This window comes from Mercenaria mercenaria, chromosome 16, assembly GCF_021730395.1.
Source record: "Mercenaria mercenaria strain notata chromosome 16, MADL_Memer_1, whole genome shotgun sequence".
Lineage (NCBI taxonomy): Eukaryota > Metazoa > Mollusca > Bivalvia > Venerida > Veneridae > Mercenaria > Mercenaria mercenaria.
The window spans coordinates 48,047,367-48,109,611 of record NC_069376.1 but is presented as its reverse complement, the minus strand read 5'-3'; the positions used below and the strand labels follow the sequence as shown (position 1 = coordinate 48,109,611).

Here is a 62,245-nt window from a genome sequence, read left to right as displayed (position 1 = left end):
GACCTCTGTAGAGGCCATATTTTTCATTGGATCTGCATGAAAATTGAGTAGACTGTTCATCTTGATAATATCTAGGTCAAGTTTGAAACCGGGTCAACTGCGGTCAAAAACTAGGTCAGTAGGTCAAATAATAGAAAATCCTTGTGACCTCTCCAGAGGTCATATTTTTTAATGGGATCTGTATGAAAATTGGTCAGAATGTTCATCTTGGTGATATCTAGATCAAGTTTGAAACTGGGTCACGTGCAATCCAAAACTAGGTCAGTGAGTCAAATAATATAAAAACCTTGTGACCTCTCTAGAGGTAATATTTTTCATGGGATCTGCATAAAAATTGGTCAGAATGTTCAACTTGATGATATCTAGATCAAGTTTGAAACTGGGTCAACTGAGGTCCAAAACTAGGTCAGTGGGTCTAAAAATAGAAAATTCTTGTGACCTCCCTAGAGGCCATATTTTTCAATGGATCTTCATGAAAATTGGTCAGAATGTTCACCTTGATGATATCTAAATCAAGTTTGAAACTGGGTCACGTGTGGTCAAAAACTAGGTCATTAGGTCAAATAATAGAAAAACCTTATAACCTCCGTAGAGGTCATATTTGTCATGGGATCTGCATGAAGATTGGTCAGAATGTTCATCTTGATGATATCTAGGTCTAGTTCGAAACTGGGTTAAGTGCGGTCAAAAACTAGGTCAGTAGGTCAGATAATAGAAAAACCTTGTGACCTCTGTAAAGGCCATATTTTTCATGGGATCTGCATGAAAGTTGGTCTGAATGTTCATCTTGATGATATCAAGGTCAGGTTTGAAACTGGGTCAACTGCGGTCAAAAACTAGGTCACTAGGTCTAAACATAGAAAAACCTTGTGACCTCTCTAGAGGCCATATTTTTCAATGGATCTTCATGAAAATTGGTGAGAATGTTCACCTTCATGATATCTAGGTCAAGTTCAGAACTAGGTCACATAAGCTCTAAAACTAGGTCACTATGTCAAATAATAGAGAAAACGGCGTCATACTCAGTTCATGTGGGAACAGGTGAGCGATTCAGGTCCATCATGGTCCTCTTGTTTTTTCAGTTACTACATACATACTTCTGTGGCTTCAGTTATCATAAAAACATTCATGATACGTTTTCACTGCCTTCAGTTATTTAAGAAGGCTATAGGCAAAACAAACAGTAGAAACCTTTAATACAGTGATTTACTTTTAAATGATATTTTAAGTAAAGTTTAATACATGTAAATGGGAGAGTTTTCCTTTGAGTGCCCTTACAGAAGAAAAAGGCCTGCTGTGTACTCTTGCTGTGTACTCTTGCGTATTTGACGCATACATGATGTGTACTGAAACCAAGGGCTTTAATAGTACGCAGGATATACACCGCACATACACCGATAGTACGTTTGTAGTACACTTTTGACATGCAAATGAGCTCCGCCGCATACTACTTGCTGCGTACATGCTGTGGACTACATAGTACACAGGATGTACGATGCAGGAATCTAGTACGCGGGAAGTACACCGGAGAAATAGTACGTAGCATGTACGCGGCACATACACTTTTCACATGCAAATGAGCTTGTGGTGTACTACCCCTGTGGTGTACATGCTGTGTACTCCTGCTGCATACATGCTGTATACTCCTGTGGCATACATGCTATGTACTCTTGTGGCAAAACTGCTGTGAACAGGTTTTACTGTGCATGTGCAGCCTTCCTAAATCAAACAAAATTCATAATGCTCAAAAATACCATATTTAGTTTAAAATTAACAGTTTTAAATAATGACCTAAAATGCACCATAATTCGACTTTGGACATTAAGAGTAACAAGTGCACTTAAAGCATATGGCAAATCTGTGATAAATGCTGAGGAGCATGGGTAAGACACAGCTCACTGCTCAATTTTTCATTATAATTGCTTATACAGGTGTCACTTTACATTGCATGCAAGGTGCAGCTCAGAAATCACTTAGATGTAAGCTTCACAAATGAACATTGCAAATAGTTTGGCAAATTTAATTGTTCAGAATAATCTGAACTATTCTATGCTATTAAGATAAAAGTTACTCAGAAATCAAGTTCTTGCTTCAAAAAAAAAAAAAATATGTACAAATCCTTCCTGCATGAAGTGTACTTCAGACTTTTACCTAAAAAGATTCTAAGTATAAACACCAAAAGAAAACGAACAAGTCTCTCCCGCGTATATGAAGTGTACTTCAGACTTTAACTTATAAAAAAGAAATAAGTATAAATGCCAAAAGAAACTGTACAAGTCCTTCCTGTGTATATGAAGTGTACTGCACAAATTTCAAAGTATCTGCGGTGTACATGCAGTGTACTATTTTCTTGTACAAGTCTCTCCTGCGTACATGCAGTGTACTCCTTAAATTTTCTGAAAGTCTGTGCTGCGTACTTGAAGTGTACTAATGACCTCCTGGGTACATGCTGTGTACTCTTTGAAATAGTATACTGCATGTACGCGGCATGCGGTATATGTAAAATGTACTCCTCTGGCGTACTACTGTGTTCGCGGCATATACACAGCAAATACGCAGCATGTACGCCACAGAGGCTTGCTTCTGTAAGGGTGATAATGGTCCTGACAACATGATATTTATTATAGTCTGAGGGCTAAATTATCTTTTTCTAGGGCCAGTATCACTTAAAGCCGCCACTCTCCCATTATTAGTGCCATTTTTATTGGTACAAGCATCGACTGGCATAATAACTTCCAGCTTTTCAGTTTCTGTTTCATTTCTAAATTATATACACTGTATATATATAAAATCAAATGCCTTTATAGTTGTACTATGTGGCTTATACCATAATTTGGAATTGAAAATAAGTTATTTTACAAAGAATACACAATGTTACGCTCGATATAATGCGAACCACTGCACCCAAGACCTTCAAACTTCACATGCTGATAGTACTTATTGAGTACACCATCCCTACTGACTTTGGGGTCACCAGGTCAAAGGTCAAGGTCACAGGGGCCAATGTTAACTTTTTGCATGAAGGCACTTTACTCGCGAAACCACTGCACCCAGGACCTTCAAAATTCACGTGGTGATAGTACTTATTGAGTACACCACCCCTACTGACTTTGGGGTCACCAGGTCAAAGGTCAAGGTCACAGGGGCCAACGTTAACTTTTTGCATGAAGGCACTTTACTCGCAAACCACTGCACCCAGGACCTTCAAACTTCACATGCTGATAGTACTTATTGAGTACACCACACCTACTGACTTTGGGGGTCACCAGGTCAAAGTTCAAGGTCACAGGGGCCAACATTAACTTTTTGCATGAAGGCACTTTACTTGCTATCCACTTCACCAAGGACCTTCAAACTTTACCTGCTGATAGTTCTTTATGAGTACACCAACCCTACTGACTTTGGGGTCACCAGGTCAAAGGTCAAGGTCACAGGGGCCAACGTTAACTTTTTACATGAAGGCACTTTACATGTGAACCACTTCATCCAAGACCTTCAAACTTCACATGCTGATAGTACTTATTGAGTACACCACCCTTACTGACTTTGGGGTCACCAGGTCAAAGGTCACAGGGGCCAACATTAACTTTTTGCGTGAAGGTACTTTACTCACGAACCACTTCACCCAGGACCTTCAAACTTTACATGCAGATAGTACTTTATGAGTACACCAACCCTACTGACTTTGGGGTCACCAGGTCAAAGGTCAAGGTCACAGGGGCCAACATTAACTTTTGCATGAAGGCACTTTACATGCGAACCACTGCACTCAGGACCTTCAAACTTCACATGCTGATAGTACTTATTGAGTACACCACTCCTACTGACTTTGGGGTCACCAGGTCAAAGGTCAAGGTCACAGGGTCCAACATTAACTTTTTGCATGAAGGCACTTTACTTGCGAACCACTTCACCCAGGACCTTCAAACTTTACCTGCTGATAGTAATTTATGAGTACACCACCCCTACTGACTTTGGGGTCACCAGGTCAAAGGTCAAGGTGCTGGGGGGTGGGGGGCATTTGTCACCATTAGTGACAGCTGTTGTTGATTGCAGATTTACCTACTCTTGGACTTTGGCCATACATTTACTGATAAAGCATCATTATGGCATATGAATATACTTCAGTGATCATTCTAATTTCAGTCTTCGTCAGATGAGCTTGACCAGCACACTGTAGTGTCATTGCCAGACTTTCAGGACTGGTCACCTCCTGCGTCTGGTATACAGTGCAAGTCACACAGATCAGAGACACTCCAGGCGTTACGACAGGTAATAGTGTTAACTCGTGTTTAATTGTATCACAGTTGTCCCAAAATTCGGTTTAGAAATGGTCCAGTTGTAGATTTTTCCAGTAGTAACATTTTCTATAACCATAACGGATGCTTGAGGGGACTTTGGATCCTGCTAAGAATTTGAGGGATAGATGCTAAGTGCTCGAGCATTGCAACTGAAGAATGAGGTGTATACATAAAAGTATGGCATTAGGACCTATATTTTGAAGTTTCACCGAATTCATTATCAAAAGCTTTCTGCAAGCACGCCAGTGGAAGTAGGACAAAGATTAATATATGGAAATAGATTTTATTTTAAAATTTCAACCAATGTTTATTTATTTTTATTAGGAATAGAGTTTATAGACATACCAGCTCCTCGTCAGAGAAGACAGTTTAGTTTGGTAAGCTATAAACAGATATAATCGTACAACAAAGAATCAAGCCCACTGTGACCCTATAATTCATTTGAAGAAGTTTGGAGCAGTTGGCAGTGTCCTTATTTATTAAAAATATGGTTCAATGGTTTGAAAAATATATGACAATGTCTGCTTGTCTGCTTATCGCTATAATATAATTTTTATTTTGGCTATTTATATGGTGGCTCACCTGAGCACAACAGGATCATTGTGAGCTATTGTGATTGCATTTCATCCGTGGTCTATCACGTGTGTGTCTATCAACTTTTTCCTCAACAAAATGTCAAAATAATTCACTCAAACAGCAGGGCCAATTCTTTTGAAAATTTACAGCAATGATCGTTCAGATCTGCCGCAAATTGTCTCAGTAGCTAAAAATAGACAGATCTGTTCTTGTCGTGAATCAATAGCTGAATGCCTCTATATTTGTTCATATGCATAGCTATAGTGGGCAGAGCTTATTTCCCCTGCTAGAAGGGGAAAGGATATAGTATTCCGTTGTCCGTCCTTCCCCTGTCTGTCCAAGCTAACAGTTAGGTATACATGTGGCTAGAAGAACAATAGAGAACAATAGATGCAATTCATTCCGTTTCTCTCACGTGGCTAACAGAACAAACGTGAGAACAAGAGAGTGTTCACATTAGTATCCTTTCCTAAGAATGTCCATCTGGTGGTCCATCTTTCCGTTTGTCAGGTGCCATATCTAAGTAACTGATTTCAATTATTCTTGCTACAAATATATCATCATGGTGTGAAGAGGGCCATCAAGTTTGAATATGATCATACAAGTCACCCCAGAGTTATGGCCGCTGTAGGATGACCTTTCCATTGTCATGAACCTTGACAACATTCAAGGTCATTTGCATTTAGTCAGATTTCAAAAATAATTGAAGGCCAATTTCACATGTGCAGCAAAATTTTGCTCACTTTTGAAAAGACATTAAATATATGAAGATCCCATGTTTTGTAGTTTTTACAAAATTATCTCCATTTTTTTTTTTTTTTTAGTAATCTACTATTAATATCTCTTAAGTAGATGGGCAGAACTTCATGAAACTTTAAAACAAACAATCATTGAAGGGTGCCATTCTGTTGACTTTGGTTCCAATCTTCCTTAGCTTGACTACCGTATAATGTGGTGTAAGTTTCATAGATTTGTCTAAATTTTATAATTTTGCATACTTAATTTCCACGGATTTCAAGTATCAAATACTGCAATTATTTTTATTCCAGCAAAACACTGAAACTGTATACCATGTACTGTCTACATTAGCTTATTATTGAGGTATAAGAGTGTCAGTGTTGTTCTGTCTAGTCTTGTTGGGTATCAGGGGATGTTACTCTTAATACAGCACTACAGTAAGAATCAAATCAGTAAATAAATTTTAAATTTCTAATTGTTGATTTAACTATCACCTGAATACGCAGCTGCATCTTACATCTTTAAACCTGGGTCTACCTTGACAAATAATTCAGTAGAAGTCAAACCACTTGGTTCTGATATTGGGGGTCTGATGCGGCTTGCCAATAGTCATGATTTATTTTAATTGACGTCTCACTTGAGTACAATTAAAATGAAATATATTTACCTTCCAGCCTAGAGTGTCTCCTTCAGCCACAGTAATATACAGTGAAACAGCTGATATGTCGGGAAGTATTAACAACCACTCTATAGGACCTGATGCCGACATGGTAGAAGATCAGTCTTCCAACCAGACAAATGATGCTATGTCAGCGGAAGAGTATTTCGGACAAGATGACATCCAGTTGGCCATTGAAGAAAGTTTAAGTATTTGTAATAGGTAAGAAACAATTTGGTGCAAACTAAATGAAGTTAGAAGTAATTAGTCACATTTTATTGTAATACATAACTTTTTACCAGCTGATAAGGGAATAACAACTCTGCTCAGGTCAGAAAGCGTGACTGTCATCCTTAGGTTGCCATATTCTTAGCTGATCTTATCACATTGTGCTAAAGATGAGCAATATGTTGATTGCCATGTGTCTGTTGTGTGCCTGTCAACGCATGAACGATTTCTTCAAACCATATCAGTCTGATCCTTTGGTGGTCGCCTCCAAAGATTGTACCAATTGCTCTGGTGCGTTCACATTTAGGTCATGGGAACTAGTGTTGCACTCTGCCTGTTGGATCTCTTGTTATTTGAAATCAGTTGTGACATTATTTTCTGAATGATGTCATTCATTTACAGCAATAAGGAAGAGAAAGACAGCTCACTGTTGAAGAAATGGGTTGACAAAGCACTACAGCCCTCAGAGCCACAAATAATAGTTGTTCAACGGGAGAGGCTGTTACAAACGACGTTAAGAGTTGTTGGTAAATCTACTTTCAACTGGTCACAGCCGCTGCGAATAGTATTCTCTGGTGAAGATGGAGATGACCAAGGAGGTCCAAAGAGAGAATATCTCTGGTGCATTTCAATTTATTTGTTCAAATTGCTTATTTGGTGACTGCACAGCTGCTTCATAACCCTTCAGAGCTTTCTTACTTCAAATAATAACAAATTGATAACAGAAACTTTTTTGAGTTTATTCGTTTTACTCAGTATATTCCTTTGAAACATTCATATTTACCATATTTGAATGTCAGACATAGCTCAGGTAACTCTCAGTGCAGTTTTACAATGTACTTAAAAAAGTATGCTTGATATTATTTTAAAATTGAATTCTTTCAATGTAATTCTTTTTATGGCTTTTATACGGCTGTTGATAGATGTATATTGTTCATGTGTTATCTGTCCATTAATTATGTATATCTTACTTTGTGTTGCCGCAACTCCACTTACAGTTTTCAAAGGATTCCTTTCTAACATTGTGTGCACACTAAACTAGGTCTGAACCTGTGCACCTGGGATTGGAATATAGATTCAGCATTTTGTACAGCAGTTATGTTACATAGTAGATAACATAACATTACATAATTTTGTTAGCATTAAATGTCATAATACATTTATAGCCTGGTATATTACAAAATTTCAATAAACCTGTAGTGAAGACATGAATTTTCATAGAAGAACAAGTATTGACATGGTAAAAAACATTGTGTTACATAATACAGGTGCAACACTTTATTGCATGTTGCTGCACCTTCTGCTCCTTCAAACTTCATCAGTTTCATCAAAAATGTTCGGAAATGAGGTAACCATAACTTTTCCTGGCCTTTTTTAGCAAATTATCTCCCTTTGCACTTGCTTATTATTTTCATATTACAGTACTAACACTTTAAAACATTGACAGAATATCTTGAAACTTCAGACATACACTCAGTGTAGGCTGACACTCAGTGTAGGCTGTCCTTTACAATGATTTGGTTTGTGGCCTTGACTTTGACCTCATGCAAGATCCTTAGGTCCTTTGCATTTAATCAGTGTCAAAACTTGTAACTTCCAGTATTGATTGAATGCCCATTTCTCACTTGCATTAATTTTTTTTGGCTCTCTTTTGAAAAAAGAAATGACAGTACATAGAAGTCTTAGAATTCTGTTTCGCTCATTTCTGCCTAAGCACCTTTGCTTGTTGATGAACCTGCTTGTGATGAGCTCTAAATAGTTGTCACAACAGCAGTTCCTTGTACATGTATGTGCTCCCGTCTGTCTGTCTGCCCCGAAAAAATCTGTACTTAGGTGGCTTTGAGAACAATAAGAAACAGTAAATTATCTTTGATGTCATTCAATATGTTTTTGGTTTATGTGGCTTTTTGGATTTAGGTGGCTAAAACGAACAATAGGGAGAACAAAAGAGTAGCCTCATTAGTACCAGTTAAAAAGAATGTCCGTGTGTACGTCCGATGTGGTCCAGACTGTAACTCCTTTGTGCATAGAAAGATTTCAAAATAACCTAACACAATTGTTCACCAGGATGAGACATGTTGCATTCAAGACACAGATCAATAGCTAATATGTCAAGGTCACGCTTAGAGATTTAAGGTCTAAAATTGGTACAATGGACTTTGTCTGGACTCTAACTTCCTTATAGATTAGAATATTTTGTCATGTGCAAAGTGCTTCATGCATTTCCATATGGTGTCATCATGGAAATAATTGTACATAGGACAGTGAGATAAATGAGTTTCTTTGTACTTGTATCGCTTTAGGTTGCTGAGCAAAGCTGTTGCTGAGGCTTCCTTGTGTGGCCCTGAGGGAAACATGATCTTCGCCCATGATGGTGAAAAGCTTGAGCGCATGACATTTGAAATGTATGGTAAATTGACAGCATACAATGTCCTTAATGGTGGACCAGGCCTACCGATGATCAACACCATGCTGTACTCCTTCATGACTGACCAGGGCATAAAACCCCATGTAGACATTCTTACGCTTTCCCAGACCGAGGAAATTTCTCGCATTAAGGAGGTTTGTAATTTGTCAGACTTTAAAGTTTAGTGCCTATGTATAGCTCAGAGGATTTGTCAAAAAGTTGTGAGAAGACCAATTATGTTCACCCAAAATCACAGTGATTTTAGCGTGACAACCCCATGATAGTGGCTGAAATTGTTATTAACATATACAGGCATTTCGTGGCTGCTAGGAACAAATAAGTCGAGCTTACATACATGTACAAGTCTGAACTAACTTTTCAAGTGACATTGTATGTAAAAAGGAAATGTATTCCTTTATTATATGAGTAATGCAACGTCACCATGACATTTTGTGGCCAATTCTTCAAGACATATCTAACATGTTCAACATTGCTTGCTGAAATGCTGTACTGTCAATTCTTTTGAGACAAAATCTATGTTCAACATTGATTGGCTAGACCCTGTACCATAATATTATGACTGTTCAATACAACAGGGATATAAACTAGCTATTTTTAGCTCGACTATTCAAAGAATAGTCTAGCTATTCTACTCACACTGGCGTCGCCGTCGCCGTCACACATTGGTAAAGTTTTTGCATGCAAGTACATACAGCTATCATTTTAAGGCATATAGCTTTGAAACTTATTTTTTCTTTTTCTAGGTCAATTACCAACCTCACTGGGCCAAGTTCCGTAACTCTGACATGTATTTTAAGCAAATTATGCCCCCTTTTGGACTTAGAAAATTCTGGTTAAAGTTTTACATACAAGTTAGTATCTCCAAAACTAATGCAGATATTGAATTGAAACTTCACATGTATCTTCGGGGTTATAAAACTAGTTGATAGCACCAAGTCCCATAACTCTGAACTTCATTTTGGCCAAATTATGCCCCCTTTTGTACTTAGAAAATTCTGGTTAAAATTTTGCGTGCATGTACATACAGCTATTACTAAAATGCATATAGACTTGAAACTTATTTTTTCTTTTTCTAGATAAATTACCAACCTCACTGGGTCAAGTTCCATAACTCTGACATGTATTTTTGGCAAATTATGCCCCCTTTTGGACTTAGAAAATCCTGGTTAAAGTTTTACTTGCAAGTTACTATCTCCAAAACTAATGCAGATATTGAATTGAAACTTTACATGTGTCTTCCGGGTTATAAAACTAGTTGATAGCATCAAGTCCCGTAACTCTGGTATGCATTTTGGTCAAATTATGTCCCTTTTTGAACTTAAAACTCTTTATATATTCAGGGTTTCAGAAATCTGCAAATTTATTGGTAGCCCATTTTAATCTGGTAGCCCGAGCATTTAAGTTTATTTGGCAATGGTCATTTCAGTTAATTTACTATGTGCTTCTATACTACAGTGGATGGAATGATTAAATTTCATAATTTTAGCCATACACACATTGTTACAAATTTTGTTCCCTTAAATAGCAATTATCATTACTCCTTTTTATCATTTTAAAAGATAAAACTAGATGTATTTAAACTGAGAAATATTACAAGAAGTACTCCTGATAGTTAAATTATTGCAACATGACAATGTACAAGGAATGCAAATCAATTTTTATAAACTTGCAATTTTTTTAGAGCTGTATGAATTGTGATTTATCCCAAAATTATTTAAAGTTGACATAATAATTCTGTCTGATCCTAAACATCTGCCTGGTTTAATAAACGGACTAGAACCGCGTATATAACGTTTCTCAGTTTCTTGGCACTGTATTCACTTATCCGAAATTATGTTTGTCCAAAATTCTGTCTATACATTCTGATATTTTGCTAAATCATGGTCTATTTGTTTTGCATGTTAGGCAAGTTTTTAAATTGAAAAGCATAAACAGTCCGTGTAGGCACTAAACTGCCTCAAAATCAAACATCTATTCTTTCTGATCGCTCGATAAATATTGAGGTCAGCGAAACCGAAAGTACACTTTGGCAGGTGGCGCTAAAATGACGTAATTTTAAGACTGGTTTGCATATTGTTTTAAACAATACCCGATCAGCGACTTTGATGTTATTGGATCAGTCTAAAATCACTCGTGCACATGTGTTTTTGTAAACATTTGCCTGCGGGTACGATTAAACGGTTAATTGTTTGCCGATTGTGACAGTAGGTGGTAAGATAATTAAAGCCTCGGGCGTGTATCTCTTGATAAACAAGGGGATTATAGACAACTATCAAAATTATATTTGAAGACTAAATTATTAATTTCCGGGCTACCCGATACGGAGTTTCAAGGTAGTCCGGCGGGCACGCTCTGAAAAAATTTAGTAGCCCGACAGAATTTTCTGGTAGCCCCCCGGCTCCGGACATGGGATTTCTGAAACCCTGTATATTTAACATTTTGGGTAATATTTTCCTGCTTCTGGAAATTTCGAATAGTCGAGCTTGGCTGTCTTATGGACAGCTCTTGTTATTTAGGGGCCCAGACTGTCAAAAATAAATGTTTACCATTAGGTATATGGGCATTTTCTCAACAATTTAGGATTCCTGCCCAAAATCTAGGGGCCATAGGCTACTGGGCCCCTGCTAATTTATATCCCTGTACAAGAATGGATAGATTTTCACTCCTTGACAGTGACTTTGTGGTTCTATTTCTATCATAACAAAGTAAACAATAGTACAGTTTCCACATTTTATCCAGATCCTGGACAGCCCAGACGACGAGGGATTTAAGTCGGTTATCGACAAACATGCTGACTGGATTATTGATCAAGGCTTACTTCCTACAAAAACAAAATTGGAGAAGAAAGATAAAGTAGCTACATACCTGCTGAAAAACATACTTTACTACAGGTATATATTGATGTATTTTACTGGTGTACAAATGTCAAAATGAACACTACCCACCAAAAGAAAGTATATACTGCAAAAGGGTTTTAAAATAATTTGAATTTAGGTCTTGTATGCCTATATTAATTCTGTAAAAAAATAAGCTTGTATTTCACATTTAAATATGAATGGCAGAAAACATTCCGTATTGTACCTTTTAAATTCCGTATTGGACCTTCTGTATTGTATGCTGCCAGACTAGTTTCATTAATATGCATGACCTGACACAGTTCTATAAATAGCAAACATAAAAACTTCACTTAGTTCAATTTTAGTATTGATAAAAATTGAAGATTTCTTTCAATAACAAAACTGCAAGCAAAAAGGTATAGGTATATAATAAAAGGGTCATTGTAACAGTAGCTAGGTCTGGGATTTTTGTATTTGGCTCTCGTAGATTTTGCAAGGTCAGATCACACTTGGCGCGCCTCGTGAGATCCGATCTGGCAAAAATCCACTCGAGCCCAATACAGCATCCCAGATCGAGCTACTGTTATAATAACCCTATTATATATCAAGATAATTATTATATTGTCTAAAACATAATCTTATTCAGTTGTTATGTAGTGGAAATCATATTTCAAGATTTGTGCAAAACTGTATATGTTTGCTAACATTACAAACAACTGACCACCTTTTCGAACGCTTGATTGTTGGGATAAATGCACAGCTGAATTTCTTATTAGGCCGATACATGCATATCCATGACCATATAACCTCATATATGTATGCTATCTTTGGATGTTCAGGCTTAAGACCAAACAGGTTTAACAGTTAGTACAGGGATATTCGAAATGTACCTAAGTGGTTCATGTCGCAATTTGAGGTCAAAGATCTCATATAATGTACTTTCTGCTTAATATACTGAATAATAAGTAATATGTGTGTATTTTACAACATCATCATCAGTATAAATACTTGCATTTTTTTTCAATTTTGATTTATTTCTAATGGTCAGATTTTGCTCGAATTTGTTGAATAGCGACAGATATAGCACAATTCAATGCCTTTTGAAATTAAACAACAACTGCTTGTATTGTGCAATGATAATATGTTTGCTGAACTGAATGAACCTTCACTGGTAATTCTTGTTAAACATAGGAAGTGGATAGTTGCTTGATAGACCAATTTTATTATACCTTCAAGTGTGACGATTTTGGTGCTCTTAGTTACAGCCATGAGTCATTGAGTAAATTTGAAATATTATACTCTGTGTCCTTTTCATTTTGTCATTTGTTAGAATTCTTCAGAGAGCGGGTATTTTTACTACTGTTTGCAGATCAAATTGCCCTTTCGCCTTTTTAGCTCACCTGTCACATAGTGACAAGGTGAGCTTTTGTGATCACGCAGCGTCCTGCGTCCGTCAGTCCGTCCGTGCGTAAACTTTTTCTTGTGACATCTCTAGAGGTCACATTTTTTGTGGGATCTTTATGAAATTTGGTCAGAATGTTCATCTTGATGATATCTAGGTCAAGTTCGAAACTGGGTCACGTGCCATCAAAAACTAGGTCAGTAGGTCTAAAAATAGAAAAACCTTGTGACCTCTCTAGAGGCCATATATTTCATAAGATCTTCATGAAAATTGGTCAGAATGTTCACCTTGATGATGTCTAGGTCAGGTTCGAAACTGGGTCACGTGGGTTCAAAAACTAGGTCAGTAGGTCTAAAAATAGAAAAACCTTGTGACCTCTCTAGAGGCCATACTTTTCATGAGATCTTCATGAATATTGGTCAGAATGTTCACCTTGATGATATCTAGGTCAAGTTCGAAACTGGGTCACGTGCGGTCAAAAACTAGGTCATTAGGTCTAAAAATAGAAAAACCTTGTGACCTCTCTAGAGGCCATATTTCTCAATGGATCTTCATGAAAACTGGTCAGAATGTTCACCTTGATGATATCTAGATCAAGTTCGAAACTGGGTCACGTGGGGTTAAAAACTAGGTCAGTAGATCTAAAAATAGAAAAACCTTGTGACCTCTCTAGAGGCCATATTTCTCAATGGATCTTCATGAAAATTGGTCAGAATGTTCACCTTGATGATATTTAGGTCAAGATCGAAACTGGGTCACGTGGGGTCAAAAACTAGGTCAGTAGGTCTAAAAATAGAAAAACCTTGTGACCTCTCTAGAGGCCATATTTTTCAATGGATCTTCATGAAAATTGGTCAGAATGTTCACCTTGATGATATCTAGTTCAAGTTCGAAACTGAGTCACGTGGGGTTAAAAACTAGGTCAGCAGATCTAAATATAGAAAAACCTTATGACCTCTCTAGAGGCCATATTTTTCATGAGATCTTCCTGAATATTGGTCAGAATGTTCATCTTGATGATATCTAGGTCAAGTTCGAAACTGGATCACGTGGGATCAAAAACTAGATCAGTAGGTCTAAAAATAGAAAAACCTTGTGACCTCTCTAGAGGCCATATTTCTCAATGGATCTTCATGAAAAATGGTGAGAATGTTAAGCTTGATGATATCTAGGTCAGGTTCCTAACTGGGTCATGTGCGGTCAAAAACTAGGTCAGTAGGTCTAAAAATAGAAAAACCTTGTGACCTCTCTAGAGGCCATATTTTTCACGAGATCTTCATGAAAATTGGTGAGAATGTTCACCTTGATGATATCTAGGTCAAGTTTAAAAGTAGGTCATGTGCCTTCAAAAACTAGGTCATTAGGTCAGATAATAGAAAAACCTTGTGACCTCTCTAGAGGCCATATTTTTCAATGGATCTTCATGAAAATTGGTCAAAATCTTTTATCTTGATGATATCTAGGTCACATGTGCTCAAAAACTAGGTCACTATGTCAAATAATAGAAATAAAGACGTCATACTCAGTTCAACACTGGTTCATGTGGGGATAGGTGAGCGATTCAGGACCATCATGGTCCTCTTGTCTTAAATCGAGAGACTTGTACCTTTACGTCACACAAGCAGCGATGCTGAAGCTATTTTTGGATCTCGTCTATACAGGTAACTCCGCCTTTCCGATACGAGTAAAAAATACTGAATGAACTTGTTTACTTAGGCTGTATCACCAAGAAATGATGACTTAAATCCTCATAAATACTGTTGGAACGGATGTTTAACCGGATTGTAACAAATGCACCAGATCTAATCATCATTTAGAATTTAAATTAAACCTGCCACAATGCACACTACATTTAGGTAGCGTGGATGTGAAAAAAGAACACCCTCCTCTTAAACATTACAGGCCTTTTTCAACCTAAATTTCAGTACCTTTTGCTGCAGAATTTTCTTTTTAATAATATATCTCGTGAGAAGTTTTCACTATAATTACAAAACGTGCCAGACTCGAGTTGTTGGATTCGCTCATCATTGATTGAAGGGCATGAGTTCGAATATCGGAACCGACCATGCTTCTTTAGTTTAAAAAAGTCGCGTCTTAGTCTAACTAATTTGACGCGATCCTAGGAAACAGTTACAAGTTATTTTCTCCACTCGAAAGATATTGTCATCGCTAGATTTGTGCTGACTTTGTTGTGAGTATGCGATAAATTAACGTTACACATAAGGGCAAGCAATAAAACCAATAACTTTACATGCCGGTGTGCTGTTATTTATCCTCAATTATTTTGGTCCTTTTGGAGTGGCTGTTACAAATATAAAGCAAACTAAACATCGAATTATTTTGACTTATTCATATATGAGTCTATAACTGGTTCTTTCCATGAATGAAGACAAGGCTTATCAACTGCCAGTATTTTAATAACTGAAATAGTGTTTTAACGACTTCAAATAAATAGATCTAGATCTAATAGATAAATTCACATGTAAGCCTACAGTATACACGTAAACCCCACCAAAAAAAATAATTAAAAACTAGATCTATAATGGAGTTAGATTTGCGATAGTTAAGCTACGGAAGACTCTGCAAAAGTTTGAATATCAAATAAATCAGTTTTTATGGATATGACAATTATATCTACAAATGTTACGTAGCTTCAAGGTTCAATGATACCTTTTCTATAAAACCTTGTATACCTTGTGTGGTTGGAAATTTCGTCGATAATATTGGTCTTAACAAACAAAAAACGCTGTTTTCATTTGAACATAGTTGAAATATTCTTTCTTCTAATTTTAAAACATATCCATTATCACCTTATTGCACTTTACAATGTATGCAAGTACGGTGTTACTTCAAAGATAGAGTCAGAGCACGTGCTTTGTGTGACGTCAAGATAAAGAAAAAGGTTTCACGACAAGGTGAATGAATAATTTACTGTGGATGAGGCGGGGTTAACCTGTCAGGGTTACTCCAAAAATAGCTTCAGCTTCACAGTTTTTGTGACGTAAACATGCAACTCTATTGATTTGAAAAAAGTTGAAGGGGCAATTTGATCTGCAAACAGTAGTATATATAGGCATAATAAATGAGTCCTGTTCTATAACCAGCCAAACTGCGCCAGGATCATGACCCCTTATTTCTTGAAAATTGCTTGAAATGGCAGTAGCCCCTTAATAAATCATGGTTGCACATTTGAGAGGAGGGGGAGCATACATGTTTTACAAACAATCCTTGTTTACAATGCCTAGTCCATATATTGATTTTGGGACAACAGTGTGGTTTAGCGCCAGTAAATTGGTTAAACCCCCCTAGTGTTAAGGTTCAACACTGACAGTGCCTGAATTGTAATCACTTTTGTACTGTCAACTGTATTTTTCCATTTGGTTTTAATTGTTGATGTTGCTATCATGTCATTTCTGGTTTCCTTGTATTTGATATCATTTTTCATAGATTGACCAAACATTTCAGATTCCATGCTGAAATTACCCAATTTGTTAACGGACTGGATAAAGTGGGTTCATTGCACAAAGAGATCCTTCATGCACCTGAAGCATTTTCTAGTCTGTTTGTTCACCAAGCTGTTCATCTAAAGTTTGACACATTCAGATTATTGTATGAAGTGAACTTCAGTCCAGAGGGTTCCAATAACCGAAGGTTTGAGAAGGATACAGTATACTGCTTGGAGGTATTCTTGATTGAATGTGATGGTAATATAAACTGCATATGAATATAATAATACCTATTATAGATGGCTGTGAAACATTTTATGGGCACACTTCGGTTGAAACTTAGTATTGCCCTAACCTGCACGTTCGTTTGTCTGAGTATTGACAGGACAATTTCTTGAATCATTTGCTTGGCTGTTTATATGAAGAGGAAATGTGTATTATTGTCTGGTCCTGATGTAGCAAACAGTAATATTACCAGACTAAAGGGTGTGTAGTAAGTTTGTTCCAGTTTTCAACACAGGATTATTTTTCAAACCACTATATCTACAGTGCTAAAAAGTGTGATTTAAATAGTGTCCTTTTTAGAAAGTTAAATCAATAGATTCGTATGTTCAGATATTTTCTAGATAATTGCATTAAAGTAATGGATAGGAAAAATAAACTGTCTTGTTTGGTCTTTACTAGTTTTAGACATGTTAAATCTTACATTGCCTCAATATTCTTGCATTGCTAACTATTGTTTTCATGTATATCTAGTATGTAGACATATCTATTTCAATTAACAAGGCAAATTTGAAATAACTTGAATAGTCATATGAACTTGTAATATATTGGAATCAGTTTTGATTTCTTATTCACACTAACTGTATTATTATGCTATGGATTTAAGAAACTACTGGAACAAACTTATTTTTTTAACTTGGTTTCACTTGTAACAGAAACAGAAACTTGGCTTGGTACTGGGAATATTATCATGAACTATCTGGTCTAGTAGGTAAACTTACGTCTATAGTCCAGGGCTGGCCCTAAATAGGAGTGTTGTATTTTGACTTTATATCTCAGTCTTTGAATTTTCACCACAATTTGTGCACTTTGCCGTTATGCAACAAACAAACAATGCACTATTAGCTCGATATTTCGAAGAAAAGACTAGCTATTGTACTCGCCCGAGGGTCACCGTCGCCGTTGGTTAAAGTTTTGATAAAGTCAAATATCTCTGTTACTTTCCAATCTATTGACTTCAAACTTAAAATATAGTTATTCACTATCAAAGTTTACATGCGGGGGAAAAAATCCCCAGAACTCTGATTAAATTTTGTCAGAGTTATGTCCCTATTTAACATATAATTTTTAGCTCACCTGTCACATAGTGACAAGGTGAGCTTTTGTGATCACCCTTCGTCCGTCGTCCGTCGTGTGTCCGTGCGTGCGTGCGTGCATCCGTCAACAATTTCTTGTCTGCACGATAGTGGTTTCATTTATGATTTTATTTTAACCAAACTTGCACACAACTTGTATCACCATAAGATCTTGGTTCCTTTCTTGAACTGGCCAGATTCCAATATGGGTTCCAGAGTTATGGCCCCTGAAAGGGCCAGAATTAGCTATTTTGACCTTGTCTGCACAATAGCAGCTTCATTTATGATTTGATTTTAACCAAACTTGCACACAACTTGTATCACTATAAGATCTTGGTTCCTTTCTTGAACTGGCTAGATTCCGTTATGGGTTCCAGAGTTATGCCCCTGAAAGGGCCAGAATTAGCTATTTTGACCTTGTCTGCACAATAGCAGCTTCATTTATGATTTGAATTTAATCAAACTTGCACAAAACTTGTGTTGCCATAAGATCTCAATTCCTTTATTGAACCGGCCAGATCCCATAACGGGTTCCAGAGTTATGGCCCCTGAAAGAACCTGAATAAGCTATTTTGACCTTGTCTGCACAATAGCAACTTCATTTATGATTTGATTTTAACCAAACTTGCACACAACTTGTATCACCATAAGATCTTGGTTCCTTTCTCTGAACTGTCCAGATTCCATCATGGGTTCCAGAGTTATTGCCCCTGAAAGGTCAAAAATTGGCTATTTTGGCTTTTGCAGCCATATAGAGACTTCATTTATGTTGTTTTTTCATACAAACTTCCAAAATATCTTCAACAACAATAAATCTTGGATTCCATGACAAATCAGATCCAATCGTAGGTTCCAGAGTTATTTTGTATCTGATTACCTCCCCTGATTGTAGTCAAAATGGATTTATATCAGTAAGTACTTATAGGACTTATTTGAAATTTCATTATTGTCATTAGTTGGACTGAGCCAGTGAGGGTAGATAACTATGGACTGATTTTATGTCAAATTACCTCCCTTTATTTCAAATTAAAATGGGTATATCTCCATAACTAATGAAGATACTGATCTGAAATTTCATTTATGTCAACAGATTTATTTGGCAGATCCTTCTTTTGTTCACTTACAACAATAATCTTTTTAATTACTTCCCTTTTACGTTACTATAAATAGCTTATTTTTAGTTACTTTTTTATTATTGGCCGTAGGGAAAAACCGAGACCACTTTTCTGTGGTACAACATGGATGGTACCTCCAATTTTTAGGTGTATTTTGACATATCTGTACCTTGTAAGAATTTTTTTTTTCTTTTTGGTTAAATTTCTTTCCTTTGTTGTTCCTAGCCTTTGGACTTAGATATTTTTTCTGAGGACCTTCTTGTCCTCAAGTGCAATGATAACAGGTGAGTGATATAAGGCCATCATGGCCCTCTTGTTAAGTTTTTGTTTTGGATAAAGTCCAATTTCTGTTACTATCAAAGCTTTTGACTTGAAACTTAAAATAGTTATTCACTATCAGAGTCTACACAAGGAGAAACAATCCCCATAACTCTGATTTTAATTTTGACAGTTATGCCCCTTTTAACTTAGAAAATGTTTTGTTAAAGTGCAATATCTCTGTAACTTTCAAAGCTATTGACTTGAAACTTTGAATAGTTGTTTATTATTAAAGTCTACACCAGGAGAAACAATTCTTTTACTCTGTTTCAACTTTGACATATTTATGCCCCCTTTATATTACTAGGAATGTTCAGGTTACTGTTTTATATAAAGTCCAGTAATCTCTGTTACTTTCATAGTAATTGACTTGAAACTTAAAATACTTATTTACTAACATACACAATTATACAGTAAAAAACTATACCGGTGACAAGTTCTGTACTTTCTGTTAGTTAGCTTTTTAAGACTCAAGCACTTAGAATGGTCCAGTACTGTGAAACATCAGGTGAAACAATCTGTATAATTCTGTTTCTTTATTTGATACAGTTAAGCGCCTTTTTCTGGCAAATCTCTAACTCAAAGTTAAGCACTGGAAAAAGTTGGATGCCCTGTCTTATGGACAGCTCTTGTTTTCTTCATCTCCTTGAAAATAATTCATCCAACTTGCTATAGTTGATATACTTGCTAAACTTGATAACTGTAGTATTTTATGGAGACTGACAAGTTATTGTTGAGTATTGTTGAAATTCAGGTTGAGCAATATTGTCAGTCAGTATTAGAATAGATTTTCATAAACAGATTTATGTTCATTCTTGTGCTTGGAGTATATACCACTTTAAATGGGGATATTTTAAACAAAGTAATTTTACAGTGGAATAAATTCTAGAATAATTTCTTTGGATAGAAGGTCTTCGATAGCGTGCATATCAGTAGCATTAGTATGATTTAAAAGTGCTGTATATTCTCACTTACAAAAACTCTATGATATTTCATTTTTAGGCAAAGAAAGTGACATAGCCTTGGCAGATGTACTGATGTTTTGGACAGGAGCAAGTTCTGTGCCCCCCATGGGGTTTGACAAAAAACTTGAAGTGGACTTTGTTACGGCTGATAGAAAACTGCCTGTAGCCCATACCTGTGGCATGGTTTTAGAACTTGTGCGTGGGTTAGCTGATCCTGATTTATTCAAGGAGGATATGGTGAAAGCTATTAAGTGGAGTGGAGGATTCCACTTATGTTAAATGCATCAGTGTACAATCAGTTCTGAAGCTATCTATTAGTTTACAATCAAACGGTTGCAATACTTGAACTCAAGATTCTACCAACTGCTCTTGTTTCAGGCCAGTATGCAACATTTAAAGGTTTAGGTCATTGGATCACCACAATACTTAAGTAAAGGAATGGCACATAGCACATCATAAAGCATGTTATAATTCTCATTATAGTTATGAATGAACATTCTTCTGTCTTTTCATGCCATATGCTGTAAATCTTACTATTTTGTTTGCTTTTGTTTTAGATAGGCTCACACACACACTAAGTTAAATACCTTTTATGTTCTCCAGTGCATGCAGTTGAAAACTTTACACTATCCCATACTGTAGGTAGAATTGTATACTTCATGGAAATTTTAGTTATTGTGTGGCATGAAAATTGAGTTTGTTGTTACATATCACTAACACTTGGGAACCTTTTTCAAAGTCAAGGTTAAAGCTTTTGAGGCAGGATAGCATATGTCATTATACCCAAACAAAGTTTGACCCCAAACAAAGTTTGAGATAGGGTACATGTATATAGGAGTTGCCTCAATTGTTGATCAGTCAGTCTGTTGGTCAGCAAGAATTATGTTGAGTGAACTATTCTGGACATTTCTTAAGATATTTACTTAAAACTTTGTGTACATCATAATTGAGTGGAGATGTGCATGATAGAATTTGGTGTGGTTCAGCTTGTACCTGGTATAGTTACCCTTAGATTTAATTAAAATAACTATAGAGCAATTATATCAATCTTGTGAACTTAGCTGAAATCAGTATATTAGCATAAGCCATATTGTGGGACAAACCACTTTTACTTTTTTTCAGAATTTTGACTTTAAACTCTGTATATTTGATCACCATCAAGTGTATATGTTCCTGCACATGTTTGGTGCGGCTTTGTTTTTAGTATAATGTGGTGTTGCAGGGGTATTAATAGCATTCACTGATATTTGAATATTTGAGCAAAACCTCTTAAATAAAATCTCTTTTTCTGGATTATTGTTCCAGTCACAGACAATAATACCCTTTACATTTGGTTTGGCTGTGAAACATTCAATATAGCACCAGAAGCAAAATATCAGATACATAGGGTCATGTCTGAAGCTTACGTAAGGGAGGATATTCATTCTGTTTGACCAATTGAACTACTAGTAACTTTATGGGATGTTGTGAGAATAGAATTTGCACAGGTTTTATCATGTCTCTCCTCTCATGGTGGAGAAATATTGTTGGTTTCTTAGATATATTTGTTTTTTTCCATCTGTCAGTCCCCAGGAGTCATTAATACCAAGCCTAGTTGTGCACATTGTTGGCATGTTCTTCTAGGGTTATTTTTTAGGAGTTGAGGCCCTTTTATTTAGTTGAGTATTGAATGCTTGCCCATGCTATTTCTCAACAACATGTGGACCCGCTGTTTTACTGGAATGATTTTCTGCAGTATTTCTTCAAAACATAAAAAATTTAGAGGGGTGGTGGGGGATGGAGGAGACATATGTTTCTGTGACAACAACTTCTACTTTCATATGATTAAGAGTGAAACATATCGTGTATGCAGATGTGTGTTTTTAAATGTACATGTGACTTATCATATGATAAAATGATTGTCAAGTTTCAGTTAATGTTGTTCCTTGATTAAAGTATGTTGATGTTATTACATTTTTTAACAATGTCTTTTTTCGTAAATGATTATCTACAGAGTGTTTTATAATATCTGTAATTTTGATTTTACACTGTCTGTTGCTTGCCAATCAGTCAGTCAGTGGGTCCACACGTTTACTAAGTTAACTGAGTTGGTCTACATGAAAGTTTACAACAGTGGTCTGTGGGAGAGCTGCAGCATGTATGTCGTTTCTATTTGTTATTACAGCATTAGAGCACCAGAGCTAACAATAGAACAATCTACTAGTCATGAAATATTATGATCAGTTTTAAATTGTTGCCATATTATTCTCAGGTGGTCGGTCGTGGACCATTGTGGCCCTATTTGTTAGTTGCAACTGAATGTTGTAAAAAACGTATGTTTAATTTTTACTGTAATACTTCCAGTTGTTTGAATATCAGTTAAGTAGTTATTGTTTTCATATAGCTGACAGTTGTCTAGACTGAGACATTTTATGACATTATGTGTTTACCAGTCCCTGTTTGTTTTCAGATAATTGAAATAGTGTGTTGTATGGAACAAAAATGATACACTATCTTAGACTTAATTGGCATTTAGTATAGTTACATATGTTTCATGTTTACAGTCTGTGATTCATTGATTTATTGATCTCAAAATAAAAATCATTTGTAGTATCGTTTTTGTTTATCATTGATTACCATTGAAAAGAAATGAAAGTTAAAAAAAGATTAGATAAAAGCATTTTTAAAACTTTTAAATAAAAGTGTTAACATAAATAGACTTATCAAGTTGCAAACTTGAAACTTGTTATACATGATCAACACAATGTGCAAATGTACACGAGACTTTTGGTGCAGCTCAGAGTCATTGCCCGGGCCTTGGACTTAAAGGGGATTGCTGATAATCCTATGTGCCATCTTTAGAACAGGCTTATTGAACCATACATTAAGGTGAAAAAAGTGTGAAAATTGGATATCAAATAAGAAAGTTATGATGATTTTTAGCTTGACTATTCGAAGAATAGTCTAGCTATTCTACTCACCCTGGCGTCGGTGTCGGTGTCGGTGTCAGCGTCGGCGTCACACCTTGGTTAAGTTTTTGCATGCAAGTACATACAGCCATCAATTAAAGGCATATAGCTTTGAAACTTCTTTTTTCTTTTTCTAGGTCAATTACCAACCTCTCTGGGTCAAGTCCCATAACTCTGACATGTATTTTGAGCAAATTATGCCCCCTTTTGGACTTTGAAAATTTTGGTTAAAGTTTTACATGCAAGTTACTATCTCCAAAACTAATGCAGATATTGATTTGAAATTTCACATGTGTCTTCGGGGTTATAAAACTAGTTGATAGCAGCAAGTCCCATAACTCTGACCTTCATTTTGGCCAAATTATGCCCCTTTTTGGACTTAGAAAATTCTGGTTAAAGTTTTATACAGCTATTTCTAAAAGGCATATAGATTTAAAACTTATTTTTTCTTTTTCTAGATCAATTACCAACCTCACTGGGTCAAGACCCATAACTCTGACATGTATTTTGAGCAAATTATGCCCCCTTTTAGACCTGGAAAATTCTGGTTAAAGTTTTACATGCAAGTTATTATCTCCAAAACTAATGCAGATATTGATTTGAAACTTCAAATTTGTCTTCGGGGTTATAAAACTAGTTGATAGCAGCAAGTCCCATAACTCTGACCTTCATTTTGGCCAAATTATGCCCCCTTTTGGACTTAGAAAATTCTGGTTAAAGTTTTGTGTGCAAGTACATACAGCTATTTCTAAAAGGCATATAGATTTGAAACTTATTTTTTCTTTTTCTAGATCAATTACCAACCTCACTGGATCAAGTTCCATAACTCTGACATGTTTTTTGAGCAAATTATGCCCCCTTTTAGACTTAGAAAATTTTGGTTGAAGTTTTACATGCAAGTTATTATCTCCAAAACTAAGGCAGATATTGATTTGAAACTTCACATGTGTCTTCGGGGTTATAAAACTAGTTGATAGCAGCAAGTCCCATAACTCTGACCTTCATTTTGGCCAAATTATGCCCCCTTTTAGGCTTAGCAAATTCTGGTTAAAGTTTTGCGTGCCAGTACATACAGCTATTTCTAAAAGGCATATAGATTTGAAACTTATTTTTTCTTTTTCTAGATCAATTACTAACCTCACTGGATCAAGTTCCATAACTCTGGCATGTATTTTGGGCAAATTATGCCCCCTTTTGGACTTAGAAAATCCTGGTTAAAGTTTTACATGCGAGTTTCTATCTCCAAAACTAATGCAGATATTGAATTGAAACTCAACATGTGCCTTAGGGGTTTTAAAACTAGTTGATAGCAGCAAGTCCCATAACTGATATGCATTTTGGTCAAATTATTCCCCCTTTTGAACTTAGAACTCTTTTGATATTTAACCTTTTAGGTAATATTTTCCTGCCTCTGGGACAATATTTCGAATAGTCGAGATTGGCTGTCTTACGGACAGCTCTTGTTAATTTCAATATTTAACATAAATGGAAGCCATCATATTCACCCCTCTGACGTCATCAGCTGTTTTGTACAATATTTTGTGCAACATATCTATTTTTATTAACCAAGCTTGCAGTATGTTTCAATTCATTTTTGGTATTACTACACATGTAATCCAACAGTAATAAGTGTGTTTCACCTGCAGAAACATTGTGAAATCTTATATAAATAATACTAAATAATAGTGGTTATTTTTGAATGAAAATAAATCCGAAGTTATTTAGGCCAGGAATTATCTGGTTTTTTCTCGTTTATATTTTTAGATAAATGCTAATTTTAGACAACTTGTCATTACATATGTATGTCATTTGGAATGCTTCGGTTACAACAGCAAAACTATCTCTGATGTCACATTATCATTTGCAAACATATCAGATGAAACAGACACAAAATTCCCACCCTCCACTCCCTTCACATATGTTTAATTTTGTATTATGGTTACAGATCTAATAGTACATGCTGATTTGTTGATTTTACAAAGATACTGCTGTCAGTTGTTTATTTTCAGGCAACCAAGAGGTGATGTCAAAAACAGGTTCAGTGATGCACATTGCAGTTCTTTTCAATGTGCTTTGGACATCAAATATCAATGTCATGACTTGATCATAACTACATCGAATGGTCTACTTGGTACTCACTGACGCTTCTATTTGACTATACTGAAAATCAGTTCTTAGACATTATCGATCTAACATAGAGTTTAGACATGCATAACATTGCAAATCTTGAGGCAGTTTTAATTTGTCAGACTTGCTACACCAGATGGTGTTATATCCTTTCATCAGGATTAATTTACGTCAGTAGTATGGAAATCAAACGTGGAACCTTTTTGCATTTTCCATTACAACTCATTGAACATACTCATAAACCGTATGTCTGCAATTTCACCGTTTGCATTGTTTTGGTGCTTCCGAGGATATCTACTTTCAGATTTGATTTACTTCACAGCGGGTGTTAAGCTGTTGATGGCGCTAAAAGTCCCCCGACCTTCATTCAGTGTTGTTTATTGTTCTGGTCCTTCAGGATCATGATTTCAAATTCATTTATTTTTAAGATGAATTTACTGCTTAAGCCGTGCTAGGGTCGTGGCAGTTTGCATTTTCCATTACTGCTCATGAACAATCTGTAAAACCGAGTCTGCAATTTTTCACTTGCATTGTTTCGTGCTCGAGGGAATCTACTCCAGATTTGTTTGGAGTAGTGAAAGTTTATAAATATCTATACTTCATGGACACGTCATGCCAAACTATGCCTTTTACTTACAGATGATCCTCGACAATTTGTGAACATACGGACTATTACTCAATTCTGAATTATCATTCTATACAGATCTTGAGGGAAGGCAGCTGTGAAATTTTCAGACTGCTACATAGATTTAGTTATTTGACTGTTTTAGGGAACAATTTACATCAATGTATCGAAATCAAACTTAGGAGAAATGAAAGTTTCAGTTACTGCATCTATAATTGATGGACACAACTGCCTATTGGCTATGCCTTATTTACAAACAAGATGGTCACCATATTTCAACTAATTTGAAACTACTGCTGACAAGTTACAATTATCGTTCCTAATACAGATTTTAGATTCGCTTAAATGGAGACATGGGAATTGCAGATTTTGAATTGCTCAGACTTGCCTTATGATGTTAAACAGATGAGTAAAAATAAATATACTTTCTTTTTTTAACGAGAGTCTAACTGGAACAATTGACCACTCAAATGTATGGAGGTGAAACTCTAAGTGGAAATGAAGTTTTTAGAAGTTTTAACATATGGAATCTATAATTTGGTCATTCAGTGTTTTAACAATGTGAACAACACATGTTGGCGATTTCCTGTGTATATATATAATCATAAATAAACAAAAGAAGTGTGTTTCTGAAACACTGACATAGTCAGGTAATACCTTATAATTTAATAAGTTATTTGTAAAAAATCCGGTTTTACTGAAGGGGATTCCATGCTTAAGAAAATAATGACAAAATACATACATCATGTAGCATATAAAGCCTGACAACCATAAACTTGGTCATTGTCCTATTTTCTAAGTACAACGACACAATTTCACCCCATTTAAATTTTAATGAGAAGTCATTGATTATTTGTGATAAAAATTAGTTTGTTTATTTCCAAATATGTACATCTCGGATTCCATTTCGTTCTTATGCTGACCTATAACAATATATTCGTTATATGTACCCTTACGAACAAGCCTCTGTGCGTACATGCTGCGTATTTGCTATGTATAATGCAGCTAGACACACGATAGTACCCAAGCGATACATTTTACATAACGCATGCCGCGTACATGCCGATGTACTATTTCGACGAGTTACACAGATGTACCATGGAGTCACTAGTACATTCAAGTACGCAGCACAGACTCTGAAAATTTAAGAGTACACTGCATTGTACGCAGAGGGACTTGTACAAGAAATTGTACACTGCATGTCACACCGCAAGTACTTCGAAATTATAATCCACTTATATTTCAGTTGATTAAAAGTTTTGTCCCTTGATGCATTACGCATTTCTTCAGATGTTAATTAAATTAATGCTACAAATAGTGGTTTATTTCATTATGAATGGAAGATAAAAAAGTATACTAATTTATTTGATATCTCAATCACTCATTATTTTGGTAAGGGTTAAATATACTTATTGAGCATGTCACTTATCTTTTTCTGTTTTTTTCTGTCCAAATGTCAGCATATTTGCATAAAAAGTTGTGGGGTAAGGAAATTAAATTATCACAGCAGTTTTCCACAGGTACACAGATGTATGAGCAGGAGATACACAGCATTGTACGCCGCAGACTGGGCCAGGAGTACACAATTACGCGAAGGAATACACAGCATGTACGCCGCAGGACTCGGCCAGGAAAGTACACAGAATGAACGCGCATGAGTACACTAGCATGTACGACAAGGAGTAACAGAATTACCCCGAGGGGTAGTAACATGCAGCTCATTTGCATGTGAAAAGTGAATGTGCCAGTAATGTGCGTTACTATTTCCCGATCTAATATCCTCCAGCGTACATCCTGTGTATATGTAGTCCACAGATGTACGCAGCAATAGTAGCGGCAGCTAACTCATTTGCATGTCTAAAAGTGTACTACAAACGTACTATCGGATTAAGTGCGGTGTATACTGCGTACTATTTAAAGCTCTATTTCAAGTACACACATCATGTAAGATCATATTACGTGTATGTACAAGCAAGGATACGCAGCAGCCTTTTTTCTTCGTAAGGGTATATCCAACGCTTTCCCTTACTTTTCTCATTAAATGAGTTTTTTAGGGTTTTGGTGCGTGGATTTCAAATTGCATTTATTCTTTCAACACTTGTACTTATAATTGACTTAAAAGAACGGTCAACATGAAGGTGTTTGTTAACTTTTGTATTTCATAATAATGCTAGTTTAATTTATAATTTATTCCAAGTAAAAATTCTTGTCGCATCTTTATTAGGGATTCTGACTGCTGGAGATTGGCCATGCATTTGAACATTGATCAACATCTTCTTTTATGGTCTGTAAATGCTGTATGGAATATTCATGAAAGAGGATGGTTGAATATGTAAACATTCCTTTTTGTTAGGTAAATATTCTAGCAATTACTTTGCCAGGTCGTTGGTCTTACTTAGGTGGAATATTCTTCGATCTGGTGAAGTTGCTGGAGTACATTTCAAAATTTAGTTTTTTCTGTGAGCACTGGGTTTTGCCCACAAGCTGTTGCTATGCTTGGTATCTCCTATGTGTCTCTTTGGCATTATAAATTTCTTTTCGATAGGACCGAATATTGATATAGTGTTCGCAGAAAAATGCTAGTGTCTGTGTCGTATTGTATGGCAGAAATATTGGTAAATTATTGTACGTGTATTGTACATGGCTGAAATATTGCTAAATTATTTACGTGTATTGTACATGGCAAACATTGCTAGTCTGTATTGTGCACAGCTGAAATATTGCTAAATTATTTACGTGTATTGTACACGGCAGATATATTGCTAGTCCTTATTGTGCACTGCAGAAGTATTGCTAATTTATTATACGTGTATTGTACATGGCAAAAATATTGCTAGTCCGTATTTTGCAAGGTAGAAATGTTGCTCAATCAGTGTACTTTTGTTGTATTGCTAGTCCATATTGTATGGCTGAAGTGGGTGTGAAATTATGGTACGTATATTGTACATGACAAAGATTGCAGTGTACATGGCAGAAATATAGCTATTGTCCGGATAGATATATATATAGCGCTGCAGAAATTTTGTGTTAAGTTTATTCAAGTGTGCAGGCATGATTAGTCCTCGGTTGTTAGAATTTTCATTACATTGTCTTTCCTGGGTCATTTTATGTGACAAAATTCAGGCTTACATTTAGACAGAAAGATGCGGCCACAAATTATCCAAACTTGTTAAATTGAATAATTTGCATAACTTGAAGTGATATTGAATCACCAATTTGTAAATGAAATATTTGTCAGTGTTTGAGAAATTAAAAGGAAGTGTATTTCAGAATTTGTGTTTATTATTATTCTTATGATTCATAATTCGAGACTGGTCCTTAAATAATGTTCACATAAACTGATAACGTTCCAGGACACTAAAACAAGGGTCACTATTCCGTGTTAAAGGTCTATTTAAAAGCGCCATAATTTCTTAACGTTTTCTCTGATTTACAAAATTCTTTCGCTGATGCTTTTGTTTTAATAAGAGTAACTCATTACGATGTTTACTGGAATTGTGATAGTTCCATTTTTTTTATAAAATCACCATAATTAGCATTAGCAATCGTGTAAAGTGAACTACATCTGCAGCTTTTGCAATACTGGGTTGAAATTTGGTACCCTTGATAAATATTAAGTGGAAATGTGCATGTGACAATTTAAATGGGGTAAGGGTTGTGCATGAGTTATAGCCCTTGGACTGTAATCAATGTATGTAGCTTTGCAATATTAGCAAACTACTTCTGCAGTTCTCAAAAAAGTATTGGTTTGAAACTTTGTATACTTTATCAACATGAAGTGATGTGTATGTACAACTGTGCATAGCTCTGGTTATGTATGACAGAGTTATAGCCCTTGGATGTACCCAAAATCATTGTATTAGCAAAATCAATCTTGAGGAGTGAACTACTTTCACAGTTTTCAAAATTGTTATATAAAACTCTGTATACCGGTAATTAGATAATCAGTTTTAATCTATTTTTGTGTGTAATATTACAGAAGGCCACATTGAAACTTAAAATATTTAATATGTTCTAACACTGTTATATATCTTTGTGTTACCTTCTTTAAATAAAGTTATTATTATTATTATAATTATTATTATTATATTATATACATGATCATCATTAAGTGCAGATATTTGTGACACTATTTTGGGTCAGCTTTGATTTTAGGCGGAGTTGCAGAGGTATGAATTTCATCCAGTGATGGTTCTTGTTGTTTTTAAATATGAAGTCCAAGTGCAATAACTCTGCAATGTTGGGTAATTTAAGTAGGATTTCAATGAAACTTTGTTTACATTATCATCAGCGTTTGTTGTTATGTTTGAGATATTTTATGCCGACCGAGACTGCTATTTTTTGTCTTTGGATGTATTTTGTGCTTCCGAAGGACCACCCTACCAGAACTGATCTCTATCATGGAGACAAAAGAAAAATACTTGATGCACAAATATAGACCAACAACATTCAGTGAGCCGTGTCTGCACTGTTAGTTTTGGTTTGACCAATAGAATAGGTAGTAATGGTATTGGACTTTGCGAGGTTTTCATGATCTATTCATCTGATTCTATCAAAGCATTTGCCGTGACAAAGAGGTCTAGCAGTAAAATTTACTGTTAAAACTAATCAGAATCCTCTCACCCTAGTTAATGGGTATGGCTCAATCAGAGGTCGTTTTGGATCTACGCACATTGCAAAGTTTAATTGAAATCCACGAATTGTTGAAATAATTTGCCCTACAGATTTCATATAATACATACGGGCCGTTCTCTAGGAAAACCGAGCTTATTGACATATAATTATTACATAATTTGACATTAAAACAACGCAAATTAATGCATTATGTGATGTCTTTCAACAGTAATCTAGATACTTATTACAGTTCATACTAATAAAGAGGTTATCATTTCTGCAGAAATTTTATTTTAGTGTCAGCTGTTGCCATGGTGATATTTATATTATGTAACGGTATTCAACACCTTTGAAATCATGGGTTAGTTACTTTGAAGAACCATTAAGTCCAAAAACAGTAAAAAAGTAATTGTTTGGTGCATTTCATTCCAGATGGTATAAAGAGAAAACAACATAAATGTATTTATGATGTGAGTCAATAGCATACATGACACGGAAATAAGCCTTAATTAAACGGATGTCATTTTGTTTGCATAGCGTTTGTTATGTCACATTTATTAACTCGTCAGATGGATAGTTGTAAGGGACCATATTTATGGAGATTTTGAATACGACAGTTTTAAGTTTTCAGGAAATATTAAGTAAAATGAATACTATGTAGTTGTGCATTTAGCTTAATCTCTGTTACTTTATCAGTAAGCCCCCTTTTCCATTCTTAATTTGTAAGTCCAGTTTAAAAGAAGTGCTAAAGGAAATATGTCGCACACTACAACATATAAAGATGCTTATGTACACAAAGTTCCATTAAAATCCTACTGAAAAATGTGGAAGTAGTTTATGCTACAAATTTCCTCTAATATAATTCACATAACTAAACTTGGCGATGATTATGTATACCAAATTTCAATGAATCTGACTTCCCAGTGATTTCCCAATTGTAAAGTCGGCCAGTCCTAGTAATGACACTGGGCTCTTTGTATCATAATCTTTATTACTCAAGCAATATACAGACATAGCAAGCAAAATGTTACAGGACACAATGTACTTATACATGCCATTTAACATAAAATGATGGAATGTCAGTCCTTTCTTTTAAAGTGTCACCAGTATTTCTCTTTGAAGATATAAATATAAATCTGTAGCCTCTTGACAGGTCTGTGCGGGTGTAAGGTTGTGCTCCTGCATGATAGCCATGCAAACTTCATACACATCTTGATCACAAGGAATAACTGATCGAAATTTCGGCTTCTCTAGAACACGCTGCCATATCAGCCTCTGAAACTGCTACAATCTGATTCTCTGCGTTCCACAATGACAGGAAGAAGTACATATTTCCTGGTCGACCAAATGGCACCATAACATTAGACGAACGTCTAATGTGGTGATTGTTCCACATTCGAAAGGCCATGTCGAGTTCGTCCTGCAACATGAAACAAACTGAAATATTTTCGACTATCTAGTAACAAGAGGACCGTGATTGAACTACGACACCTATACACTTTGAAAATAAATTGGACCGACGGTTTATGATTAAGAAGAAATCACTATATACATATAAGGAAAGTAAGCCCGGTCCATAGCGGCCATGTTTTTTGATGAATCGACATTTATTATATGTCTATATAAATTCTGCAAAAATCACCTTGTATTTCACAATTAAATATGAACAGGCAGAAAAAAATCCGTATTGTACCTTTTAAATTCCATATTGTACCTTATGTACTGTATGCTGCCAGACTACTTTCATTAATATGCATGACATGACACAGTTCTATAAATAGCGAAAATAAAATCTTCATTTTGTTCCATTTTAATATCAATAAACATTGAATATTTCGTTCAGTTACAAACAACAAACAATCAAGGTAGAGTTATATGATAAAAGGGTCATAATAACAGTAGCTAAATTCGGCTGTCGTGGATTTTGCGAAGTCGGATCATGCTTGCGCGCTTCGTGAGATCTGATTTGGCAAAATCCACTCGAGCAAATACAGCATCCCAGATCGAGCTACTGTTATAATAACCCTATTATCTTGAACCACGAATCACTAAATACGTTATATTTACAGAGAAAACAAGCCTCAGACCAGACAGAAAACTGTTGTGGCCACTTTTTAACAAATCAACACGCCTTGAGCAATCTTTAACGGACACACGCACTGACAGACGGAAACAGTGATGTCAACAATGAAAGCATCTACAGGAATGATCCCATGATATGTACCCAGCATCTGAGATTCAATTGCTTACCATGTTTTAACCATATTAATCTGTCAGAACTAAACTAATTTTCTTGATTCTAGAAGAAAATAATATTCCAACATTCTGACAACAAAGAACAAAGGACATTTTTTCGGATATGCTGCTCAGCAATGAATTGATAAATGATGCCGTGGCTGTTCCTGATTAGTTCTGGGATAAATTAATAGTTTGGAATTACCTGAATTAATGCAAGGAAACAAAACTGGACCAAGCTTCTATCGATGAAGTTTCCACTAAAATTTCCATGATCCTGTAGGTCTTTTAATCACTTGATCCAGTAATGCATATGGTGTCTTCTTAGGTAACCCCACCAACATTAAATTCTTTGGTTCGCTGTACTGGCTCCATCGATATAAGATCTATCGCTGTCAGGAGAATGGCGCCTGAAAAATGTTTGGAAATTGCAGATGTGTCCATTCTCTGTCCCATAATCTCCTCTAACAAATCGAGGGCAGCCAGCAAATTGTTCTACTACCTCGAGAAAGTAGCCACCGATGACTCTGGGGTTATTATTTGTGTTATACACATTCAGCCAAATCATACATCTGGAAAAAACACAAATACAACCGCTTATACAAAGCCCAAACGACTTGAGTTTATCATAGCCATCTAAGTGCCAAATGAAGTTTGGACCCACAGCATAATAAGCACGCCTGCAAAGACATCTTGCTCTCCGCAGAGACACACCTACCGGGTCCAAGTGATGTAAAATGATACGCACATCTTCCATTCGTACACTCAAACCATTTTCCTTACATCTAGCTGCCATCATATTATATCCGTGCAGTTGACCGGATTGCTGAAGTTCATTCTGTTTCTGTTTTCTAGAATGATTTAGTCTCATATATGTCTAATTATTGTTCAAGACTAGTGGAAATATCAAACAATGTATAGGATAGAACCTGCTAAGTGATGATATTTCAGAAATGTTCTTCAAGCTATTTTTGTTACTTTATGCAAATGATAGTGTTATTTACAGAATCTTAAAATGATTTACAATCTGCATTAACTTTGGAAACTTACAGTTAATTCAAATAAAACTAAGGTTGTTCCTTTCTAACGTGGAAAAATACATTTTAATAAGTCTACCTTTTATTATAATAATGCGGCACTTAAAGTAGTAGATGACTTCATTTATCTAGGAATTAAATTTAACTACAATGGTAACTTCAATAAAACTAAAATATATTTGGTTGACAAAGCTAGAAATGCTATGTATGCTCTGTTGAAAAAAAAATGTAGGAAGTTGCAGCTTAGTATTGATTCACAGTTACATTTATTTGAGTCTGTGGTTCAACCAATATTATTGCATGGATCAGAGGTATGGGGTGCGGTGATATTATTTTTTTAAAAACATTACTGAAGGTTAAAAAGTCAACACCTTATGTCATGGTTTTTGGTGAACTTGGGGTATTACCAGTAGATATTATAATTAGAAATAGAATATTACTGGTGTACAATTTATTATATGGTAATTTAAAACAAGAAAAGATAAACTGTATACTTTACAGGTTCATGTATAGACTCCATCAGCAAAATGTAAATTATTGTTCTTAGATTTCATATGTAAAAGAATCTTTAGAACAACTTGGATCTTCTGAATTCTGGTTGAATCAGTCAGTACTTTCACCAGTGCATTTCCGCAATATTTTTATTTTAGAATGTCCATACATTGATTTGGACAGAGTAAAATATATACCAAATGACTTTCAACTGTTAAATGTAATGTCATTTCAACGTTTATTTCAAAGTAATGATAGTACTCTTTTTAAGTTAGCATTGTTTGTACAGAAAATACTTCAATTTTTTAGGTAGGAATAGGTTTTTGTCATTGGCAGTTATTTGCTGGCCAGTTAAAACAATGTTTTCAACCTGGTTAATTCTAAATGTACACCATCTTCTATTTTTTAGCTTACAAAATATTTGTATTAGATCTATTATGACCGTAAAACTAAAGTTTTATTTTATGTATTAGTGTTTGTTTTGTTAAATTTGTTGTTATTATAATGCTGATGCTGTATGGGCCTAGTTATAAATAAAATCTTGAAATCTTGAATCTCACAGATTTCGTCCCTAGACGTACATTTAAGGTTTACAACCGCTGTGAGGAGTGTGTGAACAAACAATAAAAAGAGATAGAATCTGATACTCAGACTTTCATATCCGCTTCTGTTTCTTCAGTTAGTCACCTGTAAGACACTTATACAGTAGTGCATGTATATTGTATATACTTGTAAAAACAAGTCACCTAATTAGCACTACCTCTATGAACAGAGGCGAATATTACAAGATACGATAAAAGGCAGATTTATGAAGCTGAAGCATCTCCCTAAACGAATACATGCCCAGAGAGAGGGTCCACTTTCCCTTTCAGGAAGAAAAAAATGGTCTCTACATAAGCACTTTTGCTCGGTGTGCGATAAATCTGGTCGTTTTTATTTTGAGACTGAAGGAGAAAAAGAACAAGAAGGTAAGATGATAGAATGCGTAGAACAGAGGGTGGGTGTGAAGGAAGATTTAATATTGGTGAAATACTGCTAATACGGTCCACTCCCATTCTTAACATCTTTAAAGTTAAAATTCTAATCAGATAGATCGACTAAAGGTCAGGTTTCACATTTCCAGTTCTTATTTCCAGACCCTCAAAGCAATTACCTACAGCTGCGTTTATTTAGTGTACCGTATGCGGAAGCAGTCGCTGCGGGGAGTTTTATAAATGTTCATTGACATAATGAGGCTGGTACCCATGTGCAAACGGGTAGGTATCTTTGTTTATTTTCATCCATCGTCAGAGGTACCATCAAAAACAGCAACAGGATGCATATAATTGAAATTTTATCAACAAAAACAACTTGCAGGTACATGATCCAAACGTTTTGTAGTTGAGTATGTATAGTTCTACCAAGGTGAGTGGCAAATTCAGTTATCTCAACTAATTTTGAACAAAGAAAAATACGTCTCAAAACGTCAAAATACGTAATTTTCGCTACATTTCTTCAAATTTTATAGTCATATCAATATTATTGAGGATAGATATTTTCACCAGTGCGAATTAATGCATTGCCTCGGACGAATCTGTCTTTAAAATGTTCAACATTCTTAAATATGTGTCATACGTTGGCATTGTTTTTATATACCCTAAACAACCTACATGTACATTAATCACACGAGGGCGGTATCGCACGAGTAGGTACCCGAATAACCAGTGTGTTATGATAGAATGAATAATATACTTATATTCCTTTTAGTATTATTATACATCTCTATCTTTAATGAACTTCTGAAATATAATTTGTAGGGAATTTTCTATTATTTTTATTTCATATTCTCTTGCATTCAAGTGTAGTCCTGTACAAGTGAAAAATAAAAATGATACATGGATTTTCATTGTTTGAAACAGTGAATTTAAGGTATTAGATCACTTAAATAGAGAACCTTCTTTTTGAAGAGTACTCAATTACTACCATAAACCTACTTTTACTGCAATTCTTAAGGGTGCGTAGGTGCAAGCCCTACTGGGACCAAATTTTTTTCTCCTTATTTTTCTTTTTTTCTAGTAAGTTTTTACTTCTTTCAAGACTTATTATTGATTTCTTATACAAAAATGGAAAAAGATGAATCTTATAAGCGATTTCTTGGTGTTCAAAGTGAATTTACTACTTAACCAGAAGGGGTAGAGTTACACATCTTTAAAAATATTGAGTTACACGCGGTGGATGTTCTCTATTTTGCTTTCACTCTTAGATTATATATTGTGGAAGAAATTTAGGTAGGTTTTACGTCTGCCCTAAGGTTATTTTTAAATGAAGTAAGCAGAATTCAAAACAGAAACACGGCATTCGACCTTATTAGTCCCCTACTGGTTGAAAACCAGTTTCGGGGACTATAGGAATGTGCTTTTCCGTCATTCCGTCTTTCCGTCATTCTGTCATTCCGTCCGTCCGCAGTTTCGTGTCCGGTCCATAACTCTTTTATCCATGAAGGGATTTTATTATTACTTGGCACAAATGTTCCCCATGATGAGACGACGTGTCATGTGCAAAACCCGGACCCCTGGCTTAAAGGTCAAGGTCACAATTGGAAGTCAAAGGTCCATAACTCTCCCATCCATGAAGGGATTTTAATATCACTTGGCACAATTGTACCTCATAATAAGACAATGTGTCATGCACAACTTTCAGACCCTAGCTCAAAGATCAAGGTCACACTTAGTAGTCAAATGTTAACATGGCATGAACAGGGTCTGTTTCGTGTCCGGTCCATAACTTTTTCATCCATGAAGGGATTTTAATATTACTTGACACAAATGTTCCCCATGATGTGACAACGTGTCACGCACAAAACCCGCACCCCTAACTCAAAGGTCAAGGTCACAATTTGAGGTCAAAGGTCAACAGGGCTTTTTTCCTGTCCAGTCCATAACTCTCTCATCCATGAAGGGATTTTAATATCAGTTGGCAAAATTGTACGTCATAATAAGACGATGTGTCATGCACAACTTTCAGACCCCTAGCTCAAAGGTCAAGGTCACACTTAGTAGTCAAATGTTAACATGGCATGAACGGGGTCTGTTTCGTGTCCGGTCCATAACTCTGTCATTCATTAAGGGATTTCAATATTACTTGGCACAGATGCTCTTCATGATGAGACAACATGTCGTGCGCAAATCCCGGAGCCCTTGCTCAAAGGTCAAGGTCATACTTAGAGGTCAAAGGTCTAATTCAAGAATGATTTTGTCTGGAGCATTTCTTCTTTATGCATGGAGGGATTTTAATGTAACTTGGCACAAATGTTCACCACCATGAGACAAATTGTCTTGCGCCAGAACCAGGTTGTTAGGTCTAAGGTCAAGGTCATACTTAGAGGTCAAAGTTCAAATTCAAGAATGACTTTGTCCGGAGCATTTCTTCTTCATGCATGGAGAGATTTTGATGTAACTTGGCACAAATGTTCACCACCATGAGGCACATTTTTTAGAATTACGTCCCTCTGTTGTTACTATAAATAGATTACATTGTAACTTTTTTATTACTGGCCGTAGGGAAAAATCGAGACCACTTTTCTGTGGTACAACAAGCATGATACATCCAATATTTAGGTGTATTTTGATCTATCTCTACCTGGTAAAGATTTTCTTGTGGTCTTACATTTTATAGATTTTTTTTTTTTTTTTTTTTTTAGGATTAATTTCACTTTGTTGTTACTATAAATAACTTTTATGATAACTTTTTGTATAATCGGCCAAAAAAATTCCAAATGAAAACAACTGTACATTTTTATATATGCAAATTTTATTCCAAGTGCTTTGTTATATTATATTGTATATATTGTACAATATTGTTTAAACATCATTGACAGATATCAGTTCATAATATTATGTTATACCGCAGTAGAGAAAATTAGGTGCCTTCCAGTAGGGGACTTTGTATTGCATGGCAATACTTCATTCACTTGTTTTTTCAATGTTAAGTATGAATTCTGTCTCATTAAATCCATTTACTTGAGGCATCATAGAAAAAATGATATTGACATTTATATTTTGTGTTTTATAATTGTTTACCAATAGTCTGATGTTTCTTTTATTAAAATTAATGGTAAAATGAATTCTCTGCAAACGTTTTGGATAGTGGCTAACACTTTGAAACTTGTCTCTACTTGAGCTTGAGGAGATACCATAAGTCATACAAAATTTTTGTAAAAAACGGCACGATAAAAGTTGTTTACAAATTGCAAAATAGTGCAAATCACGGTTACCTTTCAGAATATTCCAAGCAGAGGCCATTTTGTAAACATTACTATTAGTGCTCTAATACCTTAATATGTTTCAGTATTTCACGGAAGACCATTACATACTGGAGAAGTTCAATATTAAGTAAATTTTGACTTTGTAATATTCTTAAGTTCTTAAGAAACCTAACATCTTGATTTTCTTATACTATAATAATACACTTACTTTTTTAAAAAACTGATACCAAATATCCCAGGTAAGTGTAACAGAATGACAAATTGCAAAATTTGGCCTTTTCATCCTACTTTATGCTATTTCAGAGTATTCCTACTGTATCTCAAGTCAGCACCTGTCAATGCCCAAAAAAATGACCTAATACTCGTAAATAATACCACAATGTGTGTTTATTTTTTTCAGATCATCATGGCTACTCCCACAAAACGATTAACTCTTTGGGACTTGAAAAAGAAAACACCTACAAAGACCCCTAGAACACCAAAAAGAAATGAACCCAGTCCTAAACGACCAAAACTGACTGACATACTTGCAGACAATGAAGAAAAAGCACAATGTTTAGCTAATGCAAGGCAACTCATTCAAAGTATAGGAACAGCAATACAGAACCTATGTACAGATGATATACTGCTGTTCCTTGTTAGCAAACTTGGATTTATTACAACCAATACACTAATTAATTGTATTTGACACATCCCAGAAAACTTTCCAAGAAGAGATTCATACATTTATGACATTACGGGTGCAACTTCATGTGAGGATACACACCTTGCCAAACTTTGTGCCAACTCAAACAGTTTGTCACAGACATCATACAGCTATGCTAATACTGACTTCATATGGATAAACTTTTGGGAAACCTCTATCAAAAAAATGACTCCGTACATGTGTTTTCTTTCTCCCCCAGTAGACTGGTGTATGCAATGCAGCCGAAAGCTAGTAGAAAGGTCAGTTTGTAAAGTGACCCTATATACTATGTATGGCCCATTGCCTAGACAAAAGGGCTCTCTCAGGTGTTCATCTTATGGCATCACTTATGAATTAGACAGGTAAATTTCATTCCTTCATCTATATTTTGCATTTTAAATACTTATTGTATAAGCTGGTAAAGGTATCAACCTGTATCAGGTGGTAAAGGTATCAACTAATAATGGTACTGTATCAGGTGGTAAAGGTATCAACTAATAATGGTACTGTATCAGGTGGTAAAGGTATCAACTAATAATGGTACTGTATCAGGTGGTAAAGGTATCAGGTGGTAAAGGTATCAACTAATAACGGTACTGTATCAGGTGATAAAGGTATCAACTAATAACGGTACTGTATCAGGTGGTAAAGGTATCAACTAATAATGGTACCGTATAAGGTGGTAGAGGTATAAACTAATAATGGTACCATATCAGGTGGTAAAGGTATCAACTTATAACGGTACCGTATCAGGTGGTAAAGGTATCAACTAATAACGGTACTGTATCAGGTGGTAAAGGTATAAACTAATAATGGTACTGTATCAGGTGGTAAAGGTATCAACTAATAATGGTACTGTATCAGGTGGTAAAGGTATCAACTAATAATGGTACTGTATCAGGTGGTAAAGGTATCAACTAATAATGGTACTGTATCAGGTGGTAAAGGTATCAACTAATAATGGTACCGTATAAGGTGGTAGAGGTATAAACTAATAACGGTACCGTATCAGGTGGTAAAGGTATCAACTTATAATGGTACCGTATCAGTTGGTAAAGGTATCAACTTATAACGGTACCGTATCAGTTGGTAAAGGTATCAACTAATAATGGTACTGTATCAGGTGGTAAAGGTATAAACTAATAATGGTACTGTATCAGGTGGTAAAGGTATCAACTAATAATGGTACTGTATCAGGTGGTAAAGGTATAAACTAATAATGGTACTGTATCAGGTGGTAAAGGTATCAACTAATAATGCTACTTTATCAAGTGGTAAAGGTATCAACTAATAACATTACTTTATCAGGTGGTAAAGGTATCAACTAATAATGGTACCGTATAAGGTGGTAGAGGTATCAACTAATAACGGTACCATATAAGGTGGTAAAGGTATCAACTGATAACGCTACTTTATCAGGTGGTAAAGGTATCAACTAAAAACACTACTTTATCAGGTGGTAAAGGTATCAACTAATAACGGTACCGTATAAGGTGGTAAAGGTATCAACTGATAACGCTACTTTATCAGGTGGTAAAGGTATCAACTAATAACGGTACCGTATAAGGTGGTAAAGGTATCAACTGATAACGCTACTTTATCAGGTGGTAAAGGTATCAACTAAAAACACTACTTTATCAGGTGGTAAAGGTATCAACTAATAACGGTACCGTATAAGGTGGTAAAGGTATCAACTGATAACGCTACTTTATCAGGTGGTAAAGGTATCAACTAATAATGGTACCGTATAAGGTGGTAGAGGTATCAACTAATAATGGTACTTTATAAGGTGGCAGAGGTATCAACTAATAATGGTACTTTATCAGGTGGTAAAGGTATCAACTAATAATGGTACTATATAAGGTGGCAGAGGTATCAACTAATAATGGTACTTTATCAGGTGGTAAAGGTATCAACTAATAATGGTACTATATAAGGTGGCAGAGGTATCAACTAATAATGGTACTATATAAGGTGGCAGAGGTATCAACTAATAACGGTATTGTATCAGGTGGTAAAGGTATCAACTAATAATGGTGCTATATAAGGTGGCAGAGGTATCAACTAATAATGGTACTATATAAGGTGGCAGAGGTATCAACTAATAATGGTACTATATCAGGTGGTAAAGGTATCAACTAATAATGGTACTGTATCAGGTGGTAGAGGTATCAACTAATAATGGTACTATATAAGGTGGCAGAGGTATCAACTAATAACGGTACTGTATCAGGTGGTAAAGGTATCAACTAATAATGGTACTATATAAGGTGGCAGAGGTATCAACTAATAACGGTATTGTATCAGGTGGTAAAGGTATCAACTAATAATGGTACCGTATCAGGTGGTAGAGGTATCAACTAATAATGGTACTATATAAGGTGGCAGAGGTATCAACTAATAATGGTACTATATCAGGTGGTAAAGGTATCAACTAATAATGGTACTATATAAGGTGGCAGAGGTATCAACTAATAATGGTACTATATAAGGTGGCAGAGGTATCAACTAATAACGGTACTGTATCAGGTGGTAAAGGTATCAACTAATAATGGTACTATATAAGGTGGTAAAGGTATCAACTAATAACTGAATCCCAGGGATGGTATAAATTACATTCAATGTCATCTTGTATGTATATATACATTCATCAAAACTGCAACATTACTTTCTATCTAAAGATAAACAAGAGCTAATTACAGCAAATTTGGACTATTTGAAGCCCTTCCAATTAATATTAGAGTACATAAAAAAGCTTTTAAAAGCAAAATTTAACTTTAAGATATGAAGTCTAATGTTGCAAAAGGCTCATGGAGGTCATATAGAGATGGAGTGCCGAGGAAACATTGTGTGGTACTGTAGTTTTGTTATCCTGTAATAATCATATAGCTTATTAAGGAGTTTACTAAGTGAGTCCTGAAAACAGCTGGAGTGATCTGATACTGGAAATGGATATTCCAGCAGGGGTGGTAAGTGTTGTGTTTTTGGGCCATATATGTTTTCCATATCCTAAAACAATATAATATGTTTTCCAATGCTGTTCTGTAAATCCTGACGTCATAACATGTAATTTAGGTTTACCAGATACACACAATTAACTTGTCATTCAAAATCATGCAATTCTAACTTATCTGCATCTAAACTGTTCATGGCTTTTCAGTATATAAGCATTTTCAATTTCTTTTGCCAAATCTGCGGGGGGGTGGGGGGGGGGGGGGTTGTGAAGAATAATGTGAGCAAAAGTCAGGTGCTATTGACAATGTGACTAAAGTACTTGATCTTCTAAATGAAGATCCATATCTGAGAACGATCCATTCACATTCGTCTTCTATATATTTTTGATTTCCAATATTGCTTTTTCGCAAATCTTTTTCGATCGATTGACAATGCAGAAATTTGCTTACTGCAAACCGAACAAAATAGTGCGGAAAGCATTTGACAGTGTACCTCATTCTAGACTTTTAATCAAATTGAAAAGTTATGGTGTTGCTGGTAAACTATTACTCTGGATTGAACATTTTCTTGTAGGAAGGTCTCAAAAAGTGTCAATTCGTGGTCATGTTTCAGATCCTGCAGAAGTTTTTAGTGGAGTTCCTCAAGGTTCGGTACTTGGACCCTTGTTATTTATCTTGTATGTAAACGATATTCCTGATGCTGTTTCCTCAACCTTCTTAATGTATGCAGATGACTCAAAACTTCTAAATGTTTGTGATGAAAGTGACACTATACAGAGTGATTTGAATATACTAAGTAAATGGTCAGAAACTTGGCTTCTGAAATTTAATGAACAAAAATGCAAAACAATACATTTTGGTTTTAATAACCCAAGGAAGTCATACCTTTTAAATAATGTTGAAATATCTTCTTCTGAAAAAGAATCTGATCTAGGGGTTATGATAACTGAAGACTGTAAACCAAGTGAACAATGTGCAAAAGTTGCCAAGCAAGCATTAAGACGATTAGGTTTACTTAGACGGATTTTCAAACATATTGATGTGAACAGTTTTAAGGTCATTTATCCAACATATGTCAGACCATTAATGGAATATGCTGTACAATCATGGAATCCCTACTTTGTGAAAGATATTGAATGTCTTGAGAGAGTACAGAAATATGCAACAAGGTTAGTGCCCGAGTTGGCGGATTTAAATTATGAAGAACGTTTAGATCTTTTGAATATGTACAGTTTGAAACAAAGGCGTTTAAGAGGTGACTTGATTGAAACATATAAGTTTTTGACTGGTAAATACAATTCTTATCCTGACAAGTTCTTCAAGTTATCAGATATTTCATCTACCAGAGGACATTCACTCAAGCTTTATAAACCAACTCTTAAGAAAGGACTCCTTCTTCGAAAAAATTTTTTCTCCATCAGAATAGTAAATGCATGGAATGGATTGCCGGAAAGGGTTGTAAGTGCTCAGACAGTTGAAACATTCAAAAAGAGATTAGACCACCACTGGAATGTAACTAAGAGACATGGGACACAAGAGGCTCTGCCTAAACCTTAAACTCCCATCAAAACTGTAAATGTAAATGTAAATGTAAAGTAGTTCCATGCCATAGATTAGGTCAACTATCAAAATATAATTACTCTGTCACGACTGCATTTTCAGCTGTCGAGCGTCCAAAACAAGAAATTCTTAACATATTTTCCAATTTTTATTATATACATTTCTGTTGTGTATTTCTGACTGCAGTGACATATTAATGGGCGAAAACTAGGTCACCGACAAACCTACGATGCCAGCTTTGTTTACAGCACAGACTGATCCTTGAGACATTGTTTAAAGATTACAGCTAACCTAGAAGAGTCTTTTCTGTAACAGTCCAAGATAGCAAGGAAAACAGCTGTAGTTCGCATATGCATGGTGGAGGAATAGCTGCTTTCATTAGGTCTGAGATTCCTGCCCGCTGAAGAAAAGACTTTGAAATTGAGCATATTGAAAACATTTGCTATCAGGTAATTTTAAATAAAACTAAATGGATTATAGCTTGTGTTTATAGACCACCAAACTTTAAAGACAATATGTTCTTTGATATCCTAGTGCCTAAAGTAGACTATATTTTATCCAAATTTGAGAATTTTATGTTAATTGGAGATTTAAACTTTGATCTTTTACAAAGTAATAAAGCAAAACCATTAATAGATTTTATGGAACTTTTTTATTTTAGCAATCTGATTACTTCTGCTACATATTATATGAAAAATTGTACTCCATCGCTACTTGATGTTATTATCACTAACAACAAAAAACATTGTATGAATACTTTAAATTTTGCAACTGGAGTTAGTGATTGTCATAATATTGTCTGTACAGTCATCAATAACTCTACTCCTAAAAATGAAAAACAGAAAATACAGTACAGAAGCTTTAGAAATTTTGATATTGACTCTTTCAACAATGACCTTTCAAGTATTATTGTGCATGAGCCATCACATATACTGGAATCAAATGTTGATATAAATACCATATATAATGATTTTGAATCTAGAGTTTCTGAAGTTATTGATAAGCATGTCCCCACCAAACAGATGTATCGTAAATCAAATCAGTTACCATATATGAATAGAGAACTCAGGAAAGCTATTTATGATAAAAAAATGTATTATAATAAGTATTTAAAGTATAGAACCTCTAGAAATTGGGAAAAGTATAGGAAATGTAGGAATTTTGTAAATAAACTTAAAAGACAATCTGTTAATAAATATTTTTAAGAGAGATGTTTAGGTGGTAGCAAATCTGCTGACTTCTGGAGCACAATTAAACCATATATGTCTAAAAAATGTTTGTCTGAAAAGCCTAAAATAATCTTGAATGAAAATGAAAAAATGGTCTCAGATAATTTGGAAGTTTCAGAAATTTTTAATAATTATTTTACTACTGTGGCTGAAGATATTGGTAAGGATTATATTTTTGACCCAAAAAATCATCCAAGTCTAAACAAAATCAAAGAAAGAAAATTTAAACTGGATAGCTTTACTTTTGAGCATACCAATCATACCAAAGTTGCCAAGATTATAGACAAATTTAATAGTAAAAAAGCTACTGGTGCTGATAAAATCTCTGTGAAGCTGTTAAAATTTGGCAAAGAAGCTCTTGTTGAGCCTATCACAAACTTGGTAAATTTTTCTATTTCCACTAGTTCCTTCCCAGACAAATTAAACAGGCCCAGGTCACCCATTTATTTAAGAAAAATGATGCTTTACTCAAAACTAACTATAGACCAGTAAGTATTTTACCCATTCCATCAAAGATATTTGAAAAAGTTTAATCTGAACAGCTCACTGTCTATTTTGATCATATTTTTGATAATTTCCTTTGTGCTTTCAGAAAAGGATATGGTTGCCAAACAACTCTTTTAAGACTGTTGGAGGATTGGAGACAGGCTCTTGATAATAATGAATACGTTGCAGCAATTTTAATGGATCTTTCAAAAGCTTTCGACTGTTTGCCCCATGATATTTTATTGTCAAAATTAACTGAATATGGATTATCAGAGCCGGCTTCAAACCTTCTTCAGTCTTATCTGTCAAATCGTAAACAGCAAATTAAAATTGGTAATATTGTTAGTTCTTGGGCAAGTATAAGCATAGGGGTACCGCAAGGCTCCATCCTTGGTCCCCTTCTATTTAATGTATTTATAAATGACATCTTTTATTTTATCCGTAACAGCACTCTTTATAATTATGCTGATGACAATACTCTGTCGTTCCATTCTCCAAATTTCAGTGAAGTTATTCAGGTCCTTCAAAATGAAAGTAATGTCCTTATTGACTGGTTTAGAGTGAATAAAATGCAAGCAAATCCAGACAAATTCCAAGCTATAGCAGTTGGCAAGAAATCCTTTCTTAAAAATCCTGTTTTCCAAATTGGCAATAGCAGCATAACCTGTGAAGATACGGTAAAACTCCTAGGTATAGATATCGACTATAAACTAAATTTTGAGATACACATTGGTAACATTTGCAAGAAAGCTGGTAAACAATTGAATATCCTTAAAAGAATAGGCAAAAATTTAAACAAGCTCAACAAATTGACCATTTTCCACACTTTTATCTTACCATATTTTAATTTTTGTCCAATGGCTTGGCATTTTTGTTCTGAAAACAGTACCAAGAAAATGGAAAAACTGCAAGAAAGGGCACTGAGATTTGTTTACGATGACTTTTCATCATCCTACTCTGATCTATTACATAAAGTTAAAATGCCTTCCTTACATATAAGAAGAATGCGTACAATGGCCATTGAAACATTCAAAATCCTAAATGGTCTTGCCCCTGTGGTTCTCTCTGATTTAGTTGTAAAAAGAAATTCTTCCATTAACTTTAGATATTCTAATATTTTACAGGTACCTAGAGTTAACTCTACAACTTATGGTAAGCACTCCTACAGATATGCTGCTCCTGTGTTGTGGAACTCTCTCCCAGATGATTTTAGATCTTGTTCTAATTTTAGCCAATTTAAAACCCTTATTCAATCTTGGAATGGCACAGTATGTAAATGTACCTCCTGCTCTAGGCGGGTTTCATAACACAGACGCAGCATAAAGTTAAGTGCATGCTTGGCTAAATGTATTCTCAAGCTTAAGATTGCTTTTGTTCCTTTTGTTTTTTGCCTTTTAGTTTTGTGGCTTTATTTATATATATTTTTTTTCAAGCATTGAGTTTCATTTTTGCCTTTGTAGTCTGCTTACTGCTATTGTGTCTACTGTAGATGTGTGTAGTGTGATTTTTGTCTTCCTGAATTTTGCTGTAGCTAAATGTTTGTTTTGTATGTAATTGAGACCTGCTTGTGTTTGTTTCTCAAATGTTGTATTTCTGCTTTAGTTCATGTTATATTCATTTTGTGTTATTGTAATTACATCCCTTTGATAGAACTAAAATAACATGTCTGTGTACCTATTAACTGTGAAGTACCTTGATGCTTGCAACCCTGCCTGTCTATTGGAAAACCTAATGATAGAGCTTATATGTCATGTCTGTATGCAAATTCTTAATTAAACAAAGTAAATTTTTTAGCCATAATACAATCTATATTCCTATGTTATTTAATCATGTTCATTTTAATGATTATTGATTTACCCTATGAAAAAGATGCTAATCAGGTCACTTTCATATCTGATTTGAGTGATATTCTGATTTTTTAAGATATTTCTTAACCATGGCACCTTTGCCTCATATTTTTGGTCAACTTGTAATTAATTTCATCTTTTTAAGCATTTTTAAACCAAATTTGGTAAGATTAGCATGTTTCTCATAGATTTTATGTTGTAAATTATCCTTCTTACTTGTAGCTTATTTACTTTTGTTAACATACACTTGTTATATAGTCGGTTAAAAAAGCTCTTCAGAGCTTATGTTATTTGTAAATGTCTTGCCGACTCAAAATAAATCTTATCTTATCTTATCTTTCGATTCGTCTTTAAGGTATTAGATCACTAATAGTAATGTTTACAAAACGGCCTTTGCTTGGTATATTCTGAAAGGTAACCGTGTTTTGCACTATTTTGCATTTTTTAAACAATTTTATATATGAAGAAAGTGATATTCATTTTCTAAAGAATTAAGATTACAAAATTTACATTTTGTATCATTATGATCCGTGTTGTTATATCTACCTCTTTCTATTTCAAAATTATGTTATGATAATCTAAATCTACTAAGAGCAATTCGAATTTTTTTATCTTCAATTATATTTAAGTATTTTTCAAGATTAAAGGAATGTTTAAATCTACTATAAGAGAGTAATCGTTGAGAATTGTTAATGTTAGCATATCAAGTTTGATAATAATTGTCCAATATTCTCTGTAGATAAAGAATTACTGTTACTATCTTGATTGACTTATCCATATATCCGACAATCCCAGGTTTTTTAACAGCATTTTTATTTAAAATGCCCAGTTTGAATTATTATATGAATAGTAATGTAATTGTTTGCATCGTTACGCAGCATATGATAAATTCTTTTTTGTAGTGAGTTTTTATTCAAATTATTCGAACCAGTAGCTTACCATATAATACTAATTATTTATCCCTTTTTTTTTCTTATTCTATTATACTTAGTACGCATGCTTGTAAAATTAATTCGATTTCCCTCATTTTTGTCTTTCACAAATGTATTTCTTCCCTTCTTGAAATTATATTTTGCTATGTGTAACAAGATTCATTAAACCATTTCGACTTATTGGATAATCGAGAATTTGTTATTATTTCAATTTACTGATATAACTTGAACATGTACAGTTTATCATTGTAAGGACAAAATATACTAAAACATGCAAGAGAATGCTGCCAATTAATTAACAGTTGATAGACTTAAATTAATTTATCCTGCATCACTTGCCTATTAAGGAATCAACAAAAACTAACAATTAAGTTGTCAACAACCAACGATGTGCGATATAAACAATTTTAATATAACATTTTTTCCACAATAGATTTATTGCTTATTTCCTACACAAAATCGAATACGAATACGAATAGTTTATTGCATTAAACAATTTACATTGTTTCTAGCAAATATACAAAGTACAAAGGTAGCATGGTAGAATATAAATTCACAGTAAACATGTAAACATCAAAGATGGTTAACAGAAGAGTACATGAATACTATACTGAAGTTGACATTTGGTTGATTTTCTTTAAATAATGTCTGGTAGATAATAATATCAGTATGGTTTTCTTGTATTACTAGAGCTAACGAAATACAGAATATATAGTGAAAAAGAACGAACTAGTTCCCCCTTTGCTTGAATGCAAAGTACAAAAATTTAGCAAGGCACTGTATAGATTTTCTTGATTTCGAAGATAAAAGAGTTTCAAACTTGTTCAAGGATGCATGGCCAGCGGCAGAAGTAATTAGATAAATATTTTACTCGTAAAACACCGTATTTAGGGCATATCAAAAGAAAATGATATTCAGATTCTACTTGGTTCATGTTACAAAATCTACAGAGTCTATCGTAATTCAGCGTAATATTTGGACAAAATTAATTAAAGTCCGAAAATCCCCAAACTTTGTTTTAATCAGCCAAATCATTAATCTTCTATAAACACCCGATTGACTTATATAATTTATTTTCTCACAATATAACAAACAAGACAAATGGGTCAATTTTTTATTCAATCTTATTTTTTACCATTGTAATTTATTGTATTATCAAAAGTACCTTTAATCATCAAAGTCACATTTTCAATCATTGAACAAACAAATGGATTAAAAGATAACCTTGTAAATAACTTATGTTTAAAGTTTATGGTCATCCTTACTAACAAACATAAAAATTTTTTTTTTAATGTATTAACCTTATTATAATACATATGAAATTATTCATAACTATACAACCCCCTCCCCCAAAAAAACATTATAATCATATTTACTAATAAAAACAAATTGGGGGTGAAAAGTCTTCATATGCTATAAAACATCAGACTTTTCACCCCCAAATTGGGGGTGAAAAGTCTTGGGAGGAAAAGTCTTGGGAGGAACAGTCTTGGGGGTGAAACGTCTGACACCCAGCTCAAGTAGTGACAAATTTCAAAGTGATAGCCACTATCCAAAACGTTTGCAGAGAACTCATTTTACCATTAATTTTAATAAAAGAAACATCAAACTATTGGTAAACAATTATAAAACACAAAATAAAAGTGTCAGTATCATTTTTTCTATTGTGCCTCAAGTAAACGGATTTAATGAGACAGAATTCATAATTCAACATTGAAAAAATAAGGTCAAATGCTGTGTTTCTGTTTTGAAGTTTGCTTACTCCATTTAAAAATAACCTTAGGGCAGACGTAAAACCTACCTAAATTTCTTCCACAATATATAATCTAAGAGTGAAAGCAAAATAGAGAACTTTCACCGCGTGTAACTCAATATTTTTAAAGATGTGTAACCCTACCCCTTCCGTTTAAGTAGTAAATTCACTTTGAACACCAAAAAATCGCTTATAAGATTAATCTTTTTCCATTTTTGTACAAGAAATCAATAATAAGTCTTGAAAGAAGTAAAAACTTACTAGAAAAAAGGAAAGTAAGGGAAAAAAAATTGGTCCCAGTAGGGCTTGAACCTACGCCCCACTAAGAATTGCAGTAAAAGTAGGTTGATGGTAGGAATTGAATAGTCTTCAAAAAGGAGGTTCTTTATTAGTGATCTAATACCTTAAAAAGTTACCTCCCTTTGTTTCATTTACGTCCTTTGCAAACATGTCAGAAAATACATTTTTCCACGAATAAAAAGAGGTTAATATCTCATTCCAACTTTTCAAATCAACAGGCAAATCATGACTTTATTTTACAACAGACATGCTGATTTAATCTGTAAATGCTCTAGACTCTGCTGTAGTTTGTTAATATCTGTTTATGCAGGATGAAGGCGTAATTTCGCCCCAGTCAGTTCGTCCCCAATTTTAATGGAATTGGTTAGAGATCCGTTACTTAATATACAATAAGTAACATGTACGTATTATGTACTGTAAAGCAAGAGTATAAAGTAATTGCTTGTAAAAATTATGATTAGTTGTTATCACGATTTTTGTAAATGTTTTATTTATAATTCTGAATAATTACAAGTCATGAGCACACGTACTCCATGCCTTATTTGCTGGAGCAAAGAGCTAAAAAAATAAATAGATTGGCCATTTGAAAGGCATATAGAACAAATATTTCCAACATCCCGTGACTACTGAATGAGATTTCGTTGTAAGCATCCATTGATCACTAGCTATTAATTAAGTGGGCAAATGCTTTGAAATTAGATTAATTTCGGATGTTTATTTACAATAATAATGGTGTTTTTTTTTATTGTTATTAATTAGTATTTTCTACATGGGGAAGAAATAAACTTATGACCGGAAGTCTGGCAAATCAACAGTTGTTGATTGACAGGCCCGTGTCCAGGATATTTTTGCTGGGGGGTGTGGAGCCAACTTGGGGTGGGCTCGGGAGGGGTATCCCCTCGCAATGTCGAAATTTTTTTAATATGGTACATGAAAAGATGCATTTCCTTGCTACCTGAAACACATTTAAGGATGCATGAATGTATTATATATTTAAGGAAAAGTCTTTTTTTTAATCATTTCATCAAGCCTTTTCAATGTATATATGATTGTACAGTCACAGTGTATGAACTTCATTTTTCTGTATGATACCCAGGTCTCAGTGTATTGGCTCTGATATCTACCAATCCAATGTATACCCAGCTACCAGTAATAAAGAAGCTAGTGGTTTGAAAATCAACTTTATTTATCATAATAAAACAAACTATATGATTGTTAAACTTACAAAGTCTGTTGAGATCAAATAATCTGTAATAATATTAATTTCTTCATACTGACACTGATATTTTCTCAGAGAAACATTTTCTCTCTGGGCTCATCTCAGACAGAGGCAAGAGATATTGTATTTTTTTTTCAGAAAGTGGTGTCAGAGGATTGATTTTATGGCCAGGTGCTTTACATTTAATGACTCTAACGACTAATGCCAGTCTTTATGATTGTCAGCAATAATTATACTACATTTTAATCAAATGAATAAAATTTCATTCATTATACCCTTTTCTTTCAATCATAATATAAAAACTTTTTTCTAATTATTTAAAAAATAAAATAAATAATATTGTGTAATTTCGTTAAAAAGAGTTACCAAAAACTGCTCAAAATTGATGCACCAAATGACATGATTTGTAGAAAAATGATTTACTAAGTTCACAAATAAGTATTAATAATAAAATGAATAAAAACACAAAAATATTTTTTGAACTTTTTCTGCATTTCTTGTGTTCTAAGCAAATATAATGAAAAACTACCCACTACCCAATCAAGTACCTTGTTTAAAAAGCAAGCGATCAATTAAGCATGTACAGATAAACTTTTACCTGTAACATGCCTGGGGCTAATTTCCACTACCGGACACGGTTTTATGGCTTTTTAGCCTGTGTATTGCTGTCAAATCAAGCCAGTTGCACTGGTGTATAAATTTGTTAATTGAGGGGCCCATAGTAATAAAAATAAAAATTGTAACTAGCCAGCCAGCTGGGGGGGCCCTGGCCCCCCACCTGGACACGTGCCTGATTGAAAAATGGACTCGATTCGGTTTATTAGGGCCAGGCGTACCGTCTGTTTTATACTTCAGGTAAGCGTCTGTTGATTGGATCATTTATGGTTTTATTTGATACAAACTTCCAAAATATCTTCAACAACAATAAATCTTGGATTCCATGACAAATCAGATCCAATCGTAGGTTCCAGAGTTATTTTATATCTGATTACCTCCCCTGATAGTAATCAAAATGGATTTATAACAGTAAGTACTTATAGGACTTATTTGAAATTTCATTATTGTCATTAGTTGGACTGAGCCATCAGGGTACATAACTATGGACTGATTTTATGTCAGATTACCTCCCTTTATTTCAAATTAAAATGGGTTTATCTCCGTAACTAATGAAGATACTGATCTGAAATTTCATTTATGTCAACAGATTTATTTGGCAGATCCTTCTTTTGTTCACTTGCAATAATTGTTGTTTTTTTTAATTACTTCCCTTTTACATTACTATAAACAGCTTATTTTTAGTAACGTTTTTATTATTGACTGTAGGGAAAAACCGAGACCACTTTTCTGTGGTACAACATGGATGATACCTCCAATTTTTACGTGTATTTTGACATATCTGTACCGTGTAAGAATTTTGTTTTCTTTTTGGTTAAATTTCTTCCCTTTGTTGTTCCTGTCCTTTGGACTTAGATATTTTTTCTGAGGACCTTCTTGTCCTCAAGTGCAGTGATAACAGGTGAGCGATATAGGGCCATCATGGCCCTCTTGTATCATTGAAAGTGTCTCGTCATCTGGTAACTGGATGTCTACTACTAGCCTGAGTTCTAGGCGTTCAGTAGTCAAACTAATTTGACTTTGTCCTCAGAAATATTGAGATATTTGTTTCACATGGGCAATATCCCTACTCACGTCAAACACTCGAAAGACCAAAATAGTTCAAGCGATTCGAATGAAACTTTCATCGCTGCTGACGCGTCACATGCTATAGGTTTAAATGCCAATTTTTGCACGGAATTGGCAATAAATTCAAATGCAACTTACATGTATCAAAAGGGGATTCAATTCCTGATTGATTTATGTAAAAATTATCAAATAATATCCCAAATTACAAATGTTCTGGTGATTTAAACCTATGTATGTACTGTACACGATTAACATCTACTGTTACTTCACAAGTGAGTAAGGCCTAAAAAAATTCTTTGTTTCCGGTAACATGCTAAAAAAAAAATAGGGAGGGTAATTCGGAAATTTTTTTTTTTGGATTTTTTTTTTATCAGAGAGACTTCGGAAATTATTTTTGTTCAAAAAATGAAAACAAATAAGGGGGTTATGCCTTAAGAGCATCAGTAAGTTGATTACCAACATCACTGGGCATATTTAAAGTTTAAAAGTTGCATCTTTTTGTTAAAAAGTTAAAAATATTCTCAAAGGCCATAAAAAACATTAATTTAGGGTCGGGTGAAAAATTTACGGTAGGTCGGGATATCAGAAACAAACAATGTTTTTTTTTTACGCCTTAGTGATAAAACCAATAACTTTACATGACTGTGTAATTTTTTATTTATATCTTCCAGCCCGCCCGCTTAGCTCAGTAGGTAAGAGCGTTAGTTTACGGATCGTGGGGTCGTGAGTTCGATCCTCGGGCAGGGCGTATGTTCTCCGTGACTATTTGATAAACAACATTGTGTATGAAATCATTAGTCCTCCACCTCTGATTCATGTGGGGAAGTTGGCAGTTACTTGCGGAGAACAGGTTTGTACTGGTACAGAATCCAGGAACACTTGTTAGGTTGACTGTCGTTACGTGACTGAAATACTGTTGAAAAACGGCGTTAAACCCAAAACAAACAATTATATCTTCCATTATTTTGGTCCTTCAAAGTTTTGATGTTAAGATTGCTAGGAGTATCACAAATATAAAACAGTATGAAAGTCAAATTATTTTGACGCGCCCTCCGGTGACCGGACAGCTAACAAATTCTCAGATGATTTTCTAGCTGTCATGTTATTGATTTCTTAATGAATAAGTAATGATTTTATATAGTTTTAACTGTTATTTATTTAAGATATCAGTACTTAGGCCCAAATTAAAAATATGTTTGTTTGCTGTCTCCCTACCTACCCACTAAAAATGCTGCACCCCAAAAGTTTTTATTGGACAATGCTGGTCAAATTTCTTTTAAGTTGTGATATGACAAGTGCCACATATATTTCAAGTAAGCAAAATAATGAATAAGAAAGTTTAAATTGTATTATTTAGTTTCATCCTTTTATATAACATATACAAATATGTCTTAATAATACAGAAGAAATATTCTGTAAGAAACTTTCATATATCTACTGATATTTGTCTATTACCCCCACACAAAAAAAAAGAGTTGCCTACCTACCTACCCAACTTGAAAAAGTAGGGTCGGGAGACAGCAAACAAAGACTTTTTAAATGTGGCCTTATCTGTAAACAAAATATTGTATGAAATTCACACTGTAAATACATACCACTGTATATTTTTCAACGTCTCGGATAGATTACCAATTTATCAGTCGATAAAATGAATAAGACCGTGTTTGTATACAAATCCATTGTTATTTTCTTTTAGAAATGATAAAACGTTGATTGCCGAATGTCCGTGTTATGTTTTTCTAATGGCATAAACTTACATCCGTAAAACACAAATTTAGAAATATCTTTTTGATGAATTGAAAGCTTATAAACCAAGCAATTCATTCATCAGTTTTTACTTTACACATGTATTTCAAATAAAATGGATTATTTATGAACGCTTAACTACTGGTTTTCTAAAATTTTGAACATCACATTGCCGCTATTGGTGTTACATGTAATTTAAAAAAAATTTGAATACTAAAATTGTAAATATTTCAAAACTGTTTTACCTTTGAAAATCCATTGAAAAAATTGTTAAAATCTAAAAATCTGTGTAATGTCTCATATTCAGTATTCAGACATTATCGCAGTAAGAGAAAAAATAACAAGGATGAATTGTCATCAGTACGAAAATATTAAAATTAGCAGTGACTAGGGGGCCAAAAACTGAACTTTTAGACAACACGTACAGGACAGTATGAATACTGAGAGACGTATATTTTATCTTTAAAATTAGGGCTGGGAGGATTTCAAAATATTGAAACCAATTATTTATATGAAATCAAATCGATTTGTTTAATCGGCCGTCATATTTAAAATGCTGTTCTCTTTCCTGACGACTGTGTCAAGGTACATCCAGCAGCTGATTACATTAGGAACTTCCGATGGACTTTATCGTTTGCAAGCAGTGCACTAATTAATAAGTCATATTTTGGTGTACTTTATTTTAAATATATCATGACAAGCAAATTATTGACTATTGACTATGTTCACTGTGTTTTAGCAGAAATATATTGTGGGTCTATTTGCTTGTCAAAGAAATGTATAAAGATAAAGTACTGATCTTGATTTTTATTGTGTGAGAGCGATTAGCGGTTTTGCAAAATTGAAACCGGTTTCACCTAGTAATCAAATCGGATCCAATTAACCAAGGAATCGCCCCATTCCTATATAAAATCGGGCGATGATTTCAAAAGTTTGCTCTCCTACTTCTTTTCTTGTCTGTTTATGTGGAAAGTTACAGGAAACATAATGGTGAAAACACAATGGCAAATATTAAAGGAATTATCTAGCTGTCCGGTAACTTGATACCTAGCCAGGGGACTTTGTAGCTGTCCAGACTAATAGATTTCTTGAGCCACGCCATGAGAAAAGCAACATAGTTGGTTTGCAACTACCACTTATCCAGACCAGCCTGCGAATATCCGCCCTGAGTCTGGTCAGGATTCATGCTGGTCGGAAAGCCACTATGTTGGTTTTCTCATGACGTGGCTCTCTTAATGAATAAACTTACTGATACCTATTACAATGTATTTACTAAAGATATTGATACTTATGTGTAAACAAAATTTTGATTTGAAACAAGATTTTAAAAAAGCATTGGTTCCTGAGTAAACTTCAACTGAACATGTGTAAATTCCAGATTAAGCAAAAATATAAAAGAAACAGTAAGCTTCTGAACAACAGAAATGAGTTGCCTGCGATGAGCTTGACTAGCTGGACTTAGTCATCATTTTGGGGAGTGTGTTGTGTGTGCATCTGTTCATCTGTGCGATCATCCGATTTTGTCCGGATCATAACTTTTACATGCATCTTGTTTATATTTAGCATGAATGTTTATCTAAGTTAGAAGATGTGACATGCATAAACCCCATGTTCCTATCTCAAAGATCAAGGTCACAGTTGGGGGTCAAATTTCAATTTAAGTTCTTCTTCATGCATGGTTGGATTTTGATGGAACTTGGCATGAATATTCACCTTTGAATTTGCAGGTGGCACTGCAGTTATGTGCTTTTGCTTTATGTTCCTGATTGCCAAAAACAGACAGTGTCCAATTTGTATGTTCTTACAACTCAATTTTAGTGAATTTTACCAGTGTGACTGAAGTATTTCTAGTTTTACAAGAGAACTATAGGTTTAAAAAATGCTGCAAAACAGACCTAAAAGTATTTATGAAGAATTTTCATCCTATTTCAAAATAATTACATAGGTAATTTCTTAAACTTGCATTTGGTTGAAGAATTTAATTTTGGATTAATCTCATGATTTTCAATTTCTTGAAATAAAATAGATGGAGGAAAATACATGTAGGCATAACAATACATTTTCACTTTGTCATTCTAATGTGTATACATTTGTTTTGAATTCTTCTGATATTGTATTTCAAGTATTACAACATTTTGCTAAATCCTCTCCATATTTCAATGTAAGAATGCTTCTTACACCATGTAGAAGGAGGTCTGGGTTCAAGTCCCAGTGGAGAGTATTTTACTACTGGGTATAAAAAATGTAGACTGGATAAAAACATACCTGCTCTGCGTAAAAAGTGACTAAAAGGGAAATGTAAAAATTATAGTGTAACACCCACCCCTAATATACCAAAGTCAAAAGCTATACAATATACATAGCTTTAATATGTTTGTATTGTTATATTCAACAATACTATTGTTCACAGACAATGAATAAATATGGAATTGATTTCACAAAAAGTGCGTTTAACTTAATATCACCTGTTGTGCAAGCTTAAATTTGAATTTTCAGTTCAGTTTTGTTAAAATCTACTTCTCGATTACCATTCAAGATACTGCTGTGATAGGTCATAGGATGGTGAAATATGATTACTGAATGCAAAAGGCAAGCCATCCGTTCCTACATCAAAAGTAAAGTTCACAAATATGGTTAAATGTCAAACTTTGTGTACATTTTTACATTAGAAAAGGTTTCGCTGATATTTACACATAATGTGTACAATCTGTGTTGTTCAGAGACAATCGATCCTCCAGTACTTTCAGTGCTTTGATTTTATTTGAATCAATCAGATGACTTGTTTCAACAAGCATTTGGCTGAACCATCAATATAGCGTTGAATGTCAAAGAGTAAGAAAAATGTGCAGTCAGTCCGGGGCTGAAACCCCGGTTCCCTTGCTTACAGGGCAAATGCCCTATCGACTGAGCTAACTGGCTGTCTGACACTTTACGTGACCAAGTGCGTACCATGACATATGAGTTCTCTCAAAATATGAGGGCGTAGTTGTGATGTGGTCGTCATAAGAATTGTAAATAGGAAAAGCCCAGGCTAAATATAGATATAAAAATAAATAAACAAAATTTCATAAGTAAGCCTTCTGATTGGCTAGTGGAATTAAGGGTTGTCAGAATGAGGCTATCAGTAGTTCGTCTTCAGATCCTAAGCGTAGCGTAATAGGAGATGTACTTCAGTCAGATTGGTGCTATTGAAGAATCGTCAGGTTTAGTGATTTTAGCTAAAATACTTTCTGAATTATAAGCATTATTTCTTTTTGCACCAAATCAAAGGGGAAAACTCTGCTATTACTCAGCCATGATGTTAGCAAAGATCATGTGCTACTGATAATAATGAGACATTTGGTTATTTCAGCTGAAAAACTTTCTGAAATATAAACAATTTCTTTTACAAAATCAAGGGGAACAAGTACTCTGCTTTTACTAGGTCAAGGAAGATAATACTATACTGTAAGCAAAATGGAACCTGTGCATTTCTATTATTAGAATTGTTACTTTGTTTTTTATGGCTTTCAGGAAATAATCTTTTAATCAAATGTGATTTAGTATTTATAATAAATGTTTCAGATTTCACCAAGATTCCTGTGACAGTCAGTTTTATGAGGCAAGATTACAACAAGATCTCATTTCTGCATCTGGAAGAGTCTACTTCACCAAAGATGTGTTTGAGCTTCTCTGTGAATTGGGGTTTGTTACTAACATTTTGTTTCCTTTTAAGTGGAACAATGTTTTCTTTTACACATGGAAACTCTGGACATTCATGTTGCCTGTTTGGGACCAAATGTGATATCCAAACTTTGACCATGGCCACTGACCTGCAGGCCAATACTCATGTGACTGTGCTTTATTACATGAAATCGAACATAATTGAACTATACAAAGACTAGCAATTTGCACAAATTCATTTACTGAGGTTTTATTTCAGAAATCATGAAATACATGTTTCTGTTGGACAAAGTGATCTTACTTTTAAAGCAGCATGCCTCCAGATTTGGCTAAAAGATAATCTTTCTTTCAAACTGAAGTTTGATCATATTATGAACATAGAATATGAATTTTTGTTTCTAACATATTTTAAAAGTTCCAAATCAAGAAAAAAAGATGACCGCGTCGGGAATCGAACTCCGGACCACCGCGACAATAAAGACATTTTCCCATCATCGTAACCAATAGCGCTATAGCTGAAGTAGTGATAATGACTCCAAAATATAGATATTTATAACTGAGACAGTTTACTTGGAGTAAAAGGGTGACAAACGCTTTTCAATTTTCGTCGTAAAAAGTAGTAAAAACAGCAAATTCTCAAGTGTTTCCATAACATAAAGTTTGTCAGTAATTAAGTTTTAAAGCCTTCTTAAGAAATATAGCATTTATTTCAAGATACATAATTTAAAAAAAAAAATTTTTTGTTGTCAAACGATCTGGAGGCATGCTGCTTTAAGCCAACTGACCTTGCTCTGACAAATATTACAGAGGTCATTGCAACAACTTGTGTTTTGTGGTATGTATGAACGAAAAAAGTGACAATAATATAAGAATTCTTTATTATTATCATTCTCTAATTTTTTAGTGTTTCAACTATAAAAGTTTTACTCAAGTATAAAAATTAATAGTTATCTTTTCAACTACCTGTTTTCAGAAACCATGCCTTCGTGTCTGCTCAGGCTTTTGCAGAGACATGCAATTCTGTCTTCCACAACGAGCATCCTCACATGAAACAGTTCATTGCATGGCAATGTCATATGAGACTCACAAATACAAATGGTATATTGCTAATTGTAACATTTGATTTACCTAAAAGCAGTTATTATTAAAAATATGTGTAAACTTTAATGCATTATTATCAGACAAGTCACACACAAAATGTCAGACAGGGAAGTTCAGTAAAAAATTTATTACATTAAAAAAATCTGAAATTTGGGAAAATATATCTCAAATTATTACATGGCTTGATTTGATTTCCAGTGAAACAAAGATGGAAATCAAGCTCTGTATATTTAACAAATAATCAAGGCCTTCGAGTTGTTTATCATCTGATTTACCAGAGTTCGGATGTGTAGGAATTGAACCACGAGGGCGTTAGCCCGAGTGGTTAAATACTGAAGTATCTGAACGATGAACCGTGGTAAATCAGACGATAAATCACAAGAAGGCCTTGATTGTTTTCATTCTGACATGCTCATTGATATATTTTAATAAATATTATGCTGGACTTCATTTACACGAGGAGTAATGTATCGGACGTCATGCGGCAATTTGACGTCATAATTGACGTCATAGTGCTCTCTTACCGGTCCACGTGTCAACCGTTGTTTATCACAGAATATACAGAGCTTGATTTTCTTCTTTGTTTAACTGAAAATCAAATTGAGCCATGTTAGAATCTGTGATAAACAACGGTAGATGTGCAGACCAGTAAGAGAGCATTATGATGTCATTTATGACGCCATATTGCCGCATGACATCGGATAAATTACTCCTGGGGTGAACGAAGTCCAGTGTAATATTTATTAAAACATGTCAATGAGCATGTCAGAATAAGAATAATCAAGGCCTTCGGGTGGTTAATCGTCTTATTTACCATGGTTCATAGTTCAGATGCTTCTTTATCTAATGCCCTCGTGGTTCAATTCCTGAGCATCTGAAATCTAAACAATAGTAAATAAGATGATTAACCACCCAAAGGCCTTGATTATTTTTTAGATATACATTGTGAAATTCACCAGAGGTCTTTGGCAATATAATTGTTGTTTTTTTCCAAGGGAGCATGTGGCCGAACCCCCTTATTTGTCCCACTTTACATCCAGTTTTGGCTGGTGAGCCCCTTGAGTGTCAATAGTAAGTAATATATGAACATTCGAAACAGTATTTTCTACCATTTTTTGCTTAGATAAGTATATTACTGTGCTCAAAATAAGGAATTGTTATATATGTCTAAGTGCTTCTTATTCAAAAAATTGTTCAAAGATCAAAATGTACTTAGGAAAATATTCAATAATGACTTTATTGCAAATGTTAATTTTGAATAACAAAAAAATATAACAAATATTTTGAAATGAAAAGAATTGTCTTTTGATCACTCTGCAAAAACATATTCTGTCTTTCTGGAAAAAAATCAGAAAGACAAAAAATTCTTGGCTCCAAGTAAAATCACAGACCACCACTCCACCCCACTCCTTCAAATAGTCAGCCAAGTAGCATGGCACACATAGCTGCTACACAGAACATTGACCTTAAAACGAGCTGTCTGTAAGACAATGCTGGACTGTTTGAATTGTTGTCCCAAAAGCAGGAATATTACCCTAAATGTTAGAGTAGTTTCAATCAAGTAACTGCACAGTTTTGAAGTAACTTGCATGCAAAAGTTAAAGTCCAATAGGGGGCATAATTAGGGCAAAATGCATGTCAGAGTTATGGGACTTGAAGCTTTAACCTAGATTTATAACCAAGGATAAACATGTGAAGTTTCAATTCAATACCTGCACTTAGGAGAAAGTAACTTGCATGTAAAATTTTAACCAGGATTTTCAAAGAACCAAAGGGCGCATAATTTGGCCAAATTACATGTCAAGAGTTATGGGACTTGACCAAGTGAGGTTGGTAATTGACCTAGAAAAAGAAAAAAAATAAGTTTCAAAGATATATGCCTTTAGATAATAGCCATATGTACTTGCATGCAAAACTTTAACCAAGGTGTGACACCATGCTATTCAGCTGGGCCAGAAATATAAGCGGTTTCAGTCCCAGGTTAGTAGGATTGTTAATCCAAATCTGACTGTTGTACAAAATTATGTTGATGATTGAAAGGTACACTCATGAGTTACAGAAAAAGATACATCCTATGAAAGATTTTAATATAAATAAGATTATACATATCCTTAGCTCACAACTTTGAAAATTTGACAGTAAGTATTGTTTTATTTTGGCATGTCTAATCAAATATTTCATACATAGCACTAGGTGTATGACATACAACATTTAGTATTCAGCATTTATCATCAAATTTTGAATTTTGCATTTAACAAGTATTTGATATTGGGCACTTGTCAACTGACAAGTTGTCTATTGTCTGCCTCTAAGATTAGAAGTAATCACTTTATGCATGTAAAATGTCACTGGAATTTTCTAATAAATTATATGTAAATTCAAAATGGTTTTTTGGT

General features: G+C 34.5%; 1 protein-coding gene across 1 annotated transcript; it reads left to right on the top strand.

Moving 5' to 3' along the window:
• The first annotated feature begins 6,886 nt into the window (after positions 1-6,886).
• Positions 6,887-22,959, top strand: LOC128549330 (G2/M phase-specific E3 ubiquitin-protein ligase-like). The gene is made up of 5 exons (XM_053525926.1): positions 6,887-7,122; positions 8,805-9,063; positions 11,669-11,820; positions 16,634-16,872; positions 20,408-22,959. The coding sequence occupies exons 1-5, from the start codon at positions 6,887-6,889 to the stop codon at positions 20,647-20,649; spliced, it is 1,128 nt and encodes a 375-aa protein (XP_053381901.1). The 3' UTR covers positions 20,650-22,959.
• Positions 22,960-62,245: the final 39,286 nt, after the last annotated feature.

Excerpts from the sequence above, each read along its gene's own strand:
- LOC128549330 (XM_053525926.1), top strand. The coding sequence starts at position 6,887 with ATGTCATTCATTTACAGCAATAAGGAAGAGAAAGACAGCTCACTGTTG. Across the intron at positions 7,123-8,804 it reads CCAAAGAGAGAATATCTCTG|GTTGCTGAGCAAAGCTGTTG; the intron begins GTGCATTTCAAT and ends GTATCGCTTTAG. Across the intron at positions 16,873-20,407 it reads ATTCTTGATTGAATGTGATG|GCAAAGAAAGTGACATAGCC; the intron begins GTAATATAAACT and ends TTTCATTTTTAG.